The sequence below is a fragment of the Schistocerca serialis genome, chromosome 6 (genome assembly GCF_023864345.2).
Source record: "Schistocerca serialis cubense isolate TAMUIC-IGC-003099 chromosome 6, iqSchSeri2.2, whole genome shotgun sequence".
In the NCBI taxonomy this organism is placed as follows: domain Eukaryota; kingdom Metazoa; phylum Arthropoda; class Insecta; order Orthoptera; family Acrididae; genus Schistocerca; species Schistocerca serialis.
The window spans coordinates 189,489,468-189,561,556 of NC_064643.1; the positions used below are offsets into that span (position 1 = coordinate 189,489,468).

Here is a 72,089-nt window from a genome sequence, read left to right on the forward strand (position 1 = left end):
TCAAAAAATTTCATAATGTGTATCAAAAAACTTCGCAGTATATATTAGCTTTTCAAGTTTCTATATGTGAAACACCTTTGCACTTAGTGTGCCTAAGTTTTTTGACCATAACCTACATGTTTCAGTATGAGCAACATCTTTACACCTGCTACATCCACGTTCTCTGACCACAACCCACATGTTTGTTTGTAAACACAGTGTATTACACGAGTGCACATCGTAATAGTGAAAAGTGCAGCAACACTTCATAAAACTGAAATATCGACGTGAAAATGATGTGTAACTTAGTGGATAAACGGTCGCCACAGCGTAACTATAATAACGATTCTTCAGCTTCTCGTAAGTACAGATATATTTTCGACAAATGCTACCCTTCCACTTACAATTGTCCCACTTGTATCTGTTTAGTCACCAGCAAATAATGTTTCTGTATTTATACAGTGATCTCCAGCGTATAAACATGTACATGAATGTATAAACACCTGAAGATGGGTGCAAGCCCGAAACCGATCGTGTTAGAAATAAATAACATTTTATTGTGACTGGTAGCGGACATTTTTCTACACCCTATAAAGGAACAGTAACGGAGTTCAACAGCATCCACTATGGATAAAATTCACTTCATCTGTATCTCTATCGAATTTCGCCATGCAGTTTTATCTGAGTGGCCACATTTTTTCGCAAGGAATTAGATCTGCTAACAGATGAAATTCTTTCATTTTCGAAAATGTGGCTTCGTAATTTCAAAATTCGTCATTGCATCCGTAAACTAGTTGTTTCTGGGAAATAAAATCCGCTGATGAGGGTGCTGCAAATGAGTACAAAGCAAAATTTCGTAATCTTATTTATGAGCATAAATTGTTTCCACACAAAATTTGCAAAGCCGATGAGGTTGGTCTGCTATGCCGGTCTTCGCCATATTCAATCTTAGTGGCAGCTGAGGACTCCAACGCAAAGAGTTTTAATAAGAACAAATGCAGCATAATTGTCATAGTGGGTGGAAATGCTTCAGGCAATCTTAAACCGCTTTTGATTGTGATTTTGAGATATCAAAAGCATAGTTCCCTAAGAAATGTGAGTTATTTGCCGGTTGTTTACGGTCCACAGACCAATGCCTGGATGAGAGCAGAGTTCAGAAAAAAATCTATTCTTTCGTCATTTCGTTCCAGCTATGAAAGAACCTCTAAAGAGGTTCCCATCATTACCAGTTATGGTCTCACCCTCCATTACGGGACCTTGTGTCAGGTAATATATTTTTACACATATCCTCCTGCTAAAATTACGTCACTACTTCAACAAATGAACGAAGGTATCATACAACTTTTCAAGTGGCTGCTTAGCTGATTGTAACGTTCTTGTCTATCACGCAGCGGGCCCGGATTGGAGATATTTCTCTGCTCGTGGACTGGATGATGGGTTGTCTTCATCATCATACCATCATCCCGGGCTTGCAAGTCGCCCAATGTGTCGTCGATTGAAACAAGACTTGCAGCTCGGCGGCCGAACTCCCGAGGATGGGGCCTCCCGGCCATCAATGCCACACGATCATTTCATTTCATTTCAAATGCTAATACAGAGGAATGCTTGGGAAACACTGAGAAGCTCAGAATGCAGTGTCAAAGATTTCCAACGGAATTTTTAAATTAAAAACGCTATTTTGACCCCTGCAATTGCTTAGAATACAACACTGCGCAGTGCCTGGAGAAAACTTTGGCCTAAACTACTTGAAGAAGCCTAGGCGGAAAGTAATGTAAATGACGATGAGTCGACGACCTTTCGCTTTGAAATCTGGCATCCACTAGTGAGGTGCGTGCGTTTTCATCGGTAGCAGTTGATGAATAGATCAACATTAACAGTAATTTAGCTATCGAAGAAGAGCCAACTGACGATGTTATGTTAGAAAGTGCTTTCTACCCAAAGGAGGCACAAGAAACTTAGAGTGACGAAGAAGAGACTCTTACAATTCATGTCTCTTAGGCTGTGGCTCCAGACGCCTTGAAAGCTTTTGCGAAATTCGCTTAACAAAACATTTTTTGTCAAAATTGTGCTCAGCCCAAGAAACAAGTTAGTACAGTATTTCTGCAATGTTTCACAGGACTCAGAAGAAAATTTCAGCAAAACCATCAGTGGTAGATACATGTCCAACATATTGCATGTCCTCGACAAAGAGAGATACCTGTTCTATTCCTAAAGATACTGATGCCTATTAAACTGCACCAAAACTCTCGGTAACAGTTTTTGTTACCTATCTTGTTCTCCTACTTGCTGGGTTACCGAAGTTCTACTGCATATGACAAAACTGTACGCTATGAATTTTCACTAGCTCTCCATTATGTTACAGCGATATCTGTGATATTTACCTGTCTGCAAAGTGTGGTCGAAGACAGCCAGATATTGAAAGGATGTTAATGGTGAAGGCTATATGTAACAGTAATATCTATGGATATAACGGTTTTCTTAGGCAATACAAATTTTATGCATGCTTTTCTGAGATTCAACAATACATTCAAATTTGAAAGTGCATTTCTGCAGAAGTACATATACAAACATTTTCCCGTTCGTGACTACTTCGAAAGAATCTACTTTGCTAGACCTGAATAAATAACTCTTTCTTATGATCTATAAAATCTCTATAAAAAAACTAAGGCTTAAAACGACTGATGATCGGGAATGATTATAGACAGAGGATTCATCTCTTCTGGCGGTACCACTGAACGACGGCTTCAATAAACCAAGAAAACATGGCCGTGAGTAGCATTCCAGACAGGAGGTGCATACACAGCGGGTAGTCTTCTGTCTTGTCACGGACAAAACCTGAAAAATAGGAAAATATTTAATATAATGTACCCCACAACCACAACTGCTGCAAAATATATTCTGTTTGTGGGTAAATACATGCGCACGTAATTCAACGACAGCTCGTCTAGGAATTTTGCAACACACAGAGAGAGAGGAAAAATTGATCTTACTGTGGGATTAATGCATAATTCTGGATGTGAAAGATATCTGTATGGATAGTAAGTATCATGAGCCTCAAAAATGACCGGGGAAGTGGTGGACGAATTCATGGGCTTTCTTAGATACACAAAGAGGACGATAATAATATCGTACAAACTATTCTAGCACAGTAAGTATTGACAGGAAAATCATTTTGAAGTGTCTATAGGTTCAAAATGGTTCAAATAGCTCTGAGCACTATGGGACTTAACATCTGTGGTCATCAGTCCCCTAGAACTTAGAACTACTTAAACCTAACTAACCTAAGGACATCACACACATCCATTCCCGAGGCAGGATTCGAACCTGCGACCGTAGCGGTCACGTGGTTCCAGACTGAAGCGCCTAGAACCGCACGGCCACACAGGCCGGCTGTCTATAGGATATACGAAGCTTCGACATGGTGGAGACGACGTGAGAAAGCATAAACAGACCACCAAAATAGGTTAATTTTAATTGTGCTAATGTTTTCTCTCGTTGTAACTGCAACGGCATTAACGCAGAATTAATAAATAACGCTTGCCTTGTATAATTTGTCATATCATGGACAATGTGTCATTCCTGTCGTACATCCCTTACATTTAATTATAATAAGCGACACCTTGGACAACAATAACCCACTTCGGTTCGATGGCGTCAGCTTCCACTTCCCACCCAGAGATACTGTTATATAAGCTTCATTTAATCAACTGAAGAAGTACTTCAGAAAATTGTTTTTGGTAAGAAGACGAGAAGATACGATTTCTGTGAATATGAGACCTTTTATTCGGATATTTGCAAAGGCATCTGGCCAGCAGAATGGAAGATTGACTGAAGGAAAATTATAATTTAACGTTTCGTCAACGACGGTGTTGTTATCGGTGCAGCACCAGTTGGAATTAAGGTAAGACGAGGAAGGATTGTATCGTTTCCAAAGGAACCATTTTAGAATTTTATTTGGGGGCTTTAATTAAAGCATGAAAAGCCTAATATTCGATGGCCCGACGGGCATTTGAAGCGTAGCGCCTCTGAATACTATTCCAGTAACAACTATATCTCTGCGATCGGTACAAATATTAAGATAAGAAGCACATATTACGGATGATATCTGGTAGAGCTTTTACAAGTAGATGATGTCGTGGATATTTACGAAGCGCTACAACGATTGGTGGTAATAAGACCCTCGGTTACTAGAATTTATTGCGGCAGAATGATGCCCCCCCCCCCCCAGTCTGAAGGTGATACATGACGCAGGTGGGTATCCTTAAGGCAAACTAGACCAAAGAGTGCTTTGTCCGTTCAGTTATTGATTATTTCGTCGAGGCTGAATGAAGCGGAAGCTAAGCGAGATATTGTATCACATATACACTCCTGGAAATTGAAATAAGAACACCGTGAATTCATTGTCCCAGGAAGGGGAAACTTTATTGACACATTCCTGGGGTCAGATACATCACATGATCACACTGACAGAACCACAGGCACATAGACACAGGCAACAGAGCATGCACAATGTCGGCACTAGTACAGTATATATCCACCTTTCGCAGCAATGCAGGTTGCTATTCTCCCATGGAGACGATCGTAGAGATGCTGGTTGTAGTCCTGTGGAACGGCTTGCCATGCCATTTCCACCTGGCGCCTCAGTTGGACCAACGTTCGTGCTGGACGTGCAGACCGCGTGAGACGACGCTTCTTCCAGTCCCAAACATGCTCAATGGGGGACAGATCCGGAGATCTTGCTGGCCAGGGTAGTTGACTTACACCTTCTAGAGCACGTTGGGTGGCACGGGATACATGCGGACGTGCATTGTCCTGTTGGAACAGCAAGTTCCCGTGCCGGCCTAGGAATGGTAGAACGATGGGTTCGATGACGGTTTGGATGTACCATGCACTATTCAGTGTCCCCTCGACGATCACCAGTGGTGTACGGCCAGTGTAGGAGATCGCTCCCCACACCATGATGCCGGGTGTTGGCCCTGTGTGCCTCGGTCGTATGCAGTCCTGATTGTGGCGCTCACCTGCACGGCGCCAAACACGCATACGACCATCATTGGCACCAAGGCAGAAGCGACTCTCATCGCTGAAGACGACACGTCTCCATTCGTCCCTCCATTCACGCCTGTCGCGACACCACTGGAGGCGGGCTGCACGATGTTGGGGCGTGAGCGGAAGACGGCCTAACGGTGTACGGGACCGTAGCCCAGCTTCATGGAGACGGTTGCGAATGGTCCTTGCCGATACCCCAGGAGCAACAGTGTCCCTAATTTGCTGGGAAGTGGCGGTGCGGTCCCCTACGGCACTGCGTAGGATCCTACGGTTTTGGCGTGGATCCGTGCGTCGCTGCGGTCCGGTCCCAGGTCGACGGGCACGTGCACCTTCCGCTGACCACTGGCGACAACATCGATGTACTGTGGAGACCTCACGCCCCACGTGTTGAGCAATTCGGCGGTACGTCCACCCGGCCTCCCGCATGCCCACTATACGCCCTCGCTCAAAGTCCGTCAACTGCACATACGGTTCACGTCCACGCTGTCGCGGCATGCTACCAGTGTTAAAGACTGCGATGGAGCTCCGTATGCCACGGAAAACTGGCTGACACTGACGGCGGCGGTGCACAAATGCTGCGCAGCTAGCGCCATTCGACGGCCAACACCGCGGTTCCTGGTGTGTCCGCTGTGCCGTGCGTGTGATCATTGCTTGTACAGCCCTCTCGCAGTGTCCGGAGCAAGTATGGTGGGTCTGACACACCGGTGTCAATGTGTTCTTTTTTCCATTTCCAGGAGTGTAGTTAGGTATAATGTATGTGCACAACACAAACACGTTAGGTTGTTCACTCAACTGGCTGCAAGGTTCACTTTTGATCACTAACTTGCCCAAAAATTTAAATTCATGGGTGGAATCGATGAGGATGAACTGAACGAAATTCAGTGACATCAAATGATGTCAGCGAAGTATACACAGAAAATGCTGAAGTTCAGTGTAATGAATAAGGCGTGACTATGCCTGAACCCCTTTTTAAATTATGTTTTCAAACTGTTTATTTTTTTCTTTTATTTTTACTGTTTTTATCGGGTCTTCAACCACCCGTTTCAGCCCCTGCTGGTTTTTACCAATGAACGCCTTCGCAGTCATTTAACCCTTGGCGGTTGATGCCGTCTTCATGTATCCAAAACAAGGCTTTATCTTGGGACTAAAGAATTGTGAGGAATTAATCTTGAAACGAAACGAAATGCATGTCCTTCTTCTCTTGGCATGCTTACTGTGATAAACGATTAGACTGTGTGAGCACACCTCAAAGGCTGATTATAAGTTTCATTGTCACTAATGTTTTCTCCACTACTTCCAAATATCAGAGCAAATAGTGTGTGGGAATTGTACATTGCGGATCGAAGTTTTGGTTTTATCCCCACTGATGCAATTTGTTTCATTTTAGTGGATCTGGCAAGGGAAGCCAGGGGCCCCCAGTGAATCTGTTGCCCCAGCTCCCAGTAGTGCTAGTCCAAAGTGTCGCGTGGAGAACATTTGGCTACTGTGTTCGGAAGTAACGTTAGGAAATATCAGTGATACCTCAACCAGTTTCGATAAGCACGTAATCCCAGGACCAGTCCTGGTGCGGCACAAATTTTCATTAATCACCCAATAGCTGCCGGTAAAAGAAACGAATATTTGAGCCTAAACTACGATGTTAACATGTAGATTATTCTGATGAAGCCATATTACTACAGAAAGAAGTCTGTACTCTTGGGAGTGGGAACTAAAGTAGAAGTCGAGCAAGAAGATTAATTTCACAGAGACTTGCAGACTGTTTTCGTTGGAAAGCAGCGCAAGCTCTTGTTGGCAATACGTTCGCATGATGAAAAGGTTGAACATTTTTCCACTGGGAAAAAACAATTCTGTTGTAGCTACAATAAAAGTTAATGTAATCATTTGTAGCCCAGCGTCCAATATCAGTACATTCTCTGATATCAACTGTTGAGTATGAATGTGCTGCCATTTCTCCACAGTTATTCAGACAGCTCATTGCAAGTGTTCCCAGCAGAGCTTTAGACATCATAAAGGTGACGGATGGACCCACCCCACATTAATTTCCACTAATAATTTTAATAGTTCTGATGAACGGCACTTGTAACTATAGTCGCCATTTATTAGACAACAATTTCAACCCTACTATACGTCACTTCGCACTCGCGCTCGTCTTCACTTTTTCAGCACTAATTTACTCAGGTTAGTGACATTGTGAAAATTTCCCCCTGCATATTACTAACGTTGAGATGAACCTCCTATTAGACAGTTATTGAGCTTGCTCATAATGCTCACTTGAGCTGCTAGAACCACTTTTCCCGTTGAAGTGTTCTATTCATGTTGTCCCTCTTGTCACCTTTCCTCGTCTTAGATCGCAGGAATTTGTCTCGCATTTAGTATTCTCCTGCGTCATTTAGCTTGATTCAACGTTCTGTCTACCTTCTCACGTGAAGCGAGCTACTGACTCACTCCAACACACACGACTCCCAAGTGACATAAGAAACTAATGTTAGGATATAGGACAGCGATATATCGAATAATTGATATGTCGGAATCACATAAGGCGACACTTTTAATCGATACTTGTCCAGCTGATATACCGGTGATATTGATATTTTGTGACGATGAAAACGGATAATATTATTTATTATCACCATGTAATCAATAACATAGAAAACTGAAGTTTGATTTCTTTTAATATTGAAGTACTTACAACCGAGGATCGATGTCAACTGTTTCTTACTTTGAAGTTGCTACAGAAATTTGGAAACTTCTCCCAGAATTATCACCCGATGGACAGTTGTTGGTGCGTGCCTAAGTCACAATCTGGAGGAAAGTATCGTATCTCAGCCTAGTTTCAGGCTGTACTAGATAGCTAGGAACTATTCATCTATTGTAGAGACCTTCGTTACCGCAAAAAGACATTTTCAAAAGTTGGTGAAGTGGCTGGTTCAAATGGCTCTGAGCACTATGGGACTTAACAGCTATGGTCATCAGTCCCCTAGAACTTAGAACTACGTAAACCTAACTAACCTAAGGACAGCACACAACACCCAGCCATCACGAGGCAGAGAAAATCCCTGACCCCGCGGGGAATCGAACCCGGGAACCAAAGTTGGTGAAGTGATTAATGCACAAAGGAGTAGATTAAAAGCGTAACGCACTACCAAATTTATTATTTTAATTTCTTTTTTCAAAATAACTTACAGTACTGACAACTTTTCCTTTGTATTATCTGTATTTTGACCAATTTTTTCTATTTTGTCCTATGGTCTAGTGTAGCTTCTTTATTTCTCTATTTATGTGAAAAATAATGTATAATTAAAATTGGTTTTCCGTAATGTTTTGGCATTTCATAAAACGCACGCCTCACAGTTTCAAATAACACAAGCAATCGTAATTAATCTGAATTTTAATACTGAATTTTTAGCGCCGATATATCGAAGTGTCGATATTTCTGATTCGATGAACTGTCGAGATCGCTACATAGCAAGGGGATTTTCCAGTATACTGCATTACGATATTTATCTGTCGATGTACCTTCCCTAATGAAAACGAAAGCCCTCTCAAATCGTAAAATCTCACGTTGTCAACACGAAAATAACCAATGAATATCCGCCTAAGAAAGAATAAGGCTGCCAGTAGATATCGTAACCTTACAAGTAGCATGTAGAGAGTCTTGGGATTGAAGACCCCAGCAACGACAAGGTGATTCAGATTCCGCGACAGATCCATCCAGCGTGCACTAGTAACTAGAAGCAGAAGTTGGAAGGTCAGCGCCTTACCCACAATGGGCCCAACGCCGAACATGAGGACGCCGGCGAACATCATGTTGAGCCCGACGGCGGCCGGCAGCTTGTGGTCTGGGCAGGTGTCTGCGACGCACATGTTGGAGTTGACGACGGCGACGCCTCTGGCGAAACCAGACAGGGCGCTCCAGACGCACAGTGTCACCAGCTGAGAGCTCATGGCCACTGCTGCAACACAGCGTTATCACATAACGGTCTTAGAACTGAATACTACGCCGTAATAAGAGATCGCGGAGTAGAAACTCAAAAAAATCTCTCACCAAAGGAAAGATAAGAGGACAGGATGGGATATTTGTACGATTCTCTACATATTACAAGAGAGCGTTAACATACAGGGTTCAAATGGTTCAAATGGCTCTGAGCACTATGGGACTCAACATCTGTAGTTATCAGTTCCCTAGAACTTAGAACTACTTAAACCTAACTAACCTAAGGACATTACACACATCCATGCCCGAGGCAGGATTCGAACCTGCGACCGTGGCGGTCACGCGGTTCCAAACTGACGCGCCTAGAACCACACGGCCACGCCGGCCGGCAACATACAGGGTGTAACGAGTACAAGTGCAGATACTTTTACATGCGATAATTTAATACACTACTGGCCAATAAAATTGCTACATCAAGAAGAAATGCAGATGAGAAACGGGTATTCATTGGACAAATGTATTATACTAGAACTGACATGTGATTCCATTTTCACGCAATTTGGGTGCATAGGTCCTGAGAAATCAGTACCCAGAACTTCAACCCCTGGCCGTAACAACGGCCTTGATACGCCTGGGCATTGAGTCAAACAGAGCTTGGATGGCGTGTACAGGTACAGCTGCCCATGCAGCTTCGACACGATACCACAGTTCATGAAGAGTAGTGGCTGGCGTATTGTGAAGAGCCAGCTTCTCGGCCACCATTGACCAGACGTTTTCAATTGGTGAGAGATCTGGAGAATGTGCTGGCCAGGGCAGCAGCCGAACATTTTCTGTATCCAGAAAGGCCAGTACAGGACCTGCAACATGGGGTCGTGCATTATCCTGCTGAAATGTAGGGTATCGCAGGGATCTAATGAAGGGTAGAGCCACGGGTCGTTACACATCTGAAATGTAGCGTCCACTGTTCAAAGCGCCGTCAGTGCGAACAAGAGGTGACCGAGACGTGTAACCAATGGCACCCCATACCATCTCTCCGGGTGATATGCCAGTATGGCGATGACGAATACACGCTTCCAAAGTGCGTTCACCGCAATGTCGCCAAACACGGATGCGACCATCATGATGCTATAAACAGAACGTGGACTCATCCGAAAAAATGACGTTTTCCCATTCGTGCACCCAGGTTCGTCGTTGAGTACACCATCGCAGGCGCTCCTGTCTGTGATGCAGCGTCAAGAGTAACCGCAGCCATGGTCTCCAAGCTGATAGTCCATGCTGCTGAAAACTTTGTCGAACTTTTCGTGCAGATGGTTGTTGTGTTGCAAACGTCCCCATCTGTTGACTCAGGGATCGAGACGTGGCTGCACGATCCGTTACAGCCGTGCGGATAAGTTGCCTGTCATTTCGACTGATAGTGATACGAGGCCGTTGGGATCCAGCACAGCGTTGCGTATTACCATCCTGAACCCACCGATTCCATATTCTGCTAACAGTCATTAGATCTCGACCAACGCGAGCAGCAATGTCGCGATACGATAAAACACAATCGCGATAGGCTACAATCTGACCTTTATCAAACTCGGAAACGTGGTGGTGCGCGTTTCTCCTCCTTACACGAGGAATCACAACTAAGTTTCACCAGGAAACGCCGGTCAACTGCTGTTCGTGTATGATAAATCGGTTGGAAACTTTCCTCATGTCAGCACGTTGTAGGTGTCATCACCGGCGCCAACCCTGTGTGAATGCTCTGAAAAGCTAATCATTTGCATATCACAGCATCTTCTTCCTGTCGGCTAAATTTCGCGTCTCTAGCACGTCATCTTCGTGGTGTAGCAATTTATATATCCAGTAGTGTATATACACACATCAGAGAGTTGGATGATTTTTCTGCGTCACTCTTCCCACAAACACTTCACCAGCTTCACAACCTGTTGTTTTGTGCGTAGTCGTAACTGCACCACCAGGTGGACTACGCTGGTAAGTATAAACTACCTGTCTTGCGTCCATGCAGCCAAATTTCCACACCTGACCACATGCACTTGGAGGTAACACCCAACCCAAAAATAACTATAATTATTACTCTGCAAATGATGTAACTTTTGATGTAATATTGTTCAGTACACCTTTCTCACTAATCAATAGAAATACCTGCACTTGTATGACTTACACCCCGTATTTCAAACGGCTGAAACAAGGGGCATATCATTCATACACACGTAATGACACATGCTTGCAGAAAAATTGGACATGCACTTTGGAAACCAATTTCCACGTTTGTTTCTCTATAAGTTAGTGGGTTGGCAGTATTGGTAACGTAATTGTAAACGCTGGCAAAGTAGTGAAATGAATGATGGGACACTATAACTTGCATTTGAACTAACTGCTAAACAATCTACTGTGCGTCATCAACACAGAATGGAATGTACATACATTATAGCTGAGTAACACAGCATACTTCACATTCGAGGCATCATCTCAGCGACGTGTCCCCTTATAAGTCGATTGCTCGCAGTGGTGTCGTTTTCAGGCCAATAGAATCTCCATACCTAAAACTGTTGCAGTTCTGTTTATGGCGGTGGATGCACAAACACATCTGTAGCAGATCGGCTTACGTGCGGTTTGGACCTGTAGGTGCCCTTATGATCACTTCTGTCGCTGTGATGGAATGCAGTGACGCTCTAGGATAAGCAACGCAACAGATTGTCTTCACGCTATAGATGTGTGTTGAAGGGGATTTTGTCTGTTTTGGAAAGTTGTTTCAGAATGTCCAGAACTGACTGTCAACTTTTTAAAACTAAAAATCAGCTAGTGAAAATGTATTTTGAATTGTTATAACTTTTAACCGTAACAACTACAACGGTGTTAGGGAACAGATTGAAACAAGGCAAAGGACTAATGTTCCAGAGTACAGTTACATAATTATCATCATCACAATTTCGTGAATGCGGATGATGAGCTATTAGCGCATGTAACTTGTGCTGTCGAAGAAGTGAGCGCGTATGTTGTATTAGGAAATCTGCATGTGAAGCGAAGGTAAATAGCTCCGTACCAGGCAGAATACACAGCACTACTTGAGAACAACACCGGCACAATTTCCAGCTCTTTAGAGGCCATGAGAAGGGGCTACGCATTGCAAGGCAGTGTGTAACCCTCGTACTGTGATACTGTGCAGTACACAATCCCGATGTCTTTACGAGACTGTTTCGTAACATTTTTATATGCACACTGAACCACTGTTGCTGTTATGACTATTTACTGTCAGGCAACGTGACAACTTCAGCAACTCATTTTCTTTCTTTGGTAGTCATTCAAACATTTATTTACAAATGTTACAGACGATAAAGGTGACTTGAAATTTATTTGTAATATGAGCAAGAAGTCCACTGCTCCACAGCTGTTTGCACATGGATCAGATGGCTCTTCGAAACGTCTGCATGCACTGAACAGCGATCGAATATTACATATACTGCTATGAATTATTAAAACAGTTCTAATAAACCAGTTGTTTTGAAACTTTGTAAAACAGTTAGTAAGAATGATAGTTAACAACGGCATTAATGAAATTACAATGAAATGAATACCCTTAGGTGCATGCAGGCGTTGACATAAGTCAGCGGGGACAGTTCAAAATGTGAGCCCGGACCGGGACTCGAACCCGGGATCTCCTGCTTACAGGGCAGACACTCTATCCTTTTTTTTTTTTTCGTTTTAGTTCGTTGCATCTGTTCAGGGCGGACGTCGCAAGACACCCGTTTCAGTTCGTTGTTGATCAATTTATCTCAGTTTTTTTATTACAGAGGACAGGTAACCCTCTGACCGAACACGCTGAGCTACCGTGCCGGCGTCTATCTGAGCCACTGAGGACTCAGAGGATAGTGCTACAGCAGGGACTTATCTCTGCCACGCCTCCCGTGACCCCCACAAACTTAATGTCCCGCACTATATTCATAGTACCCTTGCCCATTATACTCATTAATTGCAGCTTTTTGGCGATTCCCGTAAGAGTTCGGGCACTGTTTGTGCATCCGCACAGAAGAAGATGGTCAAATGACCGGTGAGCCTTAACTATATATATATATATATATATATATATATATATATATATATATATATATATATATATATATATATATATATCAGATTAACTGCTCTCACCAGCTGCTGTGTCTGCTGAAGGTGGCAAAGAGGGCGCTGGAAACAAGGAAGTACCTGCTAGGAGCTTCCACATGAGGACAGACAATGGGTCATCCACAGAGAAGCAGTTACGTCAAAGGGTGCCACAGGAATTGGTGCTCGGCCCCTTGTGCTTCCTGCACAGGCCTTCACGTCGAGGGTGGCTCGTGTAGAGATGGCACTCACCCACAGTATGCTCACCTCCAGTATGAATGTCCAGACGAAGAGTCACCAACTCCAGCTCTGTTGTGACTTTCTAGGTACCTGGTCGTCAAAGTGGCGCACCAGACTCAATGCCTCCAAGCGGCAGGCAGTTATCTTCGCCCAATAGATGCTGCCGCCACTGTCAACATCCTGGGACAAAGGCCGCAAAATTCCCTGGTGTGCCCTCAATTAGGGGCTAATCTGGGCGCCGTGTTCACGAGAGGCGGAGCAGTGGGGCGCCTCCGTGCCTTCTCTGCTTAACCCTCAGTCATCGCTGCCTTCCCCACACAGCACTAAGCCCTACCCAAGCCTTGTCAGACCATTGTTGGAGTACGCGGCAGTGTGTGGGGAAAAGCGGCAGACACGCAAATCAGGCTCCAAGCTCATGCCTCTTGCAAGGCCATATTCAACTCGTCTGCTGCGTGATGAGACAGGCATCCCACTGCAGTGAGTCAGCTTCCAGCAGACCAGTCGTGCTTTCTGCTAAAGAGCAGGTCAATCCTGCAGTCAGCTCCTCCTGGAACTGGGCCATGAAGAACAATGCAGGCGGTCAACACACTGGCTAAATCTGCTGCGATAATTATTTTCTCAGCAACCTGAGAACAGATCACCTCCACATCACCTGAGGCCAATCCTGAGAACAATATTCTCCACAGCAGCTTGATGACAAGGCATCCCCACATCAACTGAGGCTAGCCCAGCTGGTCAGGTTACCGTAACACCGAATGAAGACGTTCAGCAGGGATAAGAGTTTCGTGTTTGACCTGCATGCACGCCGAGCAAGGAATGCTCAACAAAGGTCTGACAAGGGATGGGTAGAGCTTAATGTAGTGTTGCGGAGACAGCGATGACTTAAGTTTAAGCAGAGAACACAAGGCCTGGAGGCGCCCGACTGCTCCCTTCTCGTGTACACGGCGCCCAGATGAGCCGCTAATTGAGGGCACTCCGAGGTATTTTGCGAACTTTGTCCAAGGGATAGAGTTTCCCAGGATGTAGAAAGGTGGCAGATCAGGTGGCAGCATATGTCGGGTGAAGATTACTGCCTTCCCCCTGCCGGCATTCAATCTGGGGCACAACTTTCTCGAATATGCACCCAGTGAGTCGCACCTGAGCTGGAGGCGCCGTCTCATCGTCTGGAACTCATGCTGCGGGTGAACATGCTATGGTAAACATGCTGTGGGTGACTGCTGTCTCTACACGAGCCACTCACGACGCAAAGGTCTGTCCATGGAGTTCAAAACGGGTCCGAGCACCGGCCCCTGCAGCACCAGATAAACAACTAGCAACGGACAGTCTGCTTCCTTATGTGTTTCATGTGACAGTATCATGCTGCCACTTTTCAATAGAACAATCTCTATGAACTGACTGCGCGTGATATTGAGATTCTCCAGTGACCAGCTAGTTCGTCAGATCTGCCTCTGTAGAATATCTGTGGGAGCAGCTACGACATGAATAACAAAAAATGGTTCAAATAGCTCTGAGCACTATGGGACTTAACATCTGAGGTCATCAGTCCCCTAGAACTTAGAACTACTTAAACCTAACTAACCTAAGGACATCACACACATCCATGCCCGAGGCAGGATTCGAACCTGCGACCGTAGCGGTCGCGCGGTTCCAGAGTGAAGCGCCTAGAAACGCTCGGCCACTCCAGCCGGCCATGAATAATACTGGCGTGCGAAATGCAATTATAAGACAAACTTTTGCATCATGTGTCACTGCCAGCATAGATCGATGAAACTTGGATCATACGCAGAAATAACTGCTATAATATAGTACCCAAGGTAACTGAAAGAAATATGCAGTATGACAAAGAGGAACGACACTTATATTGAAAGCCATTAATTACACTGAAGTCATCACGATATATGATGGTCGCTTTGTCATTATGAAAGATGGGACATGGTCCTCAAAAGGGTGTGTGATCATCACAGTCGTAAAGTCCTGGGTGAATACCCTCCTGAAAAGACGCACATGGAGAAGGAGTATTGTTTCACCACAATGTTGATCAGTGAGTGAAACGTTCTCCAAGATTTGGAGATAAGTATGCCTATGCAATATTTTGCCTCCCCACACATCATCTGGACCACAAAAACAATCGTTTTCGACAATGTTGCTGGCTCGATTACGGGTTCCCACCCCTCGCCATGAGAGGGTATGTCCAGCACTATCGAATACGGTCGTTTTGGCGGGCCACGTGTTTAGGGAGGTATAATGTTGCATGGGAGTAGTGACTTCCAGATCTTTGAACTTGATACAGTCACTGGTCGCCGTTATTGTGACATTGTAGTATTTCCCCATGTGCGTCTTGTAAGAAGAACATTCGGCCCTGACTTCATTTTTGTGGATAAGGATAAACGGCCGTATCAAATAGCGCAGGTAGAGGAGTTTTTGGAACGGGAAGATATTTTTGTCGAACGCACTGACCTTTCTGTTGCCCTGACATAAATCGCGTCGAGCACGCTTGGTATGCGTTTGGGAGACGTACTGAAAAAATAAAAAATTTTCGCGTCCCATCGCCGTCGACGTCATTAGGGACGAACACAAGCTCGGATTGTTTCATTCAAGAATGGAGAAGGAAATTGGCAATGCCCAATCAAAAGAATAATCATTGTGGCATTTGCCCAGTGCGATGTAGGATAACGACGGAACTTAAATATGGAAGGCTGTCAGCGGATTTGAAATGTTGTCCTCCCGAATCACAGTGCAGTGTGTTAACCACAACGCCACCTGCCTCGGTAGGGACATACTGCAGCACATCCACAGGTACCAACGAGTATCAACCGCACTGGTAGAGGACTGCAACGCCGTAGCACTAGAACCACCAACCAGTTTTGTGGCCAGCATGGGAGGACGTCGCAGAACGTGCATTGCGTCCGTGGTGTTGACTCAACCCGTTGAGAACTACTTCCCGCCTTTTATAATGTCCAAGGGGACCATCATAAATCGCGTGAACTTCAGAATAATTACTGTCTTAAAACAAAGGTGCCATTCCCATTCGCCACACTGCCGGAAAAAAGCAGCTGCAAGAAGGAGTTGTGTGACGTAAATGAATCTTGGTAGGTGTGTTCTTACATCTGAGAGATAACGTCTGTTCAGGTTTCACCCCGGTCGAATAAGAGCGGCGGTAATAGCGCCGTTACGAGGAAGAAAATCATGTTTGCTTTAAATACAAGCAGTGACGGTCGTGAGCGTTAGCTACCTTGGAGATTGGACGTGGAGAGCTGATGTTCGTCAGGAATGCCTTTAAGGTGACAAAGACGCCATTATCAATATCTCATTGCGTTTCAACGAGGTCGTTCTGCGTAAAGACTTGGCATGAATGTAGCCACCGTACGTGATTTCTGGCAGCAGTGTTTACTGGGATGTATGGTCGCAAGAAAACCAAGCTCCGCGCGCCCACTTGGCACTGCCGGGAGTGGAGACAATTTTGTTAGGTTCATGGTACTAGCGCATCGTACTTTGCCTGCAGCAGCCATGTGAGCAGTAGTTGGCACCTCAGTGATATAACGAATCGTTACAAATCGGTTACTTCAAGGACAGCTCCGACCCAGACGCCCTCTAGCGTGCACATCACTGACCCCAAAGTACCGCCATTTGCGACCTCAGTTGTGTCAAGTGAGGGCAGAGTGGGGGTCGGTTGTGCTTTCTAATGACAGCTGGTTCTCTCTCACTGCCAGTAATGGCTCTGTGTTGTTCAGAAGAAGACCAGTTGACGGTCTGTAACCAACGTGTCTGCGTGCTAGACACACTTGAACTACACCTTGAATTATGGCCTGGGGTGACATTTCGAATGACAGCAGAAGCACTGTCGTGGTTACCCTACATAACGAATGCAAATTTTTTCGTCAATCCGGTGATTTGACCTGTTGTGCTGCCATTCATGAGCAGCATTCCAGGGGTCGTTTTCGACAGGATAAGGCTGGCCCACATACTACTTCTGCCACCCAACACGCTCTACGGAATGGTGACATGTTCCCTTGGTCTGCTCGATCACCAGATTTTTCTCCAGTAGAGCACATATGGGACATCATTGGACGACAAATCCAACGTCACCCACAAACTGCACTAAGCGTCCCTGTATTAACCGACCATGTGTAACCGGTATGCTTGGGACAACAGTACATTTTCAGACAGACAAACTTGCGAAATTACAGTAGTTACAATTTTCAACAACAGATGGCGCTGCGGTCTGGGAAACTCTATAGTACGATATTTTCCACATATCCACCATGCGTAGCAATAATATGGCGTAGTCTCTGAATGAAATTACCCGAAACCTTTGACAACGTGTCTGGTGGAATGGCTTCACATGCAGATGAGATGTACTGCTTCAGCTGTTCAATTGTTTCAGGATTCTGGCGGTACACCTGGTCTTTCAAGTGTCCCCACAGAAAGAAGTCACAGGGGTTCATGTCTGGCGAATAGGGAGGCCAATTCACGCCGCCTCCTGCATGTTTCGGATAGCCCAAAGCAATCACACGATCATCGAAATATTCATTCAGGAAATTAAAGACGTCGGCCGTGCGATGTCGCCGGGCACCATCTTGCACAAACCACGAGGTGTTCGCAGTGTCGTCTAAGGCAGTTTGTACCGCCACAAATTCACGAAGAATGTCCAGATAGCGTGATGCAGTAATCGTTTCGGATCTGAAAAATGGGCCAATGATTCCTTTGGAAGAAATGGCGGCCCAGACCAGTACTTTTTGAGGATGCAGGGACGATGGGACTGCAACATGGGGCTTTTCGGTTCCCCATATGCGCCAGTTCTGTTTATTGACGAAGCCGTCCAGGTAAAAATAAGCTTCGTCAGTAAACCAAATTCTGCCCACATCCATATCGCCGTCATTAATCCTGTGCACTATATCGTTAGCGAATGTCTCTCGTGCAGCAATGGTAGCGGCGCTGAGGGGTTGCCGCGTTTGAATTTTGTATGGATAGAGGTGTAAACTCTGGCGCATGAGACGATACGTGGACGTTGGCGTCATTTGGACCGCAGCTGCAACACGGCGAACGGAAACCCGAGGCCGCTGTTGGATCACCTGCTGCACTAGCTGCGCGTTACCCTCTGTGGTTGCCGTACGCGGTCGCCCTACCTTTCCAGCACGTTCATCCGTCACGTTCCCAGTCCGTTGAAATTTTTCAAACAGATCCTTTATTGTATCGCTTTTCGGTCCTTTGGTTACATTAAACCTCCGTTGAAAACTTCGTCTTGTTGCAACAACACTGTGTTCTAGGTGGTGGAATTCCAACACCAGAAAAATCCTCTGTTCTAAGGAATAAACCATATTGTCTACAGCACACTTGCACGTTGTGAACAGCACACGCTTACTGCAGAAAGACGACGTACAGAATGGCGCACCCACAGACTGCGTTGTCTTCAATATCTTTCACATCACTTGCAGCGCCATCTGTTGTTGAAAATTGTAACTACTGTAATTTCGAAAGTCTGTCCGCCTGAAAATGTACTGTTGTCCCAAGCATATTGCAACAAACGGTGTATTTCTATCGCTGCTCGTTTAGTTTTTATTGCCGTTTCAAATATACCGGTCATTTTTGAAACACCCTGTATGACTGCCGCAGCGTACTGTAAACAGCAGAATGGTGTGGTATTCAAGTAGGGAACAAGCCGAGATGGTGTTTCTGTGCAGCTAAGCAGATGGAAGAGATCGAGAGGTATAACTCGGACCTCCAGATCTGGTGAACACACATCCACCGCCCCCTGTCCGCATCCACTGCCCCCTGTACGTTCGCCTGTCTGAAAGGACCCATGATGAGACAAACGCCCTTGTTTTGGTATAGCCGTGCTGCCTCTCGGCCGTTCCCATCTGCTTGCCCGTACACAGACAGAATCTCGGGTTGTGCCTGACATGAATACCGGAACATTCCGCTGCTTACAGTACGCTACGTCAGTCACACAGTCTGCAACACACAAGAACACACGGCACGTGGTCAGAGTAACTTCTCATTCGTCACCGCCATCCACCGTGGCATTGACTCATTTGCTGACCTGTATTCATCATACCTCATCCTCCATTTCCAGTTAGGAAGCCGTCCCTGCAGTTTGTCGGTTTAATTAATGTTCATACTGTATATGGAGTTCTTTCTACGCGTGGTGCAAATTTCATCGAACTAAATTACCTGAGAGTGACTCACGCGAAATTTACTTTCGCCCTTAAATTTTGTACGTCAGTATAAGTCCCAGTCTGCCTCGGGCATGGATGTTTGTGATGTCCTTAGGTTAGTTAGGTTTAACTAGTTCTAAGTTCTAGGTGACTAATGACCTCAGCAGTTGAGTCCCATAGTGCTCGGAGCCATTTGAACCATTTTATAAGTCCCAGTGTTAGGATACAGCGGTTGTGAGCCAGGTTGCGTCAGGAGTGGGTATAATGACTTTATGACACCCAACCCAACATAATCAGTACGTGCATCCACAGCAGCGATGATAGTGATTAGGTTTTGCGGGCCCACAACAGGAATATCTTTAGCGCCCGTGCATCCAAGCCAGTGGGAGAATAACGTCATAGTGATGAGCAGTTCATTCTGCCAAGTTCTTTGCAAATTTGAGGCGATATCGTGGTTACTGTAATATCAGTACACAGTTTCTCAACTTGTGAAGTTTCACTCCGTTTCCTGCACCACTTCTGGATGCTTCATTTTTTGTCAGGTGGTGTCTGTTTACTGTTGTAGCCGTGAATGGAAGGTGCTCATTAATGAAATGTACGGCTCATCGTAATAGCTAGACGGCGCACCATAAATTTTGTCTAAAAAATAAAATAAAGGAATGTCAGAGTGAGCCCTTTCATCGTTGCTTTTCATCCTTTGCATGGATACGCCAACAGCTAACACACAGACTTCACATCCCTGGACCCTTCTTTATGCAGCTGATCTGTTACTTTCCAACCAAGCCCGCCCTGAACTCCAGCACCAGGTTCAATCGTGGAAGGGCAGACTGGCTGTAAATGGACTGCACCTCAATGTCCAGAAGACAGAGTACCTAGAATGCGGCTCCCAAACCAGAGGTATCGTAAGAGGACTTGCAGAAGACCATGCATTTTAAGTCATCATCTGATCAGAATAGCAATAATTAGCATAACAAAGTAAGACAAAGCAAAGATGATGTTCTTTATAGGAAATGCTCAATATGTCCACCATCACTCCTCAAAAATAGCTATAGTCGAGGAATAATGTTGTGAACAGCACTGTAAAGCATGTCCGGAGTTATAGTGAGGCATTGGCGTCGGATGTTGTCTTTCAGCATCCCTAGAGATGTCGGTCGATCACGATACACTTGCGACTTCAGGTAACCACAAAGCCAATAATCACACGGACTGACCTCTGGGGACCTGGGAGGCCAAGCATGACGAAAGTGGCGGCTGAGCACACGATCATCCCAAACGAGGCGCGCAAGAGATCTTTCAAGCGTCTAGCAATATGGGGTGGAGCGCCATCCTGCATAAACGTCGTACGTTCCAGCATGTGTTTATCAGCCAGGCTGGGGATGATGCGATTCTGTAACATATCGGTGTACCTCTCACCCGTCACGGTAGCAGTTTTGCTGTCCAGAACCATCTGTCGGACATTTTGTGAACTTTGTTTTTTTTCTTGTTATAATAAAACCCCATGTCATTCCAAGCATGTGTGTCAATTTTTACCTCTCTATCTACATTATTCCGTGGTTTATTAAGTTTTCAAATTTATACTGACCTTTTGAGCACCCGGTATATAAGACCATGATACGCCCCGCAGCAAAGTATGGGTCTGAGTGTCGCTCTATGACGAAACAACAAGAGGAAATGCTACACACCATGGAGATGAAGTTGCTCCGATGGTCCGGGGGGCTGACACGATGTGACCACGTAAAGAATATAGACGTCCGGCAAAGGTCTCGTGTCCCGCCAATCACGGACATAGTGAGAGAAGCCTGTCTCCGCTGTTAGGGCCACGTCATGAGAAAGCAAGACGGTCGCAAAAGCTGCGCTCCACATCAACGCAAGACGAACAAGACCCCCAGGAAGACCGGAAAAGAGATGGACTGACAATGTCAAGGGAGCCATGCACGTTGTTGGCTTAAGACCAGAAGATATCAACGACAGGGAGAAATGGAGGAGATGTAGCAAAACAGAAGACCTAGCAAGCCGGGATTAATTCTTGGAAAGAAGGAGAGAGAGAGTGAGCACATTTATAAGTCCTTTTGGGTCTCGCTTCAGTTTCTAATGTGAGAGAGATTTTGTCACCTGATCGGGTGAGTGCGGTGAGAACGGCTCCGACGAAGAAGATGTGGCGCGGCCTGGCGCCGAGGCGGTCGGTGACGGGCGGCACGGTGAGCCTGGACAGGAAGTCGCCGACGGCCAGCATGGTGAGGCAGAGCGCCGTGTCGCTCAGCGGCAGGCCGACCACGCGCTGCAGGTAGAACGGCAGCAGCAGCGTGAAGTTGACGCTGGACGTCACCATGCTGCCCGTGCCGAGCATCGTGTTCAGGAAGACGCCGCTGCGCAGCAGGTCCAGGTCCATGAACGAGGCCACGCGGCGCCACACCGGCTGCGGCTCTGGAAGCATGAGTACTTCAGTCAAGTAGCCGACTCATGCCTCGTCGAGTATGCAACGATCCAGGAAGGTAGTATTATATTAAAGGTACTAGCTGATAAAGCAGGCATTACCTAGGTATTCATTTTGCCAGTTTTCGGTTGTAAACGGAAACAAAACACGAAGTGTGTTTTCAGTGTAATACGAAAAAAAAAATTTTAAGGTCTCTCTTAGAGCACATTTGAAATTATGAAACACTCGTTCGAAGATACTGGAGGGCTGGGCAAAGCTGTTTCGCGTGTCTACAACGGGACATTGCAAACGTCTGTATGACAAAACATCTTCATAGCTCGGTAGACGGTTATTGTTTTAGCCTACAACCGTTTCTGCTTTGCAGTTGGAAGCTGTCAAAGTTGTGCCAGGTGTGAAGTATTTCCTAAGGTCGACTCGACTGTAGAAGTGTCCTAGCAGTAAATAATAAATGCATTGAAACCTTCATGCTATTTTTCACGAGTCTCATTGTTTATGACTTCATATTTCGTGAACTGTGAGAGAGGTAGGCTATTGTTACCCCCGCAGCGTTGTTGCCTGGCAGTAAAGCATGTGTTTACTAAGTTAGTCTGAAATGGGTATATATATATATATATATATATATATATATATATATATATATATATATATATATATATATATATATATATATATCCTGAGAAATCAGTACCCAGAACAACCACCTCTGGCCGTAATAACGGCCTTGATACGGTTTAGCATTGAGTCAAACACAGCTTGGATGCCGTATACAGGTGCAGCTGCCCATGCAGCTTCGACACGATACCACAGTTCATCAACAGTAGTGACCGGCGTATTGTGACGAGCCAGCTGCTCGGCCACCATTGACCAGACGTTTTCAATTGGTGAGAGATCTGGAGAATGTGCTGGCCAGGGCAGCAGTCGAACATTTTCTGTATCCATATAGGCCCATACAGGACCTGGAACATGCGGTCGTGCATTATCCTGCTGAAATGTAGGGTTTCGCAGGAATCGAATGAAGGGTAGAGCCACGGGTCATAACACATCCGAAATGTAACACGTCCACTGTTCAAACTGCCGTCAATGCGAACAAGAGGTGACCGAGACGTGTAACCAATGGCACCACATACCATCACGCCCGGTGATACACCAGTATCGTGATGACGAATACACGCTTCCAATGTGCGTTCACTGCGATGTCGCCAAACACGGATGCGACCATCATGATGCTGTAAACAGAACCTGGATTCATCCGAAAAAATGACGTTTTGCCATTCGTGCACCCAGGTTCGTCGTTGAGTACACAATCGCAGACGCTCCTGTCTGTGATACAGCGTCAAGGGTAACCGCAGCAATGGTCTCCGAGCTGAAAACGTCGTCGAACTGTTCGTGAAAATGGTTGTTGTCTTGCAAACGTCCCCATCTGTCGACTCAGGGATCGAGACGTGGCTACACGATACGTTACAGCCATGCGGATAAGATGCCTCTCATCTCGACTGCTAGTGATACGAGGCCGTTGTGATCCAGCACGGCGTTCCGTATTACTCTCCTGAACCCACCGATTCCATATTCTGGTAACAGTCATTGGATATCGACCAACACGAGCAGCAATGTGGCGGTACTATAAACCGCAATCGCGATAGACCACAATCCGACCTTTATAAAAGTCGGAAAAGTGATGGTATGCATTTCTCCTCCTTACACGAGGCATCACAACATCGTTTTACCAGGCAACGCCGGTCAACTGCCGTTTGTGCAAGAGAAATCGTTTGGAAACTTTCGTCATGTCAGCACGTTGTCGGTGTCGCCACCGGCGCCAATCTTGTTTGAATCCTCTGAAAAGCTAACCATTTGCATATCACAGCATCTTCTTCCTGTCGGTTAATTTTCGGAATAACTTGCGGAAAAAGTCATTGAAGGATGCTACACACCATCGAAGTTGCATGAGCTAACAGCCACCGCTAAGCTACCCCTTGCATAGAAAACTTAAGTTTGGAGCATGGCGTATGACGGACCGCAGACTCTGTTGTTGTGACAGGCGTGAAAGCGTTCGACACCGCCCGACGTCTTGGATGCTGTCATGCTCACTGCGTACTTTCCGTCCACAGCTCGTCTACGAAAAAACTCGCGTTATCTGTGGAAGGAGTGGCCTGACAGTAGTTGTTCAACCCTATAATTTCTGCTCTCGGTGTAGTCGTTGCCTGACGCTTGCAGACATGGATTCCCATACTGAACTGGGCCCTGAAGACATAAACTACAGCCTACTGGGTTTGTCGATAAACTTTTGTTATGTGTGTTCTGTATTACGAGATATTATAAATCAAAGTCCCCTACCGCCATTTATAAATCATGTTTTTTTTCTCCTTTATTGGTTTTCGATTCTCCCCCCCCCCCTTCCACAGCTTAATATGCCGCTCTACAGCCGATAGAAGAGTTAAAAAACATAATGGGAAGATGTCCAACAATACGTAAAGGCGATAAAACGATGACTCTTGAAAACAGTAAGAAGGCGGAAAGTTGCAGAAATTAAAGTAGAAAATACATGAGGTTTAAGATGCTAATGAAGACACACAGTAAGTACACAGGCACAACTGAAAAACACGGTGACAATATGTTTTCAGTTCGCAACACTTTAAGAAGGGGCACACAACACTGAACACTCAGACACTGCACTAGAGATTAGAGACGAAGATAGCACACCACTGTCTAAAGCAGATGGGTGGGGGGGGTGGGGGGGGGGAACCCGGACAGATGAGGGGAAAAAAGGGTAGGGAAAGCAAAAAGGGGGGGGGGGAGCCGATGGATGGAGAGGGCACAGCAATAGGGGAGGGGAGGAGCAGGGCAGATGCGAGAAAAGGAGTGGGAAGACAATGGAGGGGAAAGAAAAAGGACTCAGGGGGAGAGAATGTAGTCAAGGAATGGGTGGGTTGAGAAAAAACAAGATGGAAGGGGGGCAGAGGGAGCCCAGGAAAAAGATGGAGGGAGGGGAAGGTGAGGATCGAAGTTGATAGGAGGGATAAATGGGGGGAGAGAGGGCATCATCCGGGAGGGGAGCTGATGGAGGCCACCTCGGGAAAGGAGATGAAGGGTAAAAAGGTGGAGGGTAGGGGGGACAGAACGGTGAAGGTGCGGCAGCAGGTGGGTGTTGAGAGGAGCAACCAGGGTATGTGGGGGATCAAGTCGGTAGGAGATGTAGAGGACGTGCATATGTTCTAGGGAAAGGAATCAGTTCATAGAGGATTTGCATTTGGGACTGGAGGCCTATATGGAAGGTGAGGCCGGCCGGGGTGGCCGAGTGGTTCTAGGCGTTACAGTCTGGAACCGCGCGACCGCTACAGTCACAGGTTCGAATCCTGCCTCGGGCATGAATGTGTGTGATGTCCTTAGTTAGGTTTAAGTAGTTCTAAGTTCTAGGTACTGATGACCTCAGATGTTAAGTCCCATAGTGCTCAGAGCCATTTTTTGAAGGTGGGGCAGAGTGCATGGCGCTCGAGAATCTGGAGGGACTTATAGAATTTTGGGGGGGGGGGGGGGTGGATATCCAGGTGGGACTAGTATAACAGGGGATGGGACAGATTAAGGATTTGTAGGTTCGGACAATGGTAGGGGGGTTCAACCCTCATGTCAAGCTAAAGAAGACTTGAAGAATATGGAGGCAGTTGTGGGCTTTGGATTGGATAGAGCAGAGATGAGGGATCCAGGTGAGGTGATGGTCAATGGTGAGTTGAAGGTAGGTGAGGGTTGGGGAAAGGCAGACAGGACAGGCGCAGATGGTAAGGGAAAAATCAAGGAGCCAGAAGGAGCGAGTGGTACAACGTATGATGTTTGCCTGTGTCTTGGAAGGATTGATTTTGAGGAGCTCCTGATTACACTATGTGGCAGAAAGGTCAAGGTGAGTCTGTAGACCATTGAATGGTAGGAGAGAGGGCAAGGAAGGCGGTGTCATTGGCATACTGCAGGAGGTGGGCTGGGGGTGTGGTGTTGGGGCATACCTTCTGTGTACAGGAGGTAGAACAGAGGGGAGAGGACAGAGCCCTGGGGCACACCTGTGGAGGGGTAGAAGGTGCGGGAATCGGCGTTATCGATGGTAACATAGGAGGGGCGGTGGGAGAGTAAGGAGGTAATCAGACGGACATAGTTGATAGGAAGGGCGTAGGTCTGGAGTTTAAACAGGAGACTGGGATGCCATAGACGGTCATAGGCCTTTTCGAGGTCTAGGGAGGGCGAAGCGACGGTAGTTAAGCTGGAGGGATAGGAGATAAGTGAGGCGTAGGAGTTGGTCATCGGCAGAGAAGGAAGGTCGAAAGCCACATTGGGTGTGTAAATCATGTTTCACATGTATTACAAATCAAAGTCCCCTGACGCCATTTCTGTCTGACCGTGAAGGCTAATCTAAGGATCTACTGTAGGCATGCCGCTACAGTTTTCGCTAGCAGAAAGAGTCATTCTAGAGGAATATTTGTGTACATAATTCATTGTTACATTAATGATGACTGTTTAAGATATGTATTGGTATCTTTTCCACATTTCATTGCCGTTTGGAGTGACATCTGATGGCAATGATACGAGTTACGAGCTGGTCAGCTACAGAGGAGGCGGTATCTGGTGGGAAAAGCAATAAACAACCGCAGCAACTCAAGAGGGCAGCCGATTCTCCCGCCACTTCTTTCTGTCTGTCATAAAGTCTGATCTCAGTAAGTACTGCAACACGGGATTGGCTAATAGAGAGAGATTGATTCGCGGAAGAGCTTTGTGTATATTGCTACATATTAGGAAAATGTTGTCTGACGGTAGATACTTAGAGCAATCTGCACATAGCTGGGAAAGATCGCTAGTACTGTACATGCGTAACTATTTCACGTACGATACAAGAACTGTGTCCAGCGTTGCACAGGAACCAACACCAGGGAGGCAATCTCATATGCTCCGATTTTTAGGTCAGACTATAGCAGGCTGTGTATAAGTTTCAGGTGAACTAGATGTCTTGGAAGCTACAGTGGCAATAAATAAATTAAAAAAGCGTCGCACTGGCGTAACAGTAGCATCTGCTAACGCAGTTCTGCACAGATAGAAATTATAGCCTTCCAAAATAACTAATTCATATACTTTTGCCTGAAATCAGCGCGGTAGCATGTTGAAGAGGTTGATCATGGCCTGTGTTCCTGACGAAGCGCAATACGGATTTCAGCTGTTAATACTGCCGAACCGACCACCTGAACCTCTGGTAGTGTTTGAAGGCGATGAGGGCTTCGTGGACGTCTCGCGAGCAGTCATCTAGACAAAATGGCTTCAAATTCATTTTCTTTTACCTCATCACTCCACATGATTTTGAACACTCTTCTGTAGCACCACATCTCAAATATTTCAATTCTCTTCTTTCCCGGCTTTCCCAGAGTCCATGTTTCATTACCATATACTGCTGTGCTTTACTACTAAATATTGTTTGAAACTTCTTCCTCAAATTAAGGCCTGTGTTTGATGCTAACAGACATTTCTTGGCGAGGAGTGCCCTTTTTACCAGTGCTAGTGTGCTTTTTATGTCTTCCTTGCTCTGTAGGTCATGTGCTATTTTGCTACCTAGGTTGCAGAATTTCTTAACTTCATCTACATCGTGATCAGCAATCGCGATGTTAAGTCTCTCGCTATCCTCATTTCTGCTACTTCTCATTGCTTTCGCCTTTCTTCTATTTACTCTCAGTCCATGTTCAGCCGTCATTAGACTAGTCATTCGTTTCAGCAGATCTCGTAATTTTTCTTCTCTTTCGCTGAGGATAGCAATTTAGTCAGAGAATTTTATCATTCGATTATTTGTCCTTGAGTTTTAATCTTACTCTTGAATCTTTCTTTTGTTTCTATCATTGCTTCTTCGATGTACAGACTGAGCACTAGAGGCGAAAGAGTACATCCCTGTCTTACACCCTTTGTGCACTTCGTTGTTGATGTTCCGCTGATATTGTTCCTTTTTGACTCTTGTAAATGATGTATATCATCCGTCTTCATCTATGGGTTTCCCCTAATTTTCTCAGAATTTAGAGATTTTTGACTATTTTAGATTGTTGAAGGTGTTTCCAAGTCTACAAATCCTATGATTTTTCTTTAAACTTGCAACGTCAGAACTGTCTCTCCATGATTTTACTTTTCCTAAAGTCAAACTGATAGTCATCTAACACACTATCACTTTTCTTTTCCATTCTCCTATACATAATCCTAGTCAGCAGCTTGAATACATGAACTGTTAAACTGACTCTGTGGTAATTCTTGCATTTGGCGGCTCTTCGGAATTGTGTGGATGGACGTTTTTTCCGAAAGTCAGATGGTACATTGCCAGACTCATACATTCTACATACCAACGTGAATAGTCGTTTTGTTGCACAATGACACAATGACAGTCGTTTTGTTGTCGCTTCCCCCAATGATTCTAGAAATTCCGATGGAATGTTATCTATCCCTTCTGCCGTATTCCTTCTTAGGTATTCCAGAGCTCTGTTAAATTCTTACTATAATACCGGATCCCTTATCTCTGCAATATAAATTCCTGTTTCTTCTTGTATCACGTCGTCAGACAAATCATCCTCCTCAGAGAGGCTTTCACCGTACTCTTTCCATCTGTCCCCTTTCTCCTCTGCATTTAGTAGTGGGATTCCCATTTCGCTTTTAATGTTAGCACTCTTGCGTTTAATTTCACCAGAGGCTGTTTTGAGTTTTCTAGCTGCTGAGTCAGTCCTTCCGACAATCATTTCTTTTTCGAGTTCTTCACATTTCGCCCAATCTTCTTGCCACATTTTGCCTTAGATTCCATGCTTTTCCTATTTATTTCATTCCTAAAGGAGTTGTTTTTCTGTTTCTCTGAATTTCCCCGAAAATTTTTATACGTACATCTTCCATCGATCAACTGAAGTATTTCTTCTCTTGCCCATGGTTTCTTCGCAGTTACTTTCTTTGTACCTTCATTTTTCTTTCGAATGTCTTATTCTGCAATAATGGGCTAAGGCTTTCTTAGAATCTACAACTGCTTAAAAGTTTTCTTGATTTCCACCAATTCTTAAGCTACTAGAGAGCGCACGTTCAGAACATCTCTGCCGCTTACAAATCCAAACTGATCCAGGCTGAGTACTTATCCAGTTTCAGTCTTTCGTTTATGCACTCCCGTATCATTTCTTAGCTTCGACCTAAAGTTCTCTATGCGTATCTGAAATTGCACACTCGGGTAGGCGGCACAGATTTTTTTATTTCGGGCCTCTTTAATGCCACCCTGTCTCTATTAGGAAACTAGTTTATCTTGTACCATTGTTTTAGCAAGTGAAAATACCCCATTATTTCTAGATCTTGTCATAATGATGAAAAAGTTAGGCCGTACTGAAGTACCGACGCCTCAGAACACTTCTCGAGATATTATAGTACGCATCAGAAGATAAATAACTGTACAACGCAAGCCTAAAAAGTAATTCTTGAGAGCAGTAGTTCACTAGGACACTCATTTTATGACACCTCCTCTGATTTTCAAATGATCTTCTTACCTTCTGTGATACTATTGGAAAGATTTTCTTTCTGGAATGGGCCTGTCATGTACCCATGTTTCCTGCCTGCGATTATACATTTAACTTAAAATGCTCAGTGACCAATTTGCAGATTAATACCTAAGTTCATATATCTGCAGACTGTATGAAATTTTCCTGCAGGTGATTGTTTTGAAATTTCCCGATAGTTCATAATCTTTACTATTTTACTTCTTTATGTAGTGTCTTCAGTTCGTTTCTAAACGATGAACACTTTGGTTTCCTATATCATCGCCTGTGGCCAGTACAGCTTTCCTTCCATAAGATAAACTTTGGGAATATTTCGTCAACTGTGCAAGGAGTAAGTTGTTAGTTACAACCATTCAGGTAACCCAAGCTTCAATTTAATTTATCATTTCTCACACCTCACTGGACTATTCGTTGTGCCTTAATACTCGCTACTTCGGAGTCTTAAGGATTTTGTCCTATTAATTTACAATTGTCATTGTTATATTTTGCCGTGTGCTTTCAGTTCTTTTCCCCATTCATTTCGACTCACTGTCTGTTTCATGTGGGTAAAAGGTGGTTTCCTCTCATGAACCCAATGGGAGCAGGATCATGTCAGGGAGTGGCGACGCTGCGCTATACGAGCACTCGATATCCTGAGGGAAATATGTCCTTATTATGCCACCTTTACACGCCGTGTGGCTCTTTAGTGGCTACATAACAGATGTTGCTCATGAACAGAGAATCCTGATATTAATTTATTCTACAACTAATATCAAATAGCAAAAAAGAGAACATAATTTTGTTGCTTTGCTGAGACGTCAGTTGCTAACAGTTGCATTGAATGTTGAAACATACACAGAAACAGAATATTTATAGATCTGTCACTCTCCAATACAATGTCTATTCAGAAGATATGGAGCCCTGGCCACTACGAAAGTCTGAAAATGTTATTAAGCTAGCAAACACATAAAATGGGCACAGCGCTTGGATGCTCCAACTTAAATACACCCGCCGCTGGCGACCCCGAGTGTGGTCGTTTGCATCTCATTGGCAGCGGCGTAATCATTCGTAGCAGCGTCCTGGTGCAGCAGTGGCGGCTGCAGAAAACGCGGCGGCGTAATCGGCGGCGCGCGTATTTGAATGTGCACCCAACCAGATAACGGCCGATACCGCAGCCCTCAAACCCTTACCGCTCCTAATCTCTACTAATTACTATGCAATGCTGCACCTCTTCCGAACCTGCATTAGATCAGCGTTAGAATATATAGTCCAACCTTTCCTTAAATGAAAATGACGAACTTTGAAACAAGCACCCCCAAGCAAATAGAGCTGGAGGCTCAGAATCTGGCACTAAAATGTCAGTGGATTTTTGGGAAGGGAGAGTTGAGAGGCTGGTAAGAATTCGACAAAACCTACTGAACAACAAAATAAACCAAAAGGAAATACTGCAGCACGTAATGTTCGCACCATGGGACTTGAAGAACATCTCGCCCGTGTGGAATACGAAATGAGGAACATTAAATGGGGCGTTGTTGCAATCAGTGAGATGAGGTTGAAAGGTGGCACAGCTACTATCTTAATGTCCAGGCACCTCCAATTCCAGAATAATTCTGATGTAAATTTGCATATTGACGACTTGTATCTGCTAATTCGCAATACCCTATCACCAAGATCACTTCCATATCAGACTGTGTGGTCTATGTGGTCCTTGAGTTGAAAGCCAAGATTGATTTCCCAGATTTCTCAGCCATTTGTGCCTCTGCACCTACTTCCACCTGCACTGATGACGAGGTAGAACAGTTCTATGAAACTTTGACAGCGTCAAAAATTTACAAAACACCACTTTTTCCTTAGTACCGGCCGATTTTAATGCTGTGATAGGAGCGAAGACCGCAGAAGACCCTCCCTTCACTGCAAATTTCGGACTTGGAACAGGAAACCAACGAGGACAAATGATGATGGATTTCCTAAACAAAGAACGTTTACGCTACATAAACGTATTTTACAAGAAAAGTCCGGAATGAAACTGGACCTGGAGAAGCACTGTTGACACGGTTAAGAATGAAACAGACCACATCCTCACATCGAACAACCGAATGTGATAGACGTGTCAGTCATACATTGGTTCAATATAGGCAGCGATCATAGGCTCTTAGAGACAGGATGGATATTAACGCTGGACGTTAGACAAAATGTCTGATGGGAAGGTGGATCCGATCCACAATAAATCTGCAGAAAGAAAAATGAAAGGAATTCAGTCACTGAATTGACAAGGAACTACTAACAGAAACGGTGAGAAGAATGGAACTCAATGAATTTTCAACAGGATTTATCAACAGTATTCGAATGGCAGTAAAGAAAGTTATAGCACTTCGAAAACAAAAAAAATCACTCAGCATCGAAACAGGGCATCTTATAGAAGAAAGGAGAAACACTGAGAGAGACTCACTTAAATACAGACTCCGCAACAGAAACGTAAAAATAAAGTTTAGAAGAGGTCGGAGGAGGCAAAACACAAGACTTATGGAGGATCGTCGGAAGAAATGTGAACACGAGATCCTTTTGGTCCAGTCAACCAAAACGCAACCTGATCATCCACAAAATTCGGAATGGCTGAGGGGAAGTTGTTACTAAAACAGACATAATTATAAAAAATATCGCGGACTTTTTCGGAAGCTCTGTAGTCAGTCAGTGACACAGCAAAACCTGCATGATTAAACAAGACACTCTGTTGTTAATATAGGATCGAAAGAACTGGAACCTATCGATAAAAAATGCAATCTCCTGAAACAACTCAAGAACTGTAAGGCACTAGGAGAAAATCTTATCACAAGTGTGATGCTTAAAATCTGCACTCTTAATTATGATAAATAAAGGTATCGAGGAAGGGTTGATTCCAGAGTCATGAAAAACTACAGACGTCGTCCTCCTCTTCGATAAATGTGACTACACGAACATGGGAAATGACTGTTCCGTTAATATTTTATTTATCTATTACGAGCTGCTAACAAAAACCATTAAGAACCGTTTGAGTTAGAAATTTGACTTTTACCAGCCAGCTGAACAGGTGCGCATTCAGCAAACGTTTCAGTCTATATGACCATATTCATGTAATACGCACAGTGATAGAGAAATAACGAAGTATAATATCCCTTTTCATACTGCCTTGATGAACTACCAGAGGGCGTTCAAGACACTCTAACCCGGGCGGTATTCAGGACGATGAACAAGGCCGCATTGACTACAGATGTATCAACCTAATCACCTACATTTACGAGAACGCCACTCTACAGGTGAATGTAAAGAAAGACTGGATCAGTAGAAAAGTTCCAGGAAAAAGAGGCTCCAGACGACGAGTCACCTTGGCTCTGTGGAACGTGTTCAAGTGTCTATCCAGGGGACAGATAGTTATCAATATGTATAGAAAACATCTCACCCATCTTCGTTTTGCTGATAGTAACATTCTCTGTCGCAATGTCATACACGAATTGCCAACAATCATGAGACTTTTGATTATTACCGTCTCCATCGAAGAACACACTCTGGAAATAAATAAATTCATTTATCAGGGACATAAAAACGAAATTGTAAAATATAATCAGACAGCAGAGATTACCTAGTGAACTGGCTTCAGCTGGACAACGTTCTGGCAAAATATCCACAACTGGACTATTCCTATAAATTTAAAAGGAAAGATTTATGACACATGCATTGTAAACAGTGGCACAATTAAAAGCTCAAATCTACTTCCGGTCTGTCAAAGGGCAATAGGGAGAGCAATGCTGAGAGGGAGTCTGAGAGACAGGAGCAAGAACGAAGGCCTAAGGAGAAGAATGTGGGTCTGTGACGTTGTCGAGAGGAGAACGAGACATGTAGGGAAACACTTGGTCGAGACTGCCCAACAAAGAGCGGTATGGATATATCTGGAAGACGTTTATGTCCAGAAGGCTGAAGAAGAAGAAACAGTCAATGTCATCGGAATATTCCAGAGAGATAATACTGTTTAACTTTGATCTCCCATTACAGCTTTAGCCCCGTCACAGTTCCCTAAGGGAACAAATTAACTGTTCCTTGAGGCCTCAGGACACTTCCTATCCAACTATCATTTTTTAGTTCAGTTGTATTATAAATGTGTTTTTTTGTCCTTTTCATTTCTGTCCCTCTTCTTTTGTTATGTGATATAACCAGGTAAACTTTAACACATTTCTATAACAACACATTTAAAATGCTTATATTTTTCAGTAAAGTTTGTCATTCACGCTTCGCTCTGCACATACCCCTTCAGAAAGTAGTTCCCAACACGTATATTCATATTAAATGTAAACGTAATGATCTTTTCAGAAAATTCTGCTTTTTGTATAGTCTTTACTTATACAGTCTTTAAGTACTTTGCTTGCCAATTAGAAAACTGCTTTACTACTTTCAATTATTTATTTTTTGATCAAATTTCCGCATAATCTCCTGATTTTTTCTAGTACAATCAGTTCCCCTTGTTTTTGTTGTGATGGTGTTCATCTTGGGTGTATATCCAATTCCCAAGTCGTTGTCTTCTGCAGTACTACTCACAAGAGAAATTCAAAGAATACTTCCTAAACGGATTCAAAGAAATCGTTTTCTGTAATTCATATCTCACATCAGCAACTAAAAACTCGTCAATACATTTTGCTCATGTTTTCTAAATTATATCCTCCGCTAATTCTGCAGTTCTCTCCCTCACTTATCACAAAACTCCAGCCTTACATGGTTTCTGATGTTTCATCCATTCATAAATACTGAGATATTTTCATGTTGAACACGTATGTACATGGCGAAGAAGTTCGCATGTTACGCTGTAACAGAGTTGGAGAAGTGTGAAGATGATCCATATCGGTCGTCCACAGCAATCGCCTAGATTTCAAGCATAGCTGTCATATGTACAAAGGCTCAGAAATTCTTTTCCAGTTAGACGAATAAACCAACCCAGCCCACAGGAAAATACGAGTTTTTGGCTCAAATGGATGTGAGCACTATGGGACTTAACATCTGAGGTCCCCTAGAACTTAGAACTACTTAAACCTAACTAACCTATGGATATCACACACACCCATGCGGTCGCGCGGTTCCTGACTGTAGCGCCTAGAACCGCCCGGCCACTCCGGCCGGCTACGAGTTTTGCTTTCTTACCAAAGAAGGAGCTATAATGTTGCAACAAAAGACATGCCAGCAGCGTCACTCACTTTGCTCTCCGTCACCTCCGATGTCCTCGTTGGCTGGCGTCGCCTTCTTGCCGTGAGTTTCGAACACGACGTCCGTGACTTCGCCCATCTCAGAGTTGGCCAGGGACAGCGACGAGGCGTACCGCTTGGAGCGCCGCATCAGCGAGGCCTCCGCGTCCGCCGTAGCGTCGCCGTCGACCTCCGCCTTGAGCGGCTTCAGCTCCCCAGCCAGTGGTCGGCGCTCGGCGTGCCACTCCAGAGGGTGGAAGAAAAGGCTGCCCATCGGGCCGTGCATCGTCACCCCTCCCAGCACCAGCAGCGCGCCACTGAAGCCGTAGTTCTCCAGCAGGAAGCTCACCAGGTGCGGCATCGCCATCTGGCCCACGTTCCCGCCCGCCATGGACATGCCGACGGCGCGCCCTCGTGCCTTCAGGAAGTACGTCTTGACTACCAGGAAGCTGGAAGGTGACACTAGGCCACTGCCGAGACCTGCGCAGATGCCAGGGGAACATCAGTTCTTGATATCTCAGGAGGTCAAAAAAAGAAATAGATCAAATGGCTCGGAGCACTATGGGACTTAACATTTGTGATCATCAGTCCCCTAGAACTTAGAACTACTTAAACCTAACTAACCTAAGGACTTCACACACATCCATGCCGAGGCAGGATTCGAACCTGCGACCGTAGCGATCACGCGGTTCCAGACTGAAGCGCTTAGAACCGCACGGCCACACCGGCCGGTTCAGGAGGTCACAAACTTTATTCTAGCACTTGGGGTTAAAAGATGTCTGTTAGAATTTGCCAGCTATCAAGTGTTATGGTAGTCTGCGGTATCCTAAACTCTACATGATTTGATATTTCGATGAACCAGCTGTGCGCTATCTTCAGGAGATTGCTGCTGAGTCCATCTGAAATGTTGTGCCAAGGCTGCATATCGTCGGCCTACATAGGCCTCCAGACCGTACATAGCGCATGCCTGTCCGCCACAGTTGCTGCTCCCAAGACTGCGCTGCTGGTGCTCCCCGTCGTAGAACAAAGGTATCAACGATATATTGCACTAAGAGACTATCTTCAAACACTTGGAGCTGCTACATCAGAGGGTGTTGAACAGGGTGTCCCAAAAAGAATGACCCGATTTTAACTTGTAATAATATTGAGACAAATGTCACTAGGTAACTGAAACAGCGCTAGATTCAATCGGCATGGACTAGAGTTTCAGAAAAAAATCCGCTAGATGTCGCTAAGAGCGCTGATCTGGAGCACGCAGCCAGTCTCGCACAATATGGCGTCCGCGCAACAGAAGGTGTATTGTGTTATTGAATTTAGTCGTACTCAATCAGTGATCGCAATTCAGTGGGCGTTTCATATTCACTAAAGAACATTCGATGGTGGTATTAACAGTTTGAAGAAACAGGGTGCCTCTGTAAAGGGAAAACTCCTGGCCGGCCACGCGTTCCTGAACAAATAGTGGAAAACTCCTGGCCGGTCACGAGTTCCTGAACAAACAGTGGAAGCAATCCTACGAGCATTTGAGCGGAGTCCCCGCAAGTCTACGCGTCATGCTAGCCAAGAACTTGCGTTACGACAAATGACAGTGTGGCGTGTGTTACGGCGTCATTTAGCCCTCAGACCATGCCGATTACAACTGGTACAAGGCCTCAGAGTGTGCGTATGTGGGGCTCTAAAATCATCATGAAACAATTGAACATGATCGTAATTCAGCAAAAGTGAATTTTTTTGTGCTGTTTCTCAAAGCAAGGTTTATGGACCCTACTTTTTTGCGGAAGAAACCATAACAGGACAATCATATCTTGCAATGCTACGGAACTGATCATTCCCACAACCTGAAACGGACAATTTCATCTATCAGCAAGTTGGGGCAACACCGCACCGGCACAGAAACGTGCACAGTTTCCTCAATGCCAACGTGCCTCAACGTTGCATAGAGCGTACAGGACCGCGAGACCAGGCTTCACACTCTTGGCTTCCTAGGTCCCCTGTCTTAACACCATGTGATTTTTCCTGTGGGGATATGTCAAACAACGTCTTTACGTTCCTGCCTTACGTCGTGACATTGATGAACTAAAAAATGGTTCAAATGGCTCTGAGCACTATGGGACTTAACATCTATGGTCATCAGTCCCCTAGAACTTAGAACTACTTAAACCTAACTAACCTAAGTACAGCACACAACACCCAGTCATCATGAGGCAGAGAAAATCCCTGACCCCGCCGGGAATCGAACCCGGGAACCCGGGCGTGGGAAGCGATTGATGAACTAAAAGCCAGAATATCAGCTGCTGTAGCTTCACTGACAGAAGACACCTTACGCTCAGTTTGGAATGAATTTGCCTGTCAGCTGAGATATTACAATATCTCTTACATTTATTTACACGTCGTTCCTTAGTCAAATTAAGTACATATGTACATTTTCTTATAAAATTTGTCTCCCAAATAAATGAGACTAGATGGACTTACATTGAGCAGTAAAGATAAGTAATTACAATCTTGTGCCATCAGCCCAGCCATTATTCCCATATTAATTGTTTTCACTTCAAGAAGACGGGCCGGCCGCGGTGGTCTCGCGGTTCTAGGCGCGCAGTCCGGAACCGCGCGACTGCTACGGTCGCAGGTTCGAATCCTGCCTCGGGCATGGATGTGTGTGATGTCCTTAGGTTAGTTAGGTTTAAGTAGTTCTAAGTTCTAGGGGACTGATGACCACAGCTGTTAAGTCCCATAGTGCTCAGAGCCATTTGAGCCAAGAAGACGGCCTTCTGTATTCTATCAGATTTATTCCAGGATCCTAAAGATAAATTTAGTACAGTAAGGCGTTACATAGAAAAAGATTATAGCATCACATGTACGTACCAGTTGTAGGAATATTACTCATAATAAAATATTAGCCGGCCACTGTGGCCGAGCGATTCTACGCGCTTCAGTCCGGAACCGCGCTGCTATTACGGTCGCAGGTTCGAATCCTACCTCGGGCATGGATGTGTGTGATGTCCGTATGTTAATTAGTTCTAAGTCTAGGAGACTGATGACCTCAGATGTTAAGTCCCATAGTGCTTAGAGCTACTTGAACCATTTGAATAAAATATTAGATAATTCTAAGACCCGATTATACCTTAGACCTTACTATGTACGCCTGTGTTGAGTTGTTCATAAATGATAGATTACGTCATAATATTATTTTTGTAGGTCAGTATTATTCACTGAAAAAGAGTATTTCCATCAGTCTAATTTTATGTGGTACTTTCTAACATCAGTTTAAACTGATTCCATATTGTTATATTTCCAGAAGGCTTTTTACTCCGTTCCTCACAAGCGACTTCTAATCAAATTGCATGCCTATTGAGTATCGTCTCAGTTGCGTGACTAGACCGTGATTTCCTGTCGGAAGATAGAGTGCGTGACTAGACTGGTGATTTCCTGTCGGGAAGGTCACAGTTCGTAACATTTGGTGAAAAACCATAGAGTGAAAGAGAAGGAATATCCGCTTTTCCCCAAAGAAGAGTTACACGCCTATAGGCCCTATGTTGTTCCTGATCTACGTAAACGATTTAGGACATAGTCTGAGCATCCCCCTTAAGTTGTTTGCAGACCATGCTCTCACTTACCGTCCTGTAAAGTGGTCAGATGATCAAAACTAATTGCCAAATGTTTTAGACAAGATATTTGTATGGGACAAAAAATGGCAACTGTCCCTAAATAATTAAAAGTGTGAAGTCATCCACATAAAAAGTAAAAATAATCTGCTAAATTTCAGTTACACAATAAATCGCACAAACCTAAAGACTGTCAACTCAACTAGATACTTACAGATTACAATTACGAATAACTTAACTTGGAAAGATCACATAGATAATGTTATGGCGAAAGAAAACCAAAGACTATGATTTATTGGCAAAACACTTAGAAAATGTAACATGTCTACTAAAGAGACTGCTTACACTACACTTGTCCACCCGCTTTTGGAGTACAGCTGTGCTTTGTGGGATCCGCATCGGATAGAATTGACGGAAGACATCGAAAAGGGGCAGTTCATTTTTCCCTGTAGCAAAATAGGGCAGGCAGTCATTAAAACAACGGCGTTTTAAGCTGCGGCAGGACCTTCTAATGAAATTTCAGTGACCAACTTTGTCCTCCTTGTGTGAAAATATTTTATTGACACCCACCTACATAGAGAGAAATGATCATCATAATACAACACGGGAAATCAGTCCTCACACGAAAAAATTTTAAGTGTTCTACGCGCTGTTCCAGAGTGGAACTGTGGAGAAGAAGCTTAATGGTGGTTCTATAAACCCTCTGCAAGGCACTTAATTATGAGTTGCAGAGTAATCATGTAGATGTAGATAGTTTCATAAAAAGTCTCTGGTTTAATCGAAAAAAATATCTTTTAGTTATTAAAAACATATGCCAAAACATTAGAGATATTGAAACTACCTGGCAGATTAAAACTGTGTGGCGGACCGAGTCTCTAACTCGGGACCGTTGCTTTCGTGGCCAAGTGCTCCACCATCTGAGCTACCCAAGCACAACTCATGACCCGTCCTCTGAATTTTACTTGCGCCAGTACCTCGTCTCCTACCTTCCAAACTTCAAAGTTCTTCTACGAAACTTGCAGGACTAACACTGCTAGAAGAAAGCATAATGCAGAGACATGGCTTAGCCGCAGCCATGGGGATGTTCCCAGAACGAAATTTTCATTCTGAAGCGCAATGTGCGCTGATTTGAAACTTCCTGGCAGATTAAAACAGTGTGCCGGACCGAGACTCGAACTCGGGTCCCGAGTTCGAGTCTCGGTCTGGCACACATTTTAATTTGCCAGGAAGTTTCAAATCAGCGCACACTCCGCTACAGAGTGAAAATTTCACTCTGGAAACATTAGAGATATTGCGCCTTACAGCATTACAATATCCTTTCTGGTAAAAAATACTGCTGTATAAAACAGCACATCAACTGTCTCAAAGATGATCATGAACGATGTTATCGCGCCTTAATTATGAATGTCTGTTGTCTGATCAAGTTATATGTAAGTGAAAGAAATAATACAACCGAAAAAATATGATGCTGGCTCCTTTTTTAAATAATTATGTTCTGTATTTGTGTTGCTATTGATTAAGAATGTTTAAATGAGTCAGCAGTCAGAAATTCGGAGGAGTACTTCTAATGATACCAAAAAATTATTTAATTTACTTTTCATGCGTTGGTAGGTCTCATTACAAAAATATGTTAGTAAATCTTAGAGTACAATTGGCATTCTGCAGTAAGATGTGAAATGAAAATTCTTGTATTTTGTTGCTGATGTAAAGCAACTTAAGCCAGAGAGATAAAAATAAATAAAGACTGTTTTAATATCTGAAAATAAACTACCTTAGTGACAGTGTACAACAATTTCTGCTTTTAATTGATATTTCAAGATCACGAATCCCGAAGAGAAATAAAACTGCTGTAAAGATTTACTTTAAAATGTGTTAAATCATCTAACAACACCTACAACATTGTAAATTTAATATTAAGGTCTGAACACATGACTATGTTGAAAACATTCGTGTCGTCATCAACGAAGATAGATGATGGACCGTTGAAGAAACAGTGGAGCTATTGGGAGTGACATGGAGTTTTGTGCAGCGAATTGTGACAGGAGATTTGGTAATGAATAGGGTGGCTGCGAAATTCATGCCACGACTGCTGAACAAAAACAAGGTTGCATGGAAGCGTGCTGTGCTTTGAAAGAAGAGTCCTGTAATGATTCAACACTTTGTTTCAAAAATTGTTGCAGATGACAATCCTGAATCACGGTAATCGTGAATCAAAGCAATAATCAAGTCAGTGAAAGGATTTCGCCTCTCCACAAGAAAGCTCATCAGGTGAAATAAAACATTAAAGCAATCCTAATTTGTTTTTCAAAGTGAGATGAGTCGTCCATTCAGAGTTTGCTCTGCAGGGTCATACAGTTAACCAGGCTTTTTGCTTGGAAGTTTTGAAAAGAATTACAAAACAGTGTGCAGCTGATTTGTGGTAGTCGGGTGACTGGTTTTCACCGTCATAGCAGAGCCCCTGCTCACACAGCCTTGTCTGTATGAGAGTTCTTGACCAAAAATGGTATTACCCCTGTTCATCATCCTTGTAGCCTGAACTTGCCCCATGCGGCATCTTTTTGTATCTTAGAATGAAAAAGAACATGGAAGGAAAACATTTTGTTGATGTTGCTGGGGTGAAGAAATCAGTGGCAGCGTCACAAAAGACGAATTTAAACAATGTTTTGAAAAACAAATTAAAAAATTGTGACAAGTGTACTCGTGTAAAGAAGAACACATTGAGGAGGATCGAACGTTTGTGTTTAAAATGTGAACAAGTAAGTTAAAAACATAAGTTTGGTTCTTCTGGGTGCCTCTTGCATATAAGCGTGTATATTTGTGACCACTGTCAAAACCACTGCATCGATTGATCCAAATTTTGCACAGAAACTGCAGACCTTCTGAGTATCAGCACCGTGGTATTTATAGCCGGCTAATTTTAATGGCAGTGGGGATATGGGCAAAACATGCCCCTAGCATATAGGTTGCCCTGCATGGCAGGTATGTTTTGTGAGAACAGTATCAGCTTACCAATTCAATCTGGGTTGCAGGGCAGCCTAGACGTTATTGGCAACAATTAGTTTTCTGGACCTCGATATGCAGGCTGCCCTGCATGGAAGGTACATTGGAGTAGCATCAGCATGCTTTATCGATCTATTTTGCATGGAAATCCGTACATCTGGGAAGGAAAATATGGTGAGGGAGGGGATGAGGAAAATGGACAAAAAGAGGGGAAGAGGATGTAATGGGACATAGAGAATGAGGAGATAACAGATAGAGGGGGGGGGGGGGGGGAAGATGAGGTGCTCAGGTAGAGGGAAAAAGAGCTGGACACCGCGATGGGTAGAAGGAGGACGTGTGTTCAATATATGTGACAATTGCATATGTGGACAAAGTCAATAGGATAAGGCTAGTACATAAAAAAACTCAAATTTGTGTAGGATACATAGTCCTTCGCTTTGTCTTTGAGTGAGTAGGGGTCGTCAGAGGAGGGCGATGGAGAATGAGAGAGAGCAACCGTTTGATTACATTAGATGTATTACTTCTCTCATAGATGCATAGCAAGAAGATCCGCAAGGATGCAGTAAAACGTGGTTTTTTAATATATACAAGAGATATGCCGTTGTTCCTTCCACTGATTCTAAGCAGCAATATCTTCATGGATGGCGACTAAGTCAGAAACTGTGAAACGTATTTTCATTTAACGTGTAACAAAAATATAAATGCATGGGTATATATTCTGAGGTACAAAACATAATTCTTAGGCTAATGCAACGTCGTATCTTCAAACAGAATACCGTGGAAAACACGATTTTACGTTGAAGACGTTGCTGAAGATCCGAATATGTCAGATTTTACGTGACATCCAAGCTATTTGATGTTATTAATAATACATACAGCAAATATTTACCGTTAGAAATTCATCAATGTAGCAGAAGCAGCTGACCGCCTATAAATGTTTAGTCTACACTAAAACTGAACCTTGTTAAAAGCTGAATTTTTATAGTTGCTGGCGTGTTATTAAAATTAATTTCCCGAATAGTGAACATCTTCGTGGACCAAGTAAACGAACTGAACTCTCTACTTCGAATATTCTTATTTCTGATGCTGATCGCATGAACAGAGCTGTTTGTTTTAAAACGAGGGACGTTGTTTACGATTAATTTCGTCAACATATAAACGAATTGGAAAACTTTAATTGATAGTTCCTTGAACAGGTCTCTGTTGGCCGTCCTTGAGTTCATTCAGTTGTGTGCCGATGAAGTACACCACACCTTTGGTGATTTCTCATCCACACTGACATAACGGCATGCTCTCACTGACCTACGCAGATGCTGTACGTGACGATGATGTGGATTACAGAGTTGGCGAAGCTGGTCAACGTAACTCCGACCACCACCAAGCAGCCACCGAACACAGAGACTTGACGTATGGAGTATTTCTTCAGCAACGGAGCCACGAGAAGACCTGCAAAGAAATGTCGTCGGTAAAAATATGGCTGTGATTTGACATACTGTTCCTATAGAAAAATACTAAATAAAGAATACGTACTCTACAGATAGCACTTAGCACTAAAAGCAAAATCATCAGATGTCTGATTAATCCATCGTTGAGTCAAAACGCCATATAGGTTATTAACACATAACGTTTCATCGAAAGAGGAACTTGGAGGAGAGAGGGAAGTGAAAATTACATCTAAGTGCAGGCCACTAGCAATGCAGTTCATTCGCGATGGACTAAGGAATCTAGACGCTCTTGAAGGAAATATTCCGGTAATTTTCGGATATAAATTTGCAGAAACTAGGGAATACCTACTTGTCTGGTGCTGGTTTGAAAACCGCTCTGACCAGTGACGATCACTGCACGACGAACGTCTGTTGGTATTTTATATTCGGCACAAACGTGAAACTGTCTCGTAGTATTTGAGATTCTAGTTTGATGGTGTATTTGCAATAAGATTTATTGCCATTCCCGAATAGAAGATGTGATGGAAAAGTCACACCTATGACGATATGACAAGGCCATATTTACTTAAGGCTATGATGCAGGCCAGTCAAGGCAGTGATTCTAGGTTTCTTGCTGTAGGTGATACAATTGTTTTGCCATGACAAAAAAAATTATGAGCTCATAACAACCGTACTTTACGTGCTGAAAGTGTCGCCTGCTCTGAGCTCGCATTGAGGTAGTCAACATTGTTGATATGACAGGACGTCACCGACGAGCGCAATTTATTAAATGCCTGTTACTACAGAGTTTGGACAACCAGGAAATCGGCAACTAGTGACCTAATGGTGAGACGACTTGTTTTTGCACGTGCAAAAAAACTGTTATTTTCACCTTTTTCAAGCTACTTATTTACCTAGTGGTAAATAAAATTGTTACTTTCCAACCTAGGACCTCAGATTATGGTACAAATCATCCTGTCGCACAACTAGAATCTGGCACAATAGATGAATTAATTAATCATCAAAAGCAAGTACGAAGCAGTGTGTACGGGACCTGTCGATACGATACCTACATGCTTCGAAGGGTTGTAGTAGGTGTCTTGAGAAACAGACTGAGGACAGGAGCCAATACATGGAACCTAAAGCCCTACGAATCGTCAACGATACTCCCTAACACGTGGACCGTACGTAATTGCCCCCACCGATTTGATTCATATTGATAGGATATGTAGATCATGGATAGGACTTCAATATACGTAAACATGAAGACGCAACTCTCAACTTTCTTCGAGAAAACAAATCTGAATTTACATGTATATATACTGAAGTGCCACTGTTAACAGCAAAGAAGTCCGTAGCCGACAGAGTGGGCGCCTGGTTTCACAAGCTGGAGGACTCCGGATCGAACTTCGGTCCTGCTACTGCTTTTCCCCCTTCCCACGTAGCTGTAACAACAGGTTTATTATAATCGTGTAAATTATCGGTATCTAAGGAATCATTTGCTGTTAACATAATCTTCATCTAGAAAATTCGGGTTTTTCTCTAACATTTAAGAAGTAATTAACAACTATAACCGTACTTCAAAAGATACGTTTCGAGCCATCATGAGCCCATTTTCCTCGTATAGGTAAAGGTAAGGTACGACTCACCGTATGAACCCATTTTTCTGGTAATCTTCCAGCTAGTTCTGACGCACCAGAAACAGCTGCATTGCACAAACAGATTTCCGTTGGTGGTGGGAGAAAGGGAAAACCGTTTACAAACGTGTAGATCATTCGTATGTTAACTCCCGGGGTATTTCCATGTTAACACTCCAAGATTTCTGGTTTTGCGAGTGAGTGTATTCATGTGCCTGATACTTCGAAAGCAAGAGAGCCTGAACCTGACTATAAAACCGAATCGCTTTATAGAAAAGTTTTAAAAGTATGATTAAAAACTGCACTTGTGTACAGTGAAGAGTTCTTTGTGTAAAATGATTTCATCGCTTCGAAATCTTCTGCAGTAATAACAAAGAATACATGGGAATTAGAGAAGAAATATATCGAGGAATATTCGAAATGTAAGGGGAGAAAAAACTCGTGGTACAAGACGAACTAATTGCGCACCAAGATATTGTTGAAGAGGGTGTGTTTGAAGAAACCGAAGGTGGCTTCATCTTCATCAGACGATTACGAGGCCGAAGATAAGCAGTCAAAAATGGACAGCAATTACGTTCCGCAGTATTAGAAGATTAGGATCGTCTGTTAAGCGAGAGAGCACCCAGGAGGGAGTTTGGCCAAACTTCATAGAAGGGGAGCTTCACGCCTAAAAAGCGTGAAAGGTTTACAGTGATGGGAAGACCATATAAAGCAAGCTGGAACAAGGCAAGAACAACTCAAAAATATTGATTCTTGGACCTATGATAATTTTCCTACAAGTTCGAGAATGTAATCAGCGAGTGACGGCGAGAAACCTGCAGCATTGAACCCTTGCCGCTGTCAGCCAATTTCCTTATGTATACTTTGAAACTTCCGATTCGTGGGTAGTGTTCTTCAAACGAAGACTTCTGATTCGTCAGAGAAAATCATCAGATTTGTATCCGAGAACGAAAGTTCTTCATTGAAGCAAGTCCTTGATGCAGCAGCAAATTTCCGAATGTAGACGTGAGCCCTCTAACCAAAATACGACAAGGATTCTGTTATGAACACTAGTCAAACAAGTATTACGCGTAAAAGTACCTGATTCATTTACATCAACTGCAGTACTATTTTTATAGATCATACGATGCTAATTTTTAAATGTTTGTTCAAAGGTGCCAATATCAATCAACTTATGACGGAACTCTCACCGAACGCGAAACAAAGGTGGCTCTTGTGTACCGAAAGAATATGTAAGAAGTGACACACTCGTGCACTGCTCAATATACTGTCACCTTATCTGGAAATTACTACGAACGGCCTTCGTTTGCTTGCAAGAGACCACTGGCTCATTTTGGCTAAGGGAGCAAAAAGCAAGTGATGAGTACGCACACAAATACAAAAATGTTGTGGTAACAACTTCGAAGTCCGAAAAACTCACAACAGTACTATACAGGAGCCGGCCGATGGGGCCGAGCGGGTCTAGGCGCTTCGGTCTGGAACCGCGCGGCCGCTACAGTCGCAGGTTCGAATCCTGCCTCGGGCATGGATATGTGTGATGTCCTTAGGTTAGTTAGGTTTAAGTAGTTCTAAGTTCTAGGGGACTGATGACCACAGCAGTTAAGTCCCATAGTGCTCAGAGCTATTTGAACCATTTTGAAGTACTATACAGGGGATTTTTAATTGACGTCTTGAAGCCATACGTGAGAGAAGAACAATTTCTTTTGCTCCTCGATTCGTGGGAAGAGCAAACGAACCCGATTTTGTACGACGAAATTTGTCAAGACGGAGTGGATCTCTCAGCAAGCAGGTATTAAAGTAATTCATCCAAAATAAACTCCGTTGGTGCAGACCTGCGACGTTTATTTTGACATGCAGCTGAAAAACCTTATTATGTGAATACAAAGTTGCTCTTACATCATCGAACACATTAGAGAGATAGCTTCAAGGGAAGATTTCATAGCCATCAGTTATCTACACTAATATCTGGTAATATGATCATGTATATGTGATGGCCGAGAACAGTTTATGAACGTAAACCAAGTTTGTTTTGTAGTAGGAACACAGAAGAAACCATGTTAATGCAAAAACTCGGCGCTCATTGCGTTTGCTGTACGCCGCAATAATTATTGTTTTACATATTTCTACGATCAGTATCGTCCTGACTTGTGCAGTGCTCCGTAACTATCACACGTGGGTACAATAATGTCAGTAAAGAAACTATACTGATTAGTTTCAAAATGGTCGTGTGTCCTTTTTTATATCCAATGTCCTTAAGTTTTTTGTTTCCCTATTTTTCCTTATAAATATTATGCAAATAATAAATGAATCATTATATGCTGATAATTTTACAGCCATAATAAATCTGCCGTTATAGTTACGTGGGAATAAAAAAGAGATACCAGCAGCGAGATTCTATCCAGAGACCTTCCGCTTACGTGACTAAGTTCAAAAAAAAAATGGCTCCGAGCACTATGGGACTCAACATCTTATATCATAAGTCCCCTAGAACTTAGAACTACTTAAACCTAACTAACCTAAGGACATCACACACACCCATGCCCGAGGCAGGATTCGAACCTGCGACCGTAGCAGTCCCGCGGTTCCGGACTGCAGCGCCAGAACCGCTAGACCACCGCGGCCGGCCACGTGACTAAGTGCTTAATCACTTGGTTACTGGCCCCGTGCGGATAATCGCCAACGCAGTAGCACATATATGCATCCCTAAAACTTTCATACTCGATTTTCTCGTAACCGGTCGAGATTTGCCCCTTGATCTTTACTTAATCTGACGTCGTAGTCATGCTCTATGCACCATGTCAACATGAATTAGATCGGTGAGGGAAAGTACGTACTGTCCCCTTGTGAGGTCACAAAAGTCATGGCCTAGCGATATGCACACATACAGATGGCGGTAGTACCGCGTACACAATGTGTTGGTTGGCGAAACTGTCATTTGTACTCAGGTGATAGAAAAAGATTATGGCAGCACGACGGGAATTACACTTTGAACACGGAACACTAGTTGAGCTAGAAACATGGCACATTCCATTTCACAGCGAACTTTGTATTGATGGGATCAACACTCCAATGCATGTAAGTTTACGTTTCTATTCACGGATGTTTGTATTATTAGACACCCAGTGTACTATAAACAAGGCCTCTTCGGGAAACATTATGAAATCAGGAAAACTGACGTTTTCGAGGGATTTCTATAGAGACCAGTTTTCAAACTCCACTCAAAATGGCTGCACTTTCGGTGGATAATATGAGAAAGACTCTCAGGTCAGTTATCCTGCTTTTGTTCAGACCTCGTGCAACTATTAGTGCCTCGATAGCCTCTAGTTGCACATTCCTTTCCAGATAGGATATTGCAGCACACCTCGTATATATTTCTTACATTCCAACAAGAAATGGGACCGGTTACCCGCAGGCGCCTATTACAGATTCGAAAATATTGCTACGCGGTTGCTGTCATTGCTACAATAGCACGGCGTAGAATTGTTGTCCGTTTTTCTGTTGAATTCAGCTAATCCTTACTCTTATTCAGTAAACTTATCCACATTGCTAAATGTGTAGGATAAATTAATCCGAGTCAGAAACGCCCAGTACCGAATGAAAGGCTGAGAGCGAAGAATAAAGTGGGCGTTAGTGTTGTCGACAACAAATACCGTGAGTACATTGAACAAGTTGGAATCCAAACAACACACATAGTGAATACCGTCATCATGTATACTGTTGTACGAATATTATCATTACAATACCGATACAAAGATGAATGAGGGTAGGAAATCAAACGTGGAGCCAGAGCCAGTATATTAAAATATACAGAACCAAGTTGGTAGGTGGATTCCGCATTCATCTTGCATAATGAAAACTTGAATATCAGATAAATTCTAAAACTGAATGCGAGACATTTGTATTTCATTGTATACTGGTGTCTCTAAAAAGAACAGCAGAAAATTAGTAGTTGATATTTTCTGGTATAACTACACAAAAATAGAAAAGAAAACTGAGGATCTGGTAGATGATGATCAGTTTGGCTTTAGGAAAGATAAAGACACGAGAGAGGCAGTTCTGGAGTTGCGGTTGATCATGAAAGTAAGGCTGAAGAGAAATCAAGACAACGTAAAACGATCATTTGATTTAGAAAAGGCGTTCGACAATGTCGGATTTTATAACACGTTCGATATTCGGAAAAAATAGGTGTAAGTTATACGGAAAGACAGCTAACATATAATATGTACAAGAACGAAGACAGGAAAATAAGACTGGAACACCGGAAACGAAGTGCTCGGATGAAGCAATGGTAAGACAGAGCTGTAGTCTTTCGCCCCTACTGTTCAGTCTTTACACCGAAGAAAAAACGACGCCAATGAAAGAAAGTTTCAAGAGTGGATTAAAATGTAAGGCGAAAGGATATCAACGATATGACTCGCTGATGACATTGCTATCCTCAGTGACAGTGGAAAAGAATTATAGGATCTGTTGACTGGAATGAACAGTCTAACGAGTACGTAATATGGACAGAAAATAAATCGAAGAAAGAGGATAGTAATGAGAAGTAACAGAAATGAGAACAGCGAGGAGCTTAACATCACAGTGGGGATCACGATGTAGACGAAGTTAAGCGATTCTGCAATTCAGCAAAATAATCCATGATGGATGTAGCAAGGAGAAGACAAGTCTACTAGTGTCATACGCCTGAATTTGAGAAAGATATTTCTGAGAATGTACATTTGGAGCGCAGCAATGTATGTTAGTGAAACATGGACAGTAGGAAAACCGGAACGAAAGAGAAGCGAAGAATTTGAGATATGGTGCGACAAAAGAATGTTGGAAATCAGGTGGCCTGATAAAATAAGGAACAAAGATTTTCTCTTCAGAATTGGTGGGGAAAGTAACATATGGTAAACACAGACAGCAGGAACAAGATGACATCTGTTAAGACATCAGGGAATTACTTAGGCCACTAGATGCAGCTGTAGAGGGTAAAAACTACAGAGGGAAATAGATATTGGAATACATTCATTAACTATACTGCTGTCAATAATTAAAGCAACAAACCACTGTTTTCCCGTCATGCGTCTAATTCACGATAAAATAATACGAACTGTCAACAGATGTCTGTACGATCGTGTTCTGCACAGAAGATGGCATTCCCGTTAACGGACAACCACGCCAATGCTGACGTCAAGACACCTGTCAAACAGGGTAGTGTTTGCCGGGTAGTCTCACATCCACAATCGCTGTGTACACAGTCACAGACGGTGCAGTATGGCACAGAGAAGACGCCTACCAGACTCTGTGGTGGAGGGCCAGAGAAAGAACGGAAGCAGGACAGTCGCAAATTAATGTGGGCCGATGACTTAAGATTACTCGTTCTGTTGTTTCTCGGATGTGGTGACGGTTTATGGAAACCGAAAGTATACCCCGAAAACAAGGACAGGGCCTATCACGTGTGACACCAGAAGGAGAGAACCGTTATTTGGCTGTAAGGGCATGATGGAACCGCCTTAGAACTGCACGACGACGGGCATTCGACCTCGCAGCATCCACTGGACGAGTTGTATCGAGCCAAATGGTGTACAGAAATCTTTGATTGAGTGCCCTTTACTGTCAGAGACCTGCTGTATGTGTACCTTTGACGCGTCTTCACAAAAGGGAACGTCCAGAGTGAAGTAGTCAAAATGCTACCTGGACAGTGAAACAGTAGGCCAACGTTCTTTTCACAGATGAGTATTGATTTGGTCCAGAGAGTGTTCCTCGACGGATTCGCATCTGGAGGGAGCGTGGAACACGATTTAGGGACCCAGGCATTGTCGAAAGAGATCGATACTGAGGAACATCCCTAATGGTGTGGTTCAAATGGTTCAAATGGCTCTGAGCACTATGGGACTCAACTGCTGAGGTCATTAGTTCCCTAGAACTTAGAATTAGTTAAACCTAACTAACCTAAGGACATCACAAACATCCATGCCCGAGGCAGGATTCGAACCTGCGACCGTAGCGGTCTTGCGGTTCCAGACTGCAGCGCCTTTAACCGCACGGCCACTTCGGCCGGCCCTAATGGTGTGAGCAGGGATTATGTCGACCACTCGAACACCTCTTCATGAAGTTGTACCGGTGAATCGGCAAGGTTTAACTGTTGTGAGGTATTGTGGCGAGATCTTGAGACCTGGTGTGTAGTTGTTGCGAAGTGCTGTGGGCCAAGATTCAGTACTGACGAATGATAATGCTGGACCTCGTAGAGCACGGCTGGTTGATGTTTTCTTGGAAACGGAAGGTATTGCACGCATGGCGTAGCCTGCTTGCTCTCCCGATTTGAATCCCGTAGAGCATGTCTGGGATGCACTAGGGAAACGAGCTGCATCACGTCAGCATCTACCAACCATCCGCCAAGACTTGAGAGCAGCTCTGCAGGCAGAATGGGCGTTATTGCCTCGACATAAGAGTGATGACCTCATTCACAGCATGCCCCCGTCGTTGTCAGGCCTGTACTGCTGCCAAAGGTGGTCACGCCCCAAACTGAGCACATTAACCAGTTGTCGGACTGTGTGTGCAAATCCGTTAAGTCAGAAAAAACGGACAACATTTTTGTCTACCGTTATGTATCTTGCAGATGTTTATATTCTGTATTCTTTACATTGTATCTACCTTACTGTCACCTGTCTATATTGTTTTGTTGTAAAACAAACGCAACCTTGCACAATTTCCGTTTGTTGTTTTAATTTTGGACACCAGTGTAATTGAGGGCGTAGACTGTAAGTGCTACACTGAAATGAAAAGATTGGCACTGGAGAGAAATTCGTCAGTCAGAAGACTGATGAAGATGAAGTACATTTCGTCACTGGCTGCCTCCAGCCTATCGTCAAGACGCAAAGCCAAGATCTGCGCTTTGTGGCGCACTAAAACAGCAAAAGGGGACTTTTCGTGGACTTTAACAGCGTTCGTTACAAGTTAGACTTCTAGAAATGCGCCACTCGTCATATTTCCACTCTCATATTGTATCTAAGAGGCACAACTTTGGTGCAAAGAAAAACCCCGTTACTTGAATGAATGGTGTGCAATGGTATTAGTGAGGAGAAAAGATTCTGTTTTGGCTCCAGTGACGGTCGTTTACGAGTACGCCTTCAACCAGAAGAGCAGTAACTCCTAAATGTGCCAGAAAATCAACTTACAGTACAAATACCAGGCGTCAAGTTATGGGGAACTAAAGCCAACAATGAGGTACATCTGTAACTGTTGCCGGAAGACTGAAGAGTGTAGGATACCTTTATCTGATTGCTTTATTATCCCTAAAGTACCGGGGCGATTTGCTCTCCCAAACGGACACTTCCCGTGCACACGCGCCTTTTGTTATCCAGATTCTTTGTTGACTACGCTGTACTACATGAACGCCACTAGCCTATCATTATGCCTGTGTGGAGCATCATGGGATGACGTCTGTTTGATTTGGATTGTTGGCAACGTTCCCTGGCCGACTGTAAAACGTATCCGACACGGTACGTTGACGAAAGTCATCTTACGGTAGAACCAAGCCTTGTAAACGAGAGTAAGTTAACTAGCATATGTAAATTTATTGAACGGCGAAGGATTCCTTTTCATTTTGACGCCAAAACTATTTTAATAAACAAATTTGAGAGTTTGTGCTTTGTCAGGTTTTCCCACTTTTCCGATTAGTGGCGACTGCTCACCAGAAAGATAAAATCAATATAATGGCATTTTTCACATAGAGACCCGACATTTCATGTCAACAGGTTATATAAGTACGTCAATCACTGAGAATTTCTTCCAGGACAATGATATCAACAAGTACAGTCATCTTCCTTAAATATGTTGCTTGTGGTATGTCGATGGCCCAGAGACTAGGTATTCGGCACGATGCAATGTCAACCACACAGCGTTTAACCGTGGTCCAAAATGAGACTCGGATGGATAACACAAAGCATACAAGAGAACCGCCTCCCCAGCCGAGGTAGCTAAGCTATGTGGTGGCGCTCGACTCGGATGTAAACCGCTTCGAATACTGGCCGTGAATGAAATTTTCATAGACAATATTCGGCCGGCAAGGGAAAGAGGTGGAAGAGTTAAGTTTTTGATCACCAGTCTCTGCATCAATGAGCTGGATTAAATTCCAAACCTCTCCGTAGAGTCTCATGATCTGAGGGCATGTCACACTGTTGACAAGTGGTCCGTCCATCAGAGGGGCACATTAAGTTCGGTGGTCAGCTTGGTGGTATTTTAGAAGACAAGGCTATGTACCGGCACCAGGTTACACCTCTCTTCTCTCTGCATCACCTTGCACCATAAACATAACACTATACTATGCACACATCCGTTATACTCACCTGCACGCTAAAAATGCGACGCAACATTCGTATATCCACAAGGAAAGTGACCAATTTGCTCGGAGAAAGAATACGTTATTCGACTCGTTGCTGATGCCACACCATGCGATATTACAGCCAACAATGTCATACGTCATTCATATTTCACATTTTTACATAACAAAATTGGTCAGGTGTATCACATTCGGACTAGCGAATTTTGCCGCACTGCAGCTAGCTTTTCGGAGCCTCTCTTTCAAAGAATGACGTCTTAATACGTTTTTAATTTCAGCTAAGGACGTAACAGTTATTCAGATTATCCTTTCGTGGGATGGAGTATAAGAAATCTGACCAGTGGTGCAATGAGGAGAACTAAATTTGTCAGAATATTTTTTCGATGGAGATATATTACATGAGAGTGTTATCAATCGAACAACATGTGAGGTTATCACTGAAATGCTTCTGATTAAACTCTACTTCTTTCGAGTACTTTTCCGATTTCCCATACGGGTTGAAGTGTTGTACAAAACGAGTTTTATTTTGTTATCTCCACAATTATATTGAAGCTATCGAAGTGAGCTATCGAAATATTACCTGATTTGGAGCTCTTACGTTTCTTATCAGAAGTGTTGATACGAGGCGCGTTATCTCGCTAACAAGTATCAGTAAACAAGTACGTAAGTAGCAGAAGGCCATCGGTCAACGTAATTTCAATGTCAAATCAAGATCTCTTTCAGTTATTTGCTAATGTACGTTGAAAATGTGGAAAGTATCCCCTCAATCGAGAAACAGTCTAACAGCGAAACCAAACGTTTCAACAAACAAAAAGGAGAATAAAGCTGTGTAGGTCAGACCCACTGGAAGTCGTACGTTGACCCCACAACGATAAGATTTATGAGTGGGCTGTGGCTGCAGATGCAACGGACACGAAATAATGATTACGGGAAGGAAGAGGGGCAGGTAGGAGATAGACGGGTAAAGGGGGTTATCCAAATGTGTAGCGCTGGCGTCGCTTATCAGTGTGAATTGGTACCTCGTTCCCCTTTGGTCAGGTTCAGTGACCACTGTGTAAGTCTACCGGGAAAACTGTGTCTCGCTATCTCAGGCCTCATCCAGTGTATTTATCTTTAATCAGAATACATCTCTTGAAAGTTCTTTTCGACCTGCTTTTTCAAGCGAATGATGCCGAAATATTTCTCAAAAATCAGTAACATGTTAAAATATTTCATCTCAATGACGATTTTACCGAGGTTTACTTTAACAGCCATGTTTTGCAGGAAACGCATGATTTTACATCCTATTTAAGCAACACGCAGATTCTAAAGATATAACTGTGTTGGTTTTTGTGTCTGTACGTATTGACCCCGCAAAATAGTATGAATAAACCGCGTCGTTGTTTGTTAAAGTGTGAAACATTTGGAAAAAAAATTGGGAAGAAAACAAAGTCTATATTGCAGCTGCAACGCGTTTCGACAGTTGCACCATTATTATCAGGTGGAAGACGTCTCTTAGACTGCTGTTCATGGTAGAAGCATCGGCGACTTCTTGCAGGAGCATGTCAGGCGTTCGAAAGATTAGAGAGCGACTCGCAGTGTTCATAATTATGTGAATAATGCACATTGACTACAGATGGAGAAAGGTAGAAAATAGTTGAAAGGTATGGAAGGCTCTTAGTGCAAGAAGAACAGTAAGTGTGTAGTGTTTTGAATAGGAAAATCGCCTATGCTGCTAACCGTACATGAGTTGCACAATATTGTGTAACAACGAACTTACATTTTTCGTTAAAGATTTTAAGGCCACAGCAAACAGAAGATGGATCGGAACATGAATGTACATTTCCTAATCATCACGAGCTCGTCTCTGTATATTACAGAACTATTGTTTAGGAGTGGGTAGGATGAATAGATAACTGTTGCCCTGAAGGTTCTGTTAGCATTGACGGTCTGGCTCAGCATTGCTGTGAGTGTGGGATGGGAGGAGGGGGGGAGGGGGAGTGGATGGGGATGTTGTGTAGGATGTGGGGACACTAAGGATACTGTTTCGCTGTTTACCGATCCGACGAGAGGTCTTGGAGGTGCACCACCTGCAGGATGAGGTATGCAGGCTGCATTGCAATACTCTTCATCGTTGTTTGGTTGGTCGTAGGAACAAAGATCCTTCCTCGACTGTTCGTGGTATGGCTGTTCTACACTGTTCTCTCAGTTAGTAAATTTTCGATTCCTGTCTTTGCGAAATAAAGTTGTAACCCACTTGTTCGTTCGTTCGGGTTGCTTTGTCCTCATATCCTCAGATCAGCATGATTTTCTCCCCATCGTTAAGTGAAACACAATGCGCGAAATTTACTCATGTTGAGGAACATACGGTGTGATGTGTGGGATATCTTGAGGTCTTCCTTTGATCCAACAGAGCTATTTCTAATAGTAGTTTTGTATTGTATACCTATAGAATAAATGTTTGACCTGAAGTTATTTCGTACCTTTTGCCCATTTCATATGCAATTTCCCATCCATGTGTTTGAGTACGTTAAACAGTAGTAAGCTCTGGTAGCTCATTTGTGTGCATGCTTCATGGAATGAGTTAGTACTGACCCTCCGAGCTTTGAACTGGCGAGTGATATTCCTGTGCTACAGTTGACCGAAATGCAGCGTTCAACAGTAAATTACGACGATTAGGCGCGTACTTATTGCTTCTGAACGGGGTGCACGAGTTGATTCAATACGATAATTGCGTTTCGTAGAAATAAGAATCAAACCCTGTTCTGCCCTCGAGCTTTTTCCATTGCTTAGTTAAATAATTTACAGTGAAGGCCACGTTGGACTTTTGAAGAAACTTACTGGTGATTTTCTTCCTCAAGAGTAAAAGCTACCAGTACTGTGACACTAATAATGTTAATGTCGACCAACCTTTAAATCCGAATTTTATTTCTCTCCCTTTAGGTTACCGTGATGCTACTAACACCGTACTCTCAGATGACTTACGTAAAGAGGGTTACGAGATCGGATATCACTTATCTGTCAAGATCTCAAGGTGTACAGCGCCTTCGAATTTTATTTTCAAACAGCACTTCTTCTCTTGATATATTAAGATTACTGAAGCTTGAGAACAGAGGCAATACGATGCTTGACTTACCTGAGAACTGCATGACAGCCATTCTGATGCTCATGATAACAGCAGCGCTGGTTGTTTTGTGTCCCATCTCTGTCAGCTTGTCTCCGAAGAGGACGCTGAAAACTGAACCCAGGGACATGCTGGTCATCTGCAGGCGTACAAAACAGCAGGCAGTAAGCATTCTGTCAGAAAAAAGGTGTCTGAAAAGAAAATATTTTTGCTAAAAGTAGGAAATGAAGCACATTAGAGAAACATTTGGTGCGCCTCTGAATGATACTCGAAATCACGTAAGCAAATAAGATTGCGCGGTCGACATAATCCACTATACGTTTGTCAACTAGTACTATTTAAAATTCTAGGTAAAATTCTGAACTCTGATTTTTTATTCTCCTCCTCATTTGCTGTAGGTGATTTAGAGCAGCTTCAGCAAGTTCGTCAAATGATTCTCTAACCAGTTTTATTTCCTACTTTTAGACCAATCATTTCACAAAACATTTGACCGTTTCCTTTCCAACATTTCTTTCAGATGTTTTATTGACACTTAAATATCGAATCTGTATAACGCTTTATACAGAATACAGATGAACTTCTTGACATTTCGTGTACATAGCTAACAGCAACTGTTCATGAAATATTGCCATTTTCTCTCAATTCACTAATTAAGTTTTCTTATTTACCCTGATTACTTTCAAGCAATTAAATCTTTTCCATGAAGCTGGATCCCTTGCTGGTCAATTTGACACTTCACTAGTACATTTTCCACTCTTAGTTTGCTTATGAAAATTTGGAAAAAATTCCCTCTGATTACTAATTAAGTTTTTCATAATTAACCTGATTCATTTCATGCAAGTAATTCTTTCCTTGCAAAACTAGACATCACGCTGATCAGTTTGATACCAAATTTATCTATTTCTCACTCTTAGTTTGGTTTTTAAAATTCGGATAAAATTCCATTGTGCAACTTATACGCCGGCCGGTGTGGCCGTGCGGTTCTAGGCGCTTCAGTCTTGAACCGAGTGGCCGCTACGGTCGCAGGTTCGAATCCTGCCTCGGGCATGGATGTGTATGATGTCCTTAGGTTAGCTAGGTTTAAGTGGTTCTAAGTTCTAGGGGACTGATGACCACAGATGTTAAGTCCCATAGCGCTCGGAGCCATTTTGCAACTTATACAGCGGTCTCAGTTCCGTTCCACTCGAACATTTGCACATAAATATGTGTTTAATTGTCCATTTCCCTTTGAATTTCATAAATAAATTAATAGTTCGCTATCATTTACACATACTTACGCTGTCCTGTCACATTGATGTGATCACCTGTCAAAAGCCTGAGCAACTATCTTTTGCAGTACGGATCGCTGCGGCACGTCCAGGAAGAGAATCAGTGAGGTTCTGGAAGGTAACGACAGGGATGTGGAGACATGTCGACTCCACTGACGTGGCCAGATGCGCGAGAGTTCTGTACTGAGGATCCATGGTGCGAACAGAACCATCGGGGTCATTTCACAGACTCTCGACTGTGTTTAATTTAGTTTAGTTCAGTGGCCAGGGGAATACAGTAAACTCATCCTAGTGCCCTTTGAACAACGCACGTACACTGCAAGTTTTGTGACAGGTTGCATTGTCCCGCTGGTAAATGCCGTAGTGCTGAGGAAAAACAAACCGCATGTTGGGGTGAACATGGTCCTCAAAGATAGATGCATCTTTGACCCATTGTGCCTTCCTTCCCTCCTCCGGTCTGAACCGCACGGACGATTGTTGCAGAGTGTTTGCTTTCTGTCCGATGGAGCATAAAACGTGATTCATCTGTAAAGGCCACGTATTGCCACTCAGTTGACGTCCACTTGTGGTAGTGGAGCGCAAATTGTAGCCTTCGTCGACCATGAACCAGGTGCCTGCTTCGAAGGTCCATACCAGCAACATTCGCTGACCGGTCATTCAGGAGACGCTGCTTCACCTGGACTGTCGGTTGCTCAACTGCTGCACGTCTATTCGACAGAACACTTCTCCACAGCCGACGCTCACCACTGTCATCTGTGGACTGTGATGCACCACAGTTGCTTGGGAGCCAGTTTTGGATAGCGGCATTTTGCCATACACTTTTACCACGGCGACTCGCGAACAGTTCACAAACTTAGCAGTTTCGTAAATGCTTCCATACTTGGCCCGAAATCAAATGATCGTGCCCTACTGGATGTCAGGTAAACTGTTGTCTGTGTCCCCCCGACCTGTCTTCCATACCCTTCAGTGCTAGTGCTGCCACCTGCCGTGTGTGAGTGGTTATTGTACATGGATGTCGAACGTAGGCAGTAGTAGCTTTAATGTGGCTGGACCTTGCATGAATTCGTACTAGTCCTAATAACACGGGATTTGGGTACTGGCTTGTTGTTCTGGATTAGGACATTCTTTATCGATGTTATTAGTGTTTGGCTTACTTTCTTCCCACCGGGTCTTTCAACTTACAGTGTTGAGGGCGACACCCAAGACGACCATCCAGCCCCATCCTCCGTCGGGTGGGATGAGCTCATAATCAGCTGCACTCGGCTGTTTCATGTGTGCGCCTGAAAACAAAAAACGATATTTATGTGGTTTAAAAATGTCAGTTGGTAACAAGACCACCAAGATATGGTCTGAAGTTGCAGAGCAAGACCTTACAAGGTACAATCTTTTTTCATGTACATACAGGTTCAATTTTTGGTACTTACGTAACTTGTGTTATTAAATTCAATGAGTTTTCGGTAACTCAATGTTAATGGGATCTTAAGGGACAATGACGCTTTTTTAAAATATTTCTTGGGTTCAGTACATTGAAATACTTTATTCATAAGACACAGGCAGCAAAATTTTCGCTTTTGCATTAAGCACAAGGAAAACTAATAATATCCTTATAAAAGATGGACAGAAATATGAAGTTATCAATGTGCACAGGGGTAAAATTCCAATTATACACGTGTCACAAGCGTTCGCTGTCGGGTCTACTGTTGTGATAATAAAGGATGAATAGTGTGAGGTTATGCAATTTCTTGAGATGCTTAACAGGCTCATTCTGTAGTATTTACTGTTATTGGGTTTTAACAATAGAAAGAGCTGTGGATACACCAGAAATATCATATTCTGTGATCACCGACATAAACTTAGACAGGCTATAGAGGCGGAGCCGGCCGGAGTGGCCGTGCGGTTCTAGGCGCTACAGTCTGGAGCCGAGTGACCGCTACGGTCGCAGGTTCGAATCCTACCTCGGGCATGGATGTGTGTGATGTCCTTAGGTTAGTTAGGTTTAATTAGTTCTATGTTCTAGGCAACTGATGACCTCAGAAGTTAAGTCGAGTGCTCAGAGCCATATAGAGGCGGAAACTGGTGAAGCTGAACGGCAAACAAAATTTCAATGGATCGTAATCTTTGAAAGAGAGTTCAATTTAATCAAAGTAAAGCTGAAATCCGACAGCTATTACAGCTACAGTCATTTCATTACCACCTACAATTTACCATCTTGGACTTGAAGTAACGGAAAATGTAGGCATATCTCTACTGTTGTGGGTTGCTTCTCTAGGCATCTTATGCAGTCTTCTGCAGCTAAACATCTTACGGAGCAGAGAAGGGTTAGTAAAGTAAATAATTGGAATAATCTTTGGATTTGGATACAGATAAATTTTTCTAACAAATTGCTTTAGTATAAACATTAGCTCCTGTCTTATCTATCTTGCTGTAAAGTAAATAATTGGAGTAATCTTTGGATTTGGATACAGATAAATTTTTCTAACAAATTGCTTTAGTATAAACATTAGCTCCTGTCTTATCTATCTTGCTGTTGGCTATCTATAGGGATGGTGTTGTGTATGCATTCATTGACCAGTAATTTAATAAAGTTTTGTCAGCTTCAGTAAACTTACGGGATATAGATGTTTCTACACGTCTGCAGTTGGCAGTTCAAATGGTTCAAATGGCTCTGAGCACTATGGAACTTTACATCTGTGGTCATCAGTCCCCTAGAACTTAGAACTACTTAAACCTAACTAACCTAAGGACATCACACACATCCATGCCCGAGGCAGAATTCGAACCTGCGACCGTAGCGGTCACGCGGTTCCAGACTGAAGCGCCTAGAACCGCACGGCCACCCCGGCCGGCCAGTTGGGAATCAACTGAGTTAATGTCCCTACATCTGTGAAGGCAGTGAGGAAAGTGTCACTGGTAAGCAGGCACGTATTTTCCTCTCGTCGAATACCGAAAACGTTGGTGGAATTCAATGAGAAGTCCGTCCAGTCCTGCCCATTTGTTTCTTGGTACCGCTAGGATTATCTCTTTTAGGCCTTCGCATGTAATACCTGCAATGAGTTTCCTATTCTTTCCGTACTGGCCATTCTTCGAGTCTATGTCCCACCAAGCCCACTCCGCTTTTCAGTGTGTGTCGGTTTAATTACGTAAGCATGTATAGTGCCCGACAACGTAATTTAGTATGGAGCTTTGACATGCGTATAAGTTACTTTTTCGTACTGAATGTTTGCTATTAGTTTCTGCCAACCCCTTCACAATCGCAATAAGGCTCCCTAATATAGCGCCTGATAGGATGTTCATTACAACTCACGTGCATTTTATACGCATAATCCTCTTGATTTACGCTCTGAGAGATGGAATTCAAAGTTCGGGTAACTTCTCAATTCAGTAGAATGAAATTATAGTGTTTCCTTTTCTTGGCATGGAGAATGAGATAAGAATGAGATTTATCCAAATGGAAAACCAATCGGTAGATGTGATTTACACGTACAGACCAACAAGTCATTACAATTTCAGAGAAATTGGATTATTTATTCAAGAGAAACAGCTTCATAAATTGAGCAAGTCAATAACATGTTGGTGCGCTCCTGGCACTTACGTTAGCAGTTATTCAGCTTGGCATTGATTGATACCGTTGTTTTATGTCTTCCTGTGATCAGGTTGGTATCTCATTGCTGTCCATGGCGTCTGCAGACAAGTTTTTGCTGTGGAACCTCACTGAGTTGCGTAGAATTGTCTTCACTGCAAATTATGTCAAATTGGCGCTATAGATCCTCAAAGTTCAGGGTTTGTTGGAGGGCCCTGTTCATAATGTTCCAAAAGTTCTGAATTGGGGAGAGATCCTGCGACCTTGCTAGCCAAGCTAGAGCTTGACAATCACGAAGACAAGCAGTGGAAACTCTCGCCGTGTGAGGACGTGCGTTATCTTACTAAGATATGATCCCAGGAGGACTTACAACATGTTGTTGTTGTTGTGGTCTTCAGTCCTGATACTGGTTTGATGGAGCTCTCCATGTTACTCTATCCCGTGCAAGTTTCTTCATCTCCCAGTACCTACTGCAAGATACATCCTTCTGAATGTGCTTAGTATATTCATCTCTTTGTCTCCCTCTACAATTTTTCCCCTCCACGCTGCCCTCCAATACTAAATTGGTGATCCCATGATGCCTCAGAACATTTCCTACCAACCGATCCCTTCTTCTAGTCAAGTTGACCCACAAACTTCTCTTCTCCCCAGTCCCATTCAATACCCCCTCATTAGTTATGTGACCTACCCACCTAATATTCAGCATTCATCTGTAGCACCACATTTGGAAAGCTTCTATTCTCTTCTTGTCCAAACTATTTATCGTCCATGTTTGACTTCCATACATGCCTACACTCCATACAAATACTTTCAGAAACGACTTCCTGACACATCTATACTCGATGTGAACAAATTTCTCTTCTTCAGAAACGCTTTCCTTGCCATTGCCAGTCTACATTTTATATCCTCTCTACTTCGACCATCATCAGTTATTTTGCTCCCCAAATAGCAAAACTCCTTTACTACATTAAGTGTCTCATTTCCTAATCTAATTCCCTCAGCATCACCCAACTTAATTCGACTACATTCCATTATCCTCGTTTTGCTTTTGTTGATGTTCTTCTTATATCCTCCTTTCAAGACACTATCCATTCCGTTCAGATGGTCTTCCAAGTCCTTTGCTGTCTCTGACAGTATTACAATGTCATCAGCGAACCTCAAAATTTTTATTTCTTCTCCATGGATTTTAATACCCGCTCCGAATTTTTCTTTTGTTTCCTTCACTGCTTGCTCAATATACAGATTGAATAACATCTGGGAGAGGCTACAACCCTGTCACACTCCCTTTCCAACCACTGCTTCCCTTTCATGTCCCTCGAGCCATATAACTGCCATCTGGTTTCTGTACAAATTGTAAATGGCCTTTAGCTCCCTGTATTTCACCCTTGCCACCTTCAGAATTTGAAAGAGAGTATTCCAGTCAACATTGTCACAAGCTTTCTCTAAGTCTACAAATGCTAGAAACGTAGGTTTGCCTTTCCTTAATCTAGCTTCTAAGACAAGTTGTAGGGTCATTATTGCCTCACGTGTTCCGATATTTCTACGGAATCCAAACTGATCTTCCCCGAGGTCGGCTTCTATTAGTTTTTCCATTCGTCTGTAAAGAATTCGCGTTAGTATTTTGCAGCCGTGACTTATTAAACTGATAGTTCGGTAATATTGACATCTGTTAACACCTGCTTTCTCTGGGATTGGAATTATTATATTCTTCTCGAAGTCTGAGGGTATTTCGCCTGTCTCATACATCTTGCTCATCAGTCGGTAGAGTTTTGTCTGGACTGGCTCTCCCAAGGCTGTCAGTAGCTCTAATGGAATGTTGTCTACTCCCGGGGCCTTGTTTCGATTTAGGTCTTTCAGTGCTCTGTCAAACTCTTCACGCAGTATCATATCTCCCATTTCGTCTCCATCTACATCCTCTTCCATTTCCATAATATTGTCCTCAAGTACATCGCCTTCCGCCTTTCTGCTTTCCCTTCTTTGCTTAGAACGGATTTCCATCTGAGCTCTTGATATTCATACCAGTGGTTCTCTTTCCTCCAAAGGTCTCTTAAATTTTCCTGTAGGCAGTATCTATCTTACCCCTAGTAAGATAAGCCACTACATCCTTACATTTGTCCTCTAGCCATCCCTGATTAGCTATTTTACACTTCCTGTCGATCTCATTTTCGAGACGTTTGTATTCCTTTTTGCCTGCTTCATTTACTGCATTTTTATATTTTCTCCTTTCATCAACTAAATTCAATATTTCTTCTGTTACCCAAGGATTTCTACTAGCCCTCGTGTTTTTCCTATTTGATCCTCTGCTGCCTTCACTACTTCGTCCCTCAAAGCTACCCATTGTTCTTCTACTGTATTTCATTCCCCTATTCCTGTCAATTGTTCTCTAATGCTCTCCCTGAAACTCTGTACAACCTCTGGTTTAATCAGTTTATCCAGGTCCCATCTCCTTAAATTCCCTCCAGGGAACCAAAAAGAGGCGTAGAATATCGTCGACGTCCCGATGTGCTGTGAGGGTATTGTAGATTACAGCCAAAGAGGTCCTGCTATGAAAACAAACGGCACCCTAGACAATCACTTCTGGTCGTCGAGCCGTATGGCGAGCGACAGTCAGGTCGGCATACCACCACTGCCTGGAGTGTCTCCAGATAAATTTTCGGCTTGGAACCTGATTGACTGGAGTGGAATTGTCTTCAGTGAGTTGTCCCGCTTCGAATTAAGCCCCAATGACCAACCCGGACATATCTGAAGACGCCCCGAACTGCGGAGTGTAGTGGCATACCAACCTGAGTGAGGCCGCCACACAGCCCGATAACCGAGAGTGATGGTGTGGAGTGCCGTTTCTCTCCGTTCCAGGACCACTTTGGTTGTCATTCAAGACATAGCGGTCTCCTTTTCTTTTTTAGAGTCATGATCATGTAACTGGTTAGACGCGGCCCGCCACGAACTCTTCTCCTGTGCGAACGTCCTCATCTCAGACTAGCACTTGCAAGCTACCTACTCAGTTATTTTCAGGATATATTCCAAAACCTGTCCTCCTCTACCGTTTTAGCTCTCTATAGCTTCTTCTAGTACAATGGAAGTAGCTCCCAGATGTCTTAACAGTGTCTTACAATCCTGTCACTTCCCATTGTCAGTGTTTTTCATATATTCCTTCCCTCTTCGATTCTGCGCAGAACCTCCTCATTCCTAACTTTATCAGTCCACCTGATTTTCAATATTCGTCTGTAGCACCACATCTCAAATGCTTCGATTCTCTTCTGTTACGCTTTTGGTTCAAATGGCTCTGAGCACTATGGGACTTAACTTCTGTGGTCATCAGTCCCCTAGAACTTAGAACTACTTAAACCTAACTAACCTAAGGACATCACACACATCCATGCCCGAAGCAGGATTCGAACCTGCGACCGTAGCGGTCACGCGGTTCCAGACTGAAGCGCCTTTAACCGCACGGTCACAGCGGCCGGCTGTTACGCTTTTCCCACAGTCCATGTTCCACTATCATACAATGCTATGCTCCAGAAGTGCATTCTCAGAAATTTCTTCCTCAAGTTAAGGCCGGTGTTTGATACTAGTAGACTTCTCTTGGCTAGGAACGCGCTTCTTACCAGTGCTAGTATGCTTTTAATGTCCTCCTTGGTCCGTCTGTCATTTGTTATTTTCCTGCCTAGGGTAGCAAAATTCCTTAACATTATCTACTTCGTGTCCACCAATCCTGATGTTAAGTTTCTAGGTGTTCTCAGATCCGCTGCTTCTCATTACTTTCGTCTTTCTTCTATTTACATCCATTTTCTGTACACATTAAAGTGTTCATTCCAGTAAGGATAATAATCGTAGCATTGATATCCGTTCTCCTTGATTTTTAATTCCACTCCTGAAACTTTCTTTTGTTTCCATCATTGCTTCTCCAATGTCTAGATCGAACATTACCTTACACCCTCTTAATTCGAGCACTTCGTTCTTGGTTGTCCACTCTTATTATTCCGTCTTGGCTCTTGTACATATTGTACATTACACGTCTCTCCCTATAGCTTACCCCTGTTTTTCGCAGAATTTCGAACCTCTTGCACCATTTTACATTGTCGAAGGCTTTTTTCAGGTCTATAAATCCTATGAACGTGCCCTGATTTTTCTTTAGTCTTGTTTCCATTATCAACTGCAACCACAGAATTGCCTCTCTGGTGCCTTTATCTTTCCTAAAGCCAAACTGATCGTCATCTAATACATCCTCAATTTTCTTTTCCATTCTTTTGTATATTATCCTTGTCAGCAACTTGGATGCACGAGATACTAAGCTGATCGAGTGATAATTCTCGCACTTGTCAGCTCTTGCTGTCTTCGGAATTATATGGGTGATATTTTTCCGAAAGTCAGATGGTACGTCATACATTGAACACAGTAATTGTTATGTCCTAGCCAGTAATGCCACCCGAGCACGCTGCCAAAAGGTTGGCAGCATCAAAGTCCGGACGCCGTCCGCATAAGCAGCGCCAGCGAGACAGCAAATCGCCGCAAGTCTGCGCGCGCCACCTCTGGCTTCTGGCTTCTTAAGCGCTGGAGTCGCGAGCGCTAGGACAGTTCTGTATTCGCCGCTCAGTTGTATACTCGCCACCGAATTGTGTACTTGCTAGTCAGTTGTGTGTTCATCGCAGCAGAGTTGTTGTTTGTAGTCAGCCGACGCTGACCTAGCCGCTCCGACTCGAACTAGACAGATTTCTGTAGACACCGAGTTCACTATTGTGTTTCTGTATCTTCATCAATAAAGATAAGTACCGACTTTTATTTAATTAGAGTGTTTCGGGTTTCATCTTTCTGTTTACTGTTCCAGCGGACCGGTCGGCCCGCTATTAAAAGTGTGGCGGTGACTTCGTAAGCCGTTTCTACAGCGAATTGTTTGTCGCTACGAACACCGCCACAAAATTGGCGACGAGGACTTCCGAACTCGTGTGCAGGGCTGGTTCAACTTGTTCTTGTTATACTAATTATAGAGATAAAATTTTGGGGGCTGGTTTAATTTGTGTTCACTATGTCTGCCGAATTACAACAGTTGATCTTGTTACAGAGTCAGCAAATACAAAGTCTGGTGGAAGCAATCGCCAAACAAGCGGCTAATCCTCCAACACAACAGGAACAAGCACAGGCAGCACCACCGTTCCGGGCTTTTGATTCATCTAGAGAAGAATGGCGAGAATATTTCGCGCAGTTGCAGGCGCACCTGACAGTCTACAAAATCACAGGTACTGAGCGGCAGCTTTATTTAATTTCCACTGCAGGCGTAGAAGTCTATCGACTACTTTGTAAGTTGTTCCCGGAATCCCAGCCAGAAGCTTTAGACTATGGCGTTGTTGTTAACAAGCTTGCTGAGTATTTCGAGTCGCGAGTTCATGTGGCAGCAGCCAGATTCAAGTTCTTCAGATTAAAGAAACTGCCACATCAATCTAATAAACAGTGGTTAACAGATTTACGGGGCCTCACCCGTCAGTGCCGATTTAATTGTGTGTGTGGAGCTTCCTACAGTGATGTCATGCTACGAGACGCTATTACTCAAAACATTGCAGATTCTCGTATTCGTGCTGCTATCTTAAAGTTGCCTGACCCGTCATTAGAGACTGTGATCAACATCATTGAAGCCCAAGATACTTTTGACTATGCTGAGTGTGCGTTAGATCAGCCATGTATTTCTCAAATTGCCTGTGCTAACCAAGTTCTGTCACGCCCGCGGCCCCACCGGCAGAGTCAGACTGTAAACACTAGCCGGTCGCGTCATGTTAACCACATTCGTCAGCCGCGTGTGCAAAATGATAGAGTGAAGTCTTGCCCTAAGTGTGTTCTTGCTCATCCTCGTGAACGTTGCCCGTTAAGAAACGCGGTTTGTCACTTTTGTCAAAGGAAAGGACACATCCAGACTGTTTGTTTGCGTAAACGCAAGAACAATTCTAGTGCTGCCCAGCCCATGGATATTCATGTTCTTCAAAGCCAGCCCGCCCAGCAGGTCGCGTTTAAAGACTCTTCCACGGTTCGTGTGGGTAATAAACTTGTTCGCAATAAGCCACCCACCCAGCCCTCTGCTATGCGACCCAAGCATAATTCCAACGCTGTAAAAAGTAATGTACAGACTGCAAGTGAAGCGGGAGTTGTTGTTCCGCCCGCCCAACCCACGAGTTGTCGTAAGCAGCGAACACGCGCTAAACGCGCTGATTTTGTGTCTTCCGCCTCCACTGCACCGATCCAGAGACAGTGTAATAAACTATTTGTGAAGCTACGCATCCAGGATAAGACCTTCAATTTTCAATTAGACACTGGTGCGTCTGTGACTCTCATAAATAGTGCTACGTATGCGGCTATCGGCCGCCCTAAACTTTCAGCGGCAAAACATTCTTTGGCTACTTATAGTGGAGAACATATTCCTGTGTTAGGTGTATGTAGCGTGCCAGCCACATTCCGTGGCAATACAAAAACAGTTTCATTCACAGTGCTCCGCGCTACAGACAGTGTAAACATTTTCGGATTAGACTGTTTTGACTTGTTTGGCCTGTCTATCCAAGACAATGTGTTGCAAATTAATTCTGTTGTTGTTCCTCAAGACAGCATAACCGATTTGTGTAAACGATACAGTGACATATTTAAAGACGAACTAGGTTGTGCTGCGAACTTTGCCGCTCATATTACGTTAAAAGATAATGCTCAGCCTCGATTTTGTCGTGCTCGTCCAGTGCCTCACGCCCTCCGGGCACCTGTAGAAGATGAACTTCGTCGTTGGCAAAACAACGGTGTTATTCAACCCGTTTCAGCGAGCCAGTGGGCTTCTCCCTTAGTTATTATAAAGAAGCCGTCTGGCAAGTTACGTTTGTGTGCTGATTTTAAGTCGACAGTTAATCCTCAGACTGTCATTGATTCTTTTCCTTTGCCTAGACCGGACGAGCTGATGGACAAGTTAGGGGAAGCTCGTTTCTTTTCCAAAATTGATCTCCGTGAAGCATATTTGCAATTGCCCCTCGACGAGCAATCACAACAGTATTTTGTCATAAACACGTCGTTGGGGTTGCTCCGTTTTCTGCGTTTGCCTTTTGGTTGTGCGTCAGCTCCAGCTGTTTTTCAGCGTTTTTTGTCACAACTTCTGGCTAATGTGCCATCGTGTTGCAACTATTTAGACGATATTGTTGTGTCCGGTCGGACGTCTGCTGAACATTTCCGTAATTTGGAGTGTTTGTTTAAAGTGTTGTCTCAGGCAGGCCTACGTTGCAACATCGATAAATGTTCATTTTTCCTTACGGAGCTGGAGTATCTGGGACATGTTATTAATGCTCAAGGCATTCATCCCTCCCAGTCACATTTAGCAGCTATTCGTGATTTGCCCGCCCCTCGCAATCTGCATGAATTGCAAGCAGTTCTTGGCTAATTGACGAATTATATTAGGTTTATACCTAATGCATCACAGATTGCTGCACCGTTGCATCGTCTCCGCCGTAAGAATGTTCCGTTTGTGTGGTCAGCTGATTGCCAATCAGCCTTTCAGCAGCTTAAAGAGGCTTTATTGAATGATCGTTGTCTGGTCCATTACGACCCTAACAAGCCTCTGGTGTTAGCTTGTGATGCCTCTTCTTTCGGCCTCGGTGCTGTGTTGTCTCACCGAGTCGGTAACACCGAACGTCCTATTGCGTTCGCATCTAAATTGCTCAACAAAGCTCAGTGTAATTATAGCCAATTGGACAAGGAAGCGTTGGCTATTGTGTTCGGTGTCACAAAATTCCATCACTACCTCTATGGTAGACCATTCTATTTAGTGACAGATCACAAGCCCCTGACGTCACTGTTTCATCCGTCTAAACCAGTTCCTCAGCGGACAGCTCAGAGACTACAACGTTGGGCTCTTTTGTTATCACAATACCAGTATGAGATACTGTATCGCCCTACGGCTCAGCATGCAAACGCTGACGCGCTTTCTCGATTGCCGATTGCTGCGGATGATGTCTTCGATTCCTCTGACGAATCTTGCCATCAGATTGACGCAGATGAGCATCAATCCCTCCGGGATTTTCCGATTGATTATCGTCAGGTGGCACGTGAGACAGCTACGGATCCTCATCTGAGTTTACTATTACGTTTTGTTCAACGTGGTTGGCCGTCCAAGGCAAAGGACATATCGGATCCTGTGGTTCGTCGCTATTATCCGCAACGTCATCTGTTGTCTGTTTCGCACGGAGTTTTGCTGTTACGCACCGAGAATGACCAGCTTCGTGTAGTGGTTCCCCAAGTGCTCCAATCCAAGGTCCTCGACTTGTTGCATCAAGGTCATTGGGGCGTGGTCCGCACCAAGCAGCTTGCCCGCCGTCACTGTACATGGATCGGCATTGATAAGCAGATTACGCAGATGTCTACAGATTGTTCGACGTGTGCCGAACACCAAGCTGCTCCGCCTCAACGCTATTTTGAGTGGGCACGCCCTGCCGGTCCATGGCAGCGAGTACATATTGATTTCGCTGGTCCATATTGGAATTCTCGTTGGCTCATCGTGATAGATGCATTTAGTAGTTTTCCGTTTGTTGTGCCCATGCAGTCTACAACGTCTGCACAAACTATACAGGCGTTGACTTCAATTTTTTGTATTGAGGGTCTTCCAGAAGTTTTGGTATCTGACAATGGTCCACAATTTACCTCTGCTGACTTTGAAAGTTTTTGTTCTGCCAATGGCATTCGCCATGTTCTTACTCCGCCGTTCCACCCTCAATCGAATGGTGCAACGGAACGTTTTGTACGCACATTCAAGGATCATATGGACCGCCTTCGTGCTACGCACTCTCGTCAGCAGGCCCTCATCACGTTCCTGTCGTCGTACCGGACCACGCCACGCGACGGCCCTTCGCCTGCGGAGCTTCTCCACGGCCGTCGTCATCGCACCCTACTACGGTTGTTGCACCCCCCGGATCGACCCGCCGCTTCTGAGCATCGCACGCGTTTTCAGCGCAACGACGCCGTTTTTTTCAGAGTTTATCACGGTCGCCGTCGTTGGGAACGTGGTACCGTGATAAGTGTCCAGGATCGCGGTTTTTATACTGTTCAAGGTGCTACTGGAGTGCACAGGAGGCATCAGAACCAGTTGCGCCGCGCTGGCCGCCCGGATTCTGCCGCTCGTTCTTTGTCCACAGATTTGGTCCGCGGCGGGTTCCAGCCGCGCCTTCCGACTTCGCTGCCGCCCCCAGGGCAGCAGCAGCAGCCGTCGCCGCTACCACGCCGACAGCCCGTCCCGTTGATGCCTCCCGCGCAGCTTCATCCGGGAGCGCCCCAGATGGTCGCTCCGGCGCCTGCGGTCCCTCTTCAGTCGCCACCGCCTTCGGAGCTGATGGACGTCGACCCCTCAGCCGGGCCGCCTTCCCAAGCGGTGGCTGTGCAGCCTGTCCTGCAGCCGCTTTCCTTGGGCACCCCCAAGGAGTCTGACACCGCAGCCCCTTGTCCGGCGCCCACTCAGCAGCCGTCGACGCAGCGTCAGGAGACGCTGCCTCTCTTCGTGGGTCCCGACGCCCCGTCGCGTCCAGTACCAGAAGCTGCGCCCGTGGTCACAGGCGTGCACCCTGACCTCGGTTTTCAGTCGGTGTTTCCCGAGGCCCCGCGCAGCCAATACTGGCGTGCGGACCGGGGACTGCCACCGACAACAGTCTCCGCCCCGGTCTCTTCTGCTACGCCTGCGGCCAGACCCCTCCCCCGCCGTCGACGCTCGCCACGTCATTATTCAACGACGGTGCGGCGATTTGAGGGGGAGGAGTGTTATGTCCTAGCCAGTAATGCCCCCCGAGCACGCTGCCAAAAGGTTGGCAGCATCAAAGTCCGGACGCCGTCCGCATAAGCAGCGCCAGCGAGACAGCAAATCGCCGCAAGTCTGCGCGCGCCACCGCTGGCTTCTGGCTTCTTAAGCGCTGGAGTCGCGAGCGCTAGGACAGTTCTGTATTCGCCGCTCAGTTGTATACTCGCCACCGAATTGTGTACTTGCTAGTCAGTTGTGTGTTCATCGCAGCAGAGTTGTTGTTTGTAGTGAGCCGACGCTGACCTAGCCGCTCCGACTCGAACTAGACAGATTTCTGTAGACACCGAGTTCACTATTGTGTTTCTGTATCTTCATCAATAAAGATAAGTACCGACTTTTATTTAATCAGAGTGTTTCGGGTTTCATCTTTCTGTTTACTGTTCCAGCGGACCGGTCGGCCCGCTATTAAAAGTGTGGCGGTGACTTCGTAAGCCATTTCTACAGCCAAGTGTTTGTCGCTACGAACACCGCCACAAAAGTAATGTGAATAGTCGTTTCGTTGCCACTTCTCTCAATGATTATGTTGGATTGCTATCTATCACTTCTGCCTTAGTTCATCTTAAGGCCTCCAAAGCACTCTTAAATTCTGATTCTAATACTGGATCCCCTCTCTCTTCTAAATGGACTTCTGTTTCTTCTTCTATAACATCAGACAAATCCTCCCTCTCATAGAGGCTTCCAATGTATTCTTTCCACCTATCCGTTCTCTCCTCTGTATTTACCAGTGGAATTCGAGTTGCACTCTTAATGTTACCACCCTTGCTTTTAATGTCACCGAAGGTTGTTTTGACTCTCCTGTATGCTAAGTCTGTCCTTCCGACAATCATTTCTTTTTCGATGTCTTCACATTCTTCGTGCAGCCATTTCGTCTTAGCTTCCATGCATTTCCTATTTATTTCATTTCTCGGCGACTTGTCTTTCTGTATTCCTCAGTTTCCTGGAACATTTTTGTAGTTCCTCCTTTCATCGATCAACTGAAGTATTTCTGCTGTTACCCGTGATTTCTTCGCAGTTACCTTCTTTGTACCTATGTTTTTCTTTCGAACTTCTGTGACACCTTTTTAGAGAAGTCCATTCCTCTTTACCTGCACTGTCTACTGAGTTATTCCTTGTTGCTGTATCCCTAGTCTTAGAGAACATCAAGCGTATCTCATCATTACTTAGTTCTTTCGTATCCCATTTATTTCCGTATTGATACTTCATAACTAATCTCTTAAACTTCAGCCTACTCTTCATCTCTACTACATTGGGATCTGAGTCTATATCTGCTCCTGCGTACGCCTTGCAATCCTGTACCTAATTTCGGAATCTCTTCCTGATCTAATTGAAATATTCCCGTATCATCCGTCCTTTTCCAAGTATACCCTCTCCTCTTGTGATTCTTGAACAGAACATTCGCTATAACTAGATGAAATTTATTACGAACTGAATTAGCCTTTCTCCTCTCACATTCCATGTCCCAAGCCCACATTCACCTGTAACCTTTCCTTCTACTCCATCCTCTCCTGTATTCCAGTCCCCCATGACTATCAGATTTTCGTCTCACTTTACGTACTATATTACCCTTTCAGATATCCTCATATATTTTCTCTATTTCTTCATCTGAAGCTTGCAACGTCGGCATGTGTACCCGAACTAACATTGTCGGTGTTGGTTTGTTGTAGATTCTGATAATGACAGCGGTACGTCGACGATATTCTACGCTCCGTTTTGTTGCCTTCATGGCAAACCCTTCCTGGGCTTACATTTCAATAAAAC

The 72,089-nt window shown here is 44.1% G+C and overlaps 1 protein-coding gene across 1 annotated transcript; it reads right to left on the reverse strand.

The window, feature by feature from the left end:
• Window positions 1–2,689: 2,689 nt before the first annotated feature.
• Window positions 2,690–58,227, reverse strand: LOC126484738 (monocarboxylate transporter 1-like). Its single transcript, XM_050108333.1, has 7 exons — window positions 58,138–58,227; window positions 55,700–55,826; window positions 42,503–42,646; window positions 34,614–35,081; window positions 21,574–21,885; window positions 8,787–8,978; window positions 2,690–2,814 (listed from the first exon to the last, which is right to left on the reverse strand). Exons 1-7 carry the CDS (start codon window positions 58,225–58,227, stop codon window positions 2,690–2,692), a joined length of 1,458 nt encoding a protein of 485 aa, XP_049964290.1.
• Window positions 58,228–72,089: the final 13,862 nt, after the last annotated feature.

Coding starts and splice junctions, on each gene's coding strand:
- LOC126484738 (XM_050108333.1), bottom strand. CDS start 58,227: ATGAAACAGCCGAGTGCAGCTGATTATGAGCTCATCCCACCCGACGGA. Junction 55,827..58,137: donor TGGGTGTCGCCCTCAACACT/GTAAGTTGAAAG, acceptor GTACGCCTGCAG/ATGACCAGCATGTCCCTGGG. Junction 42,647..55,699: donor GGCTGTCATGCAGTTCTCAG/GTAAGTCAAGCA, acceptor ATTTCTTTGCAG/GTCTTCTCGTGGCTCCGTTG.